General features: G+C 37.8%; 1 protein-coding gene across 3 annotated transcripts; it reads right to left on the minus strand.

The window, feature by feature from the left end:
* Positions 1 to 6,769: 6,769 nt before the first annotated feature.
* On the minus strand, positions 6,770 to 53,705 carry TMEM114 (transmembrane protein 114). 3 transcript variants are annotated; one of them, XM_016424011.2, is made up of 4 exons: positions 53,035 to 53,705; positions 52,314 to 52,394; positions 12,969 to 13,106; positions 6,770 to 7,101 (listed from the first exon to the last, which is right to left on the minus strand). In XM_016424011.2, the coding sequence occupies exons 1-4, from the start codon at positions 53,280 to 53,282 to the stop codon at positions 6,945 to 6,947; spliced, it is 624 nt and encodes a 207-aa protein (XP_016279497.1). In that variant the 5' UTR covers positions 53,283 to 53,705; the 3' UTR covers positions 6,770 to 6,944. The 3 variants fall into 3 exon arrangements, with proteins under 3 accessions (XP_016279497.1, XP_001367110.1, XP_007498742.1); XM_001367073.4 differs by having other exon boundaries at positions 53,042 to 53,700; XM_007498680.3 differs by lacking the exon at positions 12,969 to 13,106 and having other exon boundaries at positions 53,042 to 53,705.
* Between the last annotated feature and the right edge of the window lie 18,384 nt (positions 53,706 to 72,089).

A 72,089-nucleotide genomic window follows, 5' to 3' on the forward strand; every position in this document is an offset into this window, starting at 1 on the left:
TCCCCCTTTCACCTCCACCTTTTAAGTTCCCTACCTTCCTTCAAAACTCATTGTGGTACAATTTTTTTAGTTTTTTAATGAATTTGTAGTCAGAGGTCCTGGATTCAAATCCTGACTCTGCCACTCTCTACCTGTGTGGCCTTAGGCAAATCATTCAACCATATTGGAACTCAGTTCCTTCTCTGTAAAATGAAAAGATTGGACTGGACCCGATGTGCCAAAAACACAAACACAGGCCCACTTCTGTCCCCACTGTAGCATTCCTGAGTGCGATCTGAACCAGATTAAAATATAATTGGGCAATCTGCAACAAAATGCAACAAAGTACAACAACAACAACAAAACATAGATAATGTTAATATGTGATTTTCTAAGTCAATATGTGGCTTGCCAGGATTCTTAGGCAGGATATAACAGCCTTTTTCTCTATTTGCGTTTGACACCACTAAGATCTCTTCTAGTTCTAAATATATGATTCTCTGATTAAGCCCTACCCTCTTCCTGAGGCTTTTCCTCATCTCCACAGCTGCTCCTATCTTCCCATTACCCATCTTCCAAGAAAACTAACTTTGTATAGATTTTGCATTTACTTACAGGTTTATATGTTGTTTTGCATTTTTAAAGTACTTGGAATTATATATATCTGCTACCCTAACCCCCATGTACATGCCACAACCCCTTAGTCCCTTGTAAAGGACTCAAGGAAATTAACTAATAGAAAGCCTCAGTGGTCAGTAGACTTCTCCCTCATTGTCCTCTCAGTCATCCCTCCCACTCCTCCATCTCTGCTGGGATAAGCCCAAAGATTGGGATCCTATACTTTGTCTTCCAAATGGTTCACATGTCATTAAAGTCCCCAAGTGGTCCTGGGTGAGATCTGGGAGGCATAGGCTAGGGAGAACAGTAACCCCTGTTCGTATTGGCACCCCTATCCCCTATCAAGGATCAACTAAGGGGGATCTGGGGTGGGAGTCATCCCTAAAAGAAAGTCACTACTATAAAGTCATCAGAGGAGAAGGGACACTTAGGAAAATGAACGAAGGAGGGGAAAGTACACACACCCTTCCTCCCCCCCAACCCCCCCAAAAAAGCTGAAGGTTTTGGCAGGAGCTGTTTATTGGAACTTAGGACACATTCACCTGAAACTATACAGATTTAGCATTTTTAAATTTTCAAATATGTAGGATTTAATTACAACAAAAATGAGAGAGAAAGGGGTTAATTCAGCCACGTGAACAGAGCACTAGTATAAAGACCCACACCTGCCATGCTTTACCAAAGTATAAGCTCAAAAAGAGCCCGGCAGTGTGGGTCTCAGACATATTTATCTCCTAAAACTCGGTACTAAAATAAGGACATAACTTAAAAGGATGCTGGGTAAATTTAGTTCAGGTGTAGCAAATTTCTATTCGCACAAAAAATTCCCCCTATGATCCTTTGGGAGACCAGTCTCCCCAGTGGATCGTTTTAAACATAATTAACATATAAGTGTAAACTCACAGATAGAAAAAAACCTACTAAGATCAGATAGATGGTGGAAGAGATAGAACACCTTGCCTGGAGTCAGGAAGACCTAAGTTCAAAGCCAGCCTCAGACACTTATTAGCTGTATGACTCTGGGTGAATCATTTCATCTTTGCTGGCCTCAGTTTCCTCAACTAGAAAATGAGGAAAATAATTGTACCTATCTCAGAGAGTCATTGTGAGGATTAAATGAGATAATATTTGTAAGATCACTTAGCACATAGAAGGTGTTTAATAAATGTGTGTTTCCTCCTCCCTACTTAAAGCAATACATTCTTCACCCTAGAATTTAGATAGTAACTTTTAGAGACTGTGTCCTTATTCCCAAATCCATTTTCTATTTTTCTGAATAGGTCTCAATTGACTTTGGGACAAAATTGAGGGGATTTTTAGGGAGGGTAGCAAAAACAAGACAGGTCTTGCTACATTTATAACTACCTTGGATAGCTTTTCTGAAACCATCCCCTCATCCTACCCCCAGTCCTCATGGACTCTGTCAGGAAAAAAATAAAGAGAGGAAAGGGAAAAATCCCAGGGACCCACTAGAAATGAAACAAAATAAAAAGTTTTCATTGGGCAGAAAGAGATAGAAATAAGGAAACTTCACATTTTATGAGAAGTAGAAGAGGGAATAAGACACCCTAATTAAGGACTCATTCAATTATGGAGTTGGCATGAGACCTGAAAGATTCAAATGCATCCATTCCTCTGCCACTGAGATGGGCTGAAATAAATTTAGCTAATAGAAACATAGATACAGAAGGGATTTTGAAAGATCATCTGAATTTCCCATGGGGTTTACATTTTAATTTCCAAATCTGATGCCAGCTTAGCTATATGACCTGGGACAAGTCCCTTTCAACTTCTAGACCCGTTTCCCCATCTGTAAAGCGATATTGAAGGTCTTTTTCAGTCCAAAATCTTATCATTTTATGAATTTTATGAATATCTAAACCATAAGCACGAGTCAAAAATTACTCCCAGAATAAAGGATGATATCCATTTCCCATGCCACCAGGTACTACTAAAATTTCTTTTTAGTAGATTCAGGCAACTGCAGGTCAGTCCTACACAATAAGACTTCTCCAAACTGCCTGACTTAATTCGAACCTTTCAATCACCACCCCAGGGTGAGAGACGGTAAAAAAACTCAAGAAGAAGAAAATAGATTCGTTTATATGTGTGAGAGTTTAATAAATGTCAAAATGTCTGAAGCCAAGTTGGATAGAACAAGACGCTAATGAAGCCCAAGTCATAAATGCAGTCCCCATAGAGACCAACAGGCTTGGGCCAAGAAAAGCTGTTCCCTGGCTGACTACAGTACAGCAGATGGTTCCATTAGCCACAAAGAAGTCTGGGCAAGAACGAAGATGGCTCGCTGAATTATGCTACCACTTCTAGGGAAACAACTTGAATTGCATGTCCCTCCTGAAAAATGGGCCAGGTATGTCGTCTTTCTGTATCCGTAGCTCTAGGTATAAATATAGCTCTATTACCATGTAAATCAGCTTGGTATCATAAACTGTCAGAGCTGGAAGAGACTTTTTTGAAAGAAGAGGAAATTTTGGCCTCTTTTACAACTAAAAACCAAACTACCTAACAATCTTCTTTCTGGGGACTTTTGGTCCACGTAAGCTAACCTGACTGAACATGAGAAGAAAAGAACCATAAATGTATCCATCTTAATTCCTAAATGAGCTTCCTCAGACTCCGAATGACGTTATTGTGCATTAATCTAATAGCTTCTGTCTTAATTAGAGGATATGAAAATGTGTGCAGGATTACTAGTGAATCAAACTGTGCTGTTTAATGAATATATTTGAATCCGTCCAGAGTTGAATATATTGTTGTTGTTCAGTCATTTCAGTTGTGACCAACTCTTCATGACCCCATTTGGGATTTTCATGGCAAAGAGACTGGAGTGGTCTGCCATTTCCTTTTTCAACTTATTTTACAGATGGGGAAACTAAGGCCAACAGGGTTAAGTGGCTTGTCCCAGGTCACCTAGTTTGTGTCTGAGGCCAGATTTGAACTCAGGAAGGTGAATCTTCCTGACCCCAAGCTGGACATTCTATTCATTGTGCCATCCAACTGCTCCAGTGTTGGATTATCATGGCCAAAATCGATGAATACTTTCCTATTTTCCTTTATTTCCTCTGACCCAGGCATAAAGCATGGCATAAACTAATGCTTCACATTTGAATTGAAAATCATAATAGGACAGTTTTAATTCATTATGAGTTTGCTTGTTGTTCATCCAATCATAGGAGTCAAAACTAGAATGAGGTAAAAGAGACCTTCTAGGTCAGAGGATCATTAGAGTCATCAGAAGACATCTAGTCCAACCCTCTTCATTTAATAGATGAAGAAACTGAGGCTTAAAGAGGTTTAGTGCTTTGCTTAAAGTAACACAAAGAAGGGGCAGCTGGGTGGCTCAGTGGATTGAAAGTCAAGCCTAGAGATGGGAGGTTTGGGGTTCAAATCTGACTCAGACACTTCCCAACTGTGTGACCCTGGGTAAGTCACTTGACCCCCATTGCCTAGCCCTTACCACTCTTCTGCCTTAGATCCAATACACAGTATTGATTCTAAGATGGAAGATAGGGGTTTAAAAAAAAATAAAGTAACACAGAGAGTAAATAGAATAGTAAAAAATTTAAGGTAAGTCAACTAACTTCAAATCCAGTGTTTTTTCCATGATACATCAATGTCTTTCCCTTTCTAATGAGGCATTTGTTGTTATTAAGTCATTTCAGTTGTATCCAGTTCTTCATGAATCTTGAACTGTTGGACTTCATCCCCCAGAAGTCCTTCAGTATTTCCCAGAATTCCTCTCCTCCCTCCACCATGTTTGCATGGTCAAATTTGTACATAGTTCTCTGTGATTCCTCCCTCTCCTCTCTTTTTCTCATGACCCAGCTGGGTTCAGGTAGTTCTTTTACTTTCATTATTAATAAAACTTTATAAAATACTTGGTTATTGAATATTAATTTTAAACCCCACAATGAACTCACTTGGGGTTTTCTTGGCAAAGATATTGGAGTAGTTTGCCACTTACTTCTCCAGATCATTTTACAGATGAGGAAATTTGAAAGCAACAGAGTTAAGTGACTTTTCCAGGGTCACACAGCTAGAAAGTATCTGAAGTCGCATTTGAACTCTGGTATTCCTGACCTCAGGTCTGGTATTTTATCTCTTGCTCTATCTAGCTGCAATTAGGAATTTGCTAATTGTTTATCCTTGCTGTTTTACTAAGTGTTGGCTGCATGCTTGCCTTGTCAAGTGTTATACTTATTGTTCCCCCCCCCCCCCAGTTGTGAGTTTGTTGACTATTCTGCCCTGCTCTGAATTTTGGTCACCTTTTTATCCTTAGTTGAAATTAGACATAAATTTGAAGGACAATCATGAGGTGAGGCTCTTCGAAAACATAGACGTAGCAGTGCTCCTGAGGGTGAAGAAAGTGCACAAAGTTTTTGCTGTTGTCTCTGTTTTTGTTTTTAAGATGATGAACAGAAGTTTATCCCAGGCTTCTCGGGGAGCATACAAAAAAGGGGATCTGTATATCCTCTACAATTGTATTTATACAATCCTCTTCTAACATCATCAGATGTATAACTAACTTGATAATCATCCACTACTCAGGGCACCTCTGTTCTGGAAAAAGAAAAACCTGAGGCTCACATTCTAAGGCGTAAAGAAATGGACTTGAACTATAATAGGAAAGATCTAGGTTAGGTATAAGGAACTCTTCCAGGCCACAATATTTGGTTATCATACAGAGAGCTGTGATGTGCTTTCAAAGTAGGATCATATTCATCTGATAGCACTTGTGCCATCCTGTCTAGACACAGGGAATGTACTTCTGGGTTTTTATCATCTTTTCTTCCTCTTCCTCCTAAGGTCCTATGGTCGATTTTCCAGTTCCTATGAACTAGATGGGGAAAAATTATATGCAATATCTCTATTTTCATTAACTTTTGGTTTCCTTTGTAAACTTCTATATTTTTTTTATGAATTTAAAAACGTTATTCTGAGAAGAGGACCATAATCTTCACCAGTTTGCCAAAGGATTCCACCGATGCAATAAAGGGTAAGAATCCCTGTCTTTGGAGACTGAGTAAATCTGTACCAAACGGGGTTCAGGCGATGTATTTCCTGTCCCAAAGAAATAGAGCTGCCATTAGCTTCACAAAGAACTTGGTTGGCATTTCCAGCAAGGGACAAGTTTTGTCCGGAAGCCATTATCTGGAAATATGGTAAGAAGGATTTTCCGTTGAGAAAAAAAAATTGACAAAGGCATCTTAAAGAGAGGTACTCTCCATACCAGACACTGATAAAAAATGACACCCATTGGTATAACGGCTCCCAACCAGGAAGAGTGTAACTATTTCACCAGGGTGGAGGCATGTTCCTTGTGTGAAGCACAGAAACCAGAAGCACTTACTACAGTCATTAAAGCCCCTCTGAACCACAGGCATGCCTCACTTCATGCAAAATCAAAACTGTGTAAGTGGAAGGCTATTCTAAGTGTGGTAAGCAGGTTGACTACTTAAAATGCTGTAATGAACTTTTGTGCAAAGTGAAAATCCTTTTTTTTTTAAACCCTTACCTTCCATCTTGGAGTCAATACTGTGTATTGGTTCCAAGGCAGAAGAGTGGTAAGGGCTAGGCAAAGGGGGTCAAGTGACTTGCCCAACATCACACAGCTGGGAAGTGTCTGAGGCCATATTTGAACCTAGGACCTCCCGTCTCTGGACCTGACTCTCAATCCACTGAGGCACCCAGCTGCCACCTGAAAATGCTTTTGGATAAACACCCCTTAATGGATCAGGTGTCTCCAGTCTGCTCTTTGCATTTGGGAGTATTCTAAAGATGGGTCACACTGAAAAACTCAAAGCTGTGAACACAATGGGCAGGCAAGGAATTTTAAGGATTTTGTGAAACATTATAGAAAAAGACAAGAGTATCAGAATCTGATACCTGAAAGCCTTTCTTTAAAGCCCAAATCATACTGGAGTTCATCAAATTTGCTGGCTTGTACACAACACACTGCAGCTTACACAAATACACACATTTGCAGACAAATAATAGATACAATAGCAAAAATGGCACATGCCATCACCTTCAAGATGCTGAGACAGTGGACAAGGTATCATATAATTCCACTGAGGAATAGAAGGCTAGCTTTCTTGTAATCATTCCTGGCTGCTTTTTAGCAATAGGAAACAACAACACATCACATCAGTGGATTCAAAGATCAATATATATCCTTGACCTTTTTTTTTATTTTTTTAATGGAAGTGCCTCCCACCAACTCTGAATTCTCCCCAGGGCCAGGACTCTTCTATATTGCTTGGTCCTGTCTCCGTTTCAAACCAACCATCCTTGCTGCCAGGAGGAATGCTGCCCCGGTGAGGAGCTCAGAGATGAAGGAGATCCATCCAAGAGCCAAGGACCATCCAAACCTGATGTCCACCTGGTCCAGCAGGTCCTTCTCTTCCAAGAGGCAGACTGCTTCCTGGAAAGCTGCTGCTGAGTAGGCAATGTAGACACTGATCCCAGCGAGAGTCACCAAAGCTAAAGAAAAATCAAAAGGAGTTGAAAGTCAAGTCACAGAATTACAGCCTCAGAGTCGATCCAGACATGAACAGCAATCTAATATAACCTAAACACATGAAAAAGAATCCCTCCTAAAACATGCCCAGCAAATTGCCATTTAACTTTTTTTCTGAAGAGGGGAAACCAACTCCCTCCCAAGAAAATCTACTCTATTTTTAGATAAATAAACATTTCTTGATATTTATACATAATGTGCCCTTTTACAACTTTCATCCCTTGCTTCTAAGTTTACCCCCTAGGACCTAACAAAACAAGCCTAATCCTTCTTAGGAATGACAGTCTTTCAAATATTTAAAGGCAGTATCATGTCCCCATGAGTCTTCTATTCTTCAGACTATCACAGTTCTTTTATTTATTTGTTTGCTTTATTTTTTAATGAACAGAATTTATTTCCAGATATCTTAGCCCCTCTCTCCCTTCCTCACATCATGGAAGGCATCATCCAACAAACAGATATGCATAAATAGATTGTCTTTCATGTTTTCATTTTTTCAGTTCCTTCCCTGGAGGTGAACACTGAACAAGTTATTCTTCAAATATCAAATCTGTAGCTGTATATAATGTCTTGATTCTACTTGTTTCACTTTTCATTATCTCACAAAGTTCTTTCCAAGTTTTAAAATTTTTTAATCTGCTCATTGTTTCTTATAGTGCAATAATAGTATTCCATCACTATCATACACCACAGTTTGTTTAGCCATTCCCCAATTGATGGCCATTCCTTTGATTTCCAGTTCTTTGCCACCACAAAGAGAGTTGCTATAAATATTCTGGTTCTTTCCCTTTTTCCTTGATCTCCTTTGCTACATCTAAGGGTATACAGTTTTATAGCCTTCTGGGCAGAATTCCAAATTGTGCTCCAAAATAGTTGGATCAGTTCACAGTCCTGCCAACAGTAAATTACTATCCCCACTTTTCCACATCCCCTCCAACATTTGTCATTTTGCCCTTTTGTCATTTTAGCCAGTTTGATGGGTGTGAGATGATACCACAGTATTACTTTGGTTTGCATTTCCCTAATATATAGTGATTTAGAGCATTTTTCATAAGGATTTGTTTTCTTCATCAAAAAATTGTCTGTTCATATCTCTTGCTCATTTATGAATTGGGTGATGGTTCTTATTCCCATAAATTTGACAATGCTTTCTACATATTTTAGATATGAGATATCTATCTGAGAAACTATGAAAATTGTTTTCCCAATTTGGCAACATGTTTTATTTGTACAAAAATGTATTATCATGTTGTACTCTGAATTATCTATTTTACATCTCACAGTGCTCTCCATCTCGTTTACTCATAAATCCCTTTTCTGTCCATAAAGGTTCTCTGTTCTCCTAATCTGCTTATATCTTTTTTTTTCTTGATCTTAGTGAACGGTATAAGATACTGCTTTATACATAGTCTCTGCCAAACTTCTTTCCAGTTGTCCCAGCAATTTTTACCAAATAGTGATTTCTTATCCCCAATAGCCTGGATCTATACTTTTGTCAAATACAAGGTTACTATGATCATTTACTAGTGTTTGTTGTATGTCTATTCTGTTCTATCCCCAATTCTTTTAATTGTTCTTCATGTGGATGCATATTAAAAAATCTTCATTTCACTTTCTCTAGAAATATTAAGAAATAAATACTTTCTGGTTTAAAATGCCTTCTCTGCATCTGTCCCCTAAGGAAGATGGGTATGTTTAAGAACAAAAGGTTTTTCTTAAGGAAATTTATTTAAGAGTGGAAACTAAAGGTGTACCAATAAATATTTAAAAACTGACTCAGGAGGAAAAAAGTATTCATGACACTTTCAAGTTTGATCCAAATATTAATATTTTCTCTATTACTTTCTTCAATCTAGACAATCAACAAAGCAACAAATGAAGGCCCTATCTGTAGCTCTTGCTGATTTCCAAGATGTACAAGCTCACAATGAGCATTGGACAATCAGCTTTTGGGAGCCAGGATGATCCAGCTCCAGCACACTACTGATAGAAACCCAACTGAACCAAAAGCACCTCTTACCTTATTAAGTTTATTGTTTTCCCCACCTTCTGAAGAGATTGGCCTGTGAACTTACACACACACACACACACACACACACACACACACTCACACACTCACACACTCACACACACATCAAAGGATTACAATACTTCTCTTAGGACAGAGACCCTTTCAGTCCTTGAGAAGAGTGGTCAGGGATGGAATTTGGTACTTTCAGTTGAAGATTCAGTGACTATTGTTAGTGATCTGTTGTAAAATGTTAACTCAAAACTCTATTTTAAGATAGCATGGCATTTTTCTTATTCCGAATTTCTATTAATTGTCTCAAGGCAGAGACATGTTCAAGGGTTTGGGGGCAGAAGGTGTTACAGAACTTTTAGTTTGTAATTTCTCTAAGCTAGAAATACTTAGATATACAATAGAATAATGTTTAACTAAAGTTATTTCTGGAAGATTTATGCCTAAAATGAAAAATATAATTTTAATGCTTCCTTCTTTAACATTTATATGACATGGATTCACCATTTGGTTGTCTTCCCTTGGACATTCTCCAACTTATGAATGTTCTTCTCAAACTATAGTGCAGAAAACTGAATGTGATATTCCACTTATTGTCTGACTAGGGCAGAGTGTCATGAGACTATCAACTCCTTATTCCTGGAAGTTTTGTTATTTTTAATAAAGCCCAAGATAACATTAGCTTTTTTGTCAAACTCTGTCTAATACACATCCACATACCATCCTCAAAGAGACATGTGTATGTATCAAGAAAATGTAGTTAAAATCACTAATTCTACAGCTAATTTTGTTACCCCAGAAGGTTTTTGTTTGTTTTCTAGACTAATAACTATTATGCACAGTAAGAATTACAGAATCATCAGATCTAAGAGTTAGAAGGTATTTTAGCAGCTCACTCATCACACTCACACCTAATCCCTTCAGCAATGATCACAGCTTATGATTTTGTTGAGCTTTTGCTAAGAAGGGAAGGTATTCGTCTTTGGTCATTAAAATAAAAATAGATGTAACACCAGTTAGAAGGATAGGATAGGAATCAATGCTTGGACTCTGATGCTAGTGCAAAAGTACTTCTAGACAGGAGAAAGTATGCTGCAGTAGGATACACGACTTCTGAATTCTAGACCCAAGACTGTTGCCAATGGGGAGCTGGGTGACCTCAGACAAATCAGTATCACAGGTCATTACCTTCCTCCATTCTAAAACAAAGTTGGGGTGCAGTGGTAGATTTAGCTAATTATTCCTAACTGAAATTCTCTGCCTCTGGGTTTCCTTGATCCTCAGCCAAGTCTGGAGATAAATCATCTTCACCAACAATCATCTTCTCATCATGAAATTTTGTAAGCAAAACTGTCCAAACTCTACAGATTACTGCAGTTCTCTGTTGGAGTTAGTATTTTTTTAATAGGCCCTTTTCTTTAGTTTCCTAATTATATGAATAACAAAACAAAACCAGAAAATTCTTACCCTTCAGGAGGAGGTTTACTTCCTAAAGAGGAACATGTGGGAAAAGACTCTCTGGAGGAAAAAAATGTATATTGACACAGAGAATTCCAAACATCAGGGGGCAGAGAATACAGTAAATTCAGATCTCCTTGTTCTATGCAGGAACAAGTGCCCTTGGACGGCTGTGGGTTCCATACTTTCAGAAACTCCCAATTCTTTTATATGAGTTTCGTGCTTCCATCTTTTTGCTAGTTGGAGAATTCCGTCTGTCTCTGTTTCATCTGAAATTTTCCATTCATCTGTGATATTTGCCAGCACATAAAGCTTTCAGAACATAAGGCTAGCTATTCTATGAGGACTCATTACAGGTACAGCCTAATTTAGTTAAGTGATAATTAGATTAAGTCATAGAAGTCAGGTAATGTCATAGGAAAAGAACACAGTGGAGGGGGCCAGAGCTAAGAGGTGAGGATCACACAATGCAAACTAGATCTTTCAAGTAGAGGATATTGCGATAGGATATAGTTATAAGTTCTTAATAACATAAGTTGGGGGAAAGAGTGTGTGTTAAGCTTATATTTCCTCCGAAGCATTATAACTGCAATGTCCGCTTACAGAAAACAAGTAGTTGGTATATACTAGAATTCATTTATGGTGATGGAGGCCTACTGAATAGGTTCTCTTCAATCTAATTAACTGAAGAAAAAAAAGGAAAAACGTACTCAAGTACGTTACTTTTATTTTTAAAAACTTTTCTTTAGAATAACAATTTATTATTAAGAAATATATAAGAGTCTACAAAAGAAGAATTAAATAAATAAAAACCAACATGCACACAGTCTCTTTCTGTTTCTACAAAACGGTCTTTTAAGCAGCCTTGAGTTTTCTCCTAGATCTGAGGCTGAGCAATGAAGAAGAGGCATTCACAAAGAAATAATGCCTTGTCTAGCCTCATCAAATGCAATCTGGAAATGCACATACAAACGATTTACCACAAAAAAAGTAAGGAAATAGAATACATTAAAACCATATGTTCATTGGCAGGGGAATATTTATTCTCTTTTTCAATTTGAAAATCCACATTTCTAATTGTCTCTCCTTTATGAGCTCCTCAAAAATGTAACAACCTGAGTTCAAATTTGACCTCAGACACATCCTAGTTGGGTGATCCTAGGCAAGTCACCTCACCCCAACTGTCTAGCTGTAACGGCTCTTCTGTCTTGGAGTCACTACTTAGTATATGAGGGTTGGTTTTTTTTTTAAAAGGTAATAACCCCCCTTGAACCCTTCCTTTGAGATGAAGTCATCTAAGTTCCCTCAGCTCCTTCCCTCTGATTGATAATTCCTAAGAATTGACCACTGATTTACCCAGTGGACATATGAAAATTGATGTCCTGTTTAAAAAAGATTGAGTTTTGTTAACTTAAATTTTCTTCTAATTCAACAGGATTTAGAATAAGTGATTGTCACTGTTGAGTAGGTCGGGAAAGGTTCAGAAAAATGATCATCTCTCATCACCCTTCCAATGGATAGGCACAGGACTGGACCAGCCCAATGAAGGAGAATATATATTGACAAGCTACCTGGATCACACTAGGAACAGCTGGATTTCCTAAGTGCCACTCACAACGGGAAAAAGAGGACTAGGAGAATTACCATTTTCTCATTTCAAGAATAAAAGGGCTATTCATTAAACAAGCATTTATTAAACATACTATATACCAGGCACTATGGTGCAAAGCCAAAATTGGGCAACTAGGTCACTCAGTGGTTAAGGAGTCAGACCTAGAGATGAGTGGTCCTGGGTTCAAACCTGACCTCCAGACACTCCCTAGCTATGTGACCCTGGGCAAATCAATTAACCCCCAGTTGCCTAGCCCTTACCACTCTTCTGCCTTGGAACCAATGCTTAAGGGTTTTTTAAAAAGACAAAAAAATAAAATAGTCCCTTCAAGGAGCTTATATTCTCTTGGGGGGACACAATATGAACATATATAAAAATATCCCAAACACATAAATCATAACCCTAGGTTGAGAAGTTACTAGCAACTTCAGGGGAGTAGGAATTAGGAAAGCCCTAGAATAGGAGGGGGCATTAAAGCCTAGCTTTTGAAAGAAGCTAGAGAGTCGAAGAAGCAAAGGAGAAGAAGTGCATCCCATGGCATGGAGGCATAACTTCTGCAAAAGGCTATGTATGAGTATGCACTTAGTGCTCTGGCTGAGGAATCAGAACAAATAGCCTGGAAATGATCCACTTAGAAAGCCTAAAACAAATCTGAGAGCTTCTGCAGTTGGCCTCTGGCTTGTGTTTCCCCATAGTTATTTCTTACAGTTTTGAACTCCAAAAAGGGTTTAATAGAGTACCTCCAAAAAGGAAGAGCATCCCAGTCATGAGGAGGAGAAGATAGGCTCTGGCGAGGATGCTTATAAATCCCGTCATCCCTCCAAAGACCATCAGGATCAGGCTGAGCGGCAAAAGAATCACAAATGTCCCATGCATAGCTTAGGAGAGACACACAAACAAAATAAAACAGAAATGTGAATTGGGTCTGCTGAGATACTCTGATAATCAATGTCAGGTAGGACCAGGTAGCACAGTAAATAGAGCCAAGAAGACCTGAGTTTCAGGCTTACTTCAGGCACTTAACAAGCTATATGATTTGGGGCAAGTCACTTAACCTCTGTCTGCCTCAGTTGTCTTAACTATAAAATGGGAATAAGAGGATCTACTTCCATGGGTTGTTATGAGACTCAAATGAAATGATATTTGTAAAGCACTTATCGCTGGGCTTGGCGTGAAGAAAGCACTTAATAAGGGCACGTTTCCTTCTATTCACTGACTCTTGGCCACTGGAATCATATTATTAAGTTAAAACTCTGAGACCTGGAGTTGGAAAGTGACTTGCCTGATATCACATAGCAATACTAAGACTAAAATCTGAGTTAGTGTCTTTCTGCCGCTCCAGAGAGCCAGATCTAAGCCAGTCTTAAACCCCTGTTGCTCCCACAATTGTTCCCCTGTTGAGATAAAGCACATAGGTGCAGTTTCCCTTCCCCTGTCACCACCACCCCCAAGACACCAAGGGCACCCACCATACACCCCACTGCCCTTCTTTGACTTAGTCGGAAGACAGAAAGATTTCCAGGTGACCACAGTGCCAGAGGAGAGGTTGAGATTAAATAGATCAAAAATCTTTAAAGGAAACAGTGTCAAATTACACAGCACCTCTGCCCAGGGGCCAAGAAACAAAATAGCATTCATGAAAAATGGATGAATATTCACATTTCCAAATCAGAGGAGGCAAATGTTTTCCTGAGGCTCATTCAAAAGTGTTCCTTTTCTTCTTTCCATTCCTGCTGTAAGGATTACAGATTACAGAGCATCCCTTTCTTAAATTTAGTACAAATTTCCAAATATCTAGAAAACACAATGTTTACAAAATACAGACAGATACTTTTCCCCTCCATGAAAGCAAGGGAAGGAAAAGCAATCTGTTTGATTCTTTATGCTGATGATACCCCATAAAAGACAGAAAGACCCAGGGTCTCTAGGGACCAATTTAGAGAAGTCCTCACTCCAGACCTGCCTGTCCCAAATAGGACCTGACCCAAAAAGGAGTCATTAACAGCTTAATGTCAACTTGAAAGGAGTTGGCCAGTGGTATCCCAGAGATCTGTGCTGCTAATTTTGTTTTTTGCCCAACTTCCACTGAAATTGTTTGACTATGCTACCATATTCTTTCTCTGTGGTGACAGTGCAGCCTTAAATAAATGCTTCTATTTGAGCTCCTTCCCACCTTTTTAAAAAAATTAAGTTCCTGCAGTTACTATTCCTAGTGACAGGGGAAAGTACTCTGGGGAGAGAGAGGGTACTTCCTTAAAGCCTAAGAAGCAAATCACAAGGCTAGACAAAAGATGCTAGAAACCCCACCCACAACTGCTTCCTCCCTCACTAAATGCCAAGAAATTGCAAGTTGCCCCTATAGGTCACAGGGCAAATGCCCAAATGATTTCTGAATAGAAAGAACATTGGATGGGGGCCAGGAATCCAGATTCTGTTCTAGCCCTAGCTCTCTCTAGGCCAACTTCTTTGCCCTCTGGGTCTTTGTTTCCCTATCTGTAAATGGAAGGAGATGGACTAAATGATCTATTAAGGATCTTCCTTATATTTTATGATTCTATGACTTCCTATCTCACTTTCAATAAAAATATTTTTGGTAAGCAGAATGGGCTCCATTTGCTGTGATTTGAGGAAAAAAACAGCTTCCTTTACCTGCCCCCTCCTCCCCCAAAATAATAATTCTCCCTCATAGATATGCCTCTGGTTCCTAAAATGGTATCATTCTAATTTCAACCCTTTAAGTTTAGTTTAAATCTTTGGATTCATGTCATCCTTTGTGAATATCATACCCACTGGGAAAGCTGACACATCAAGTCATGTATCTCTTTTTTACTGAGAATGAGTTCATCAGATCTTCTCCACCTTAGGAAAGAGGATGAGGAATAGCTTTTGAGAGGAAGAAAGACAGAGAGAGCAAAAGGGAAGTGAGTCCGAGCCAGAACTAATGGAGCAGGAAATATATACAACCCACTATGGAGAGCAGGCTAAACAAAGAGAGACCCTTTGAAGTCGGGGAGACCAGAATTTAAAAATTCCTTAGATACTTATTACTTGTACATCTCTGAATAAGTCACATAAGGTTTCTGGACCTCAGTTTCTCCACCTGTAAAATGGGGAGGTTGGACCTTTTCCAATTCTAAATTTATGATCCTAATTGTATATTAAAGTTTAAATGAACAAGTATCAAAGACATCTTTTCAAAGAGTTGGACTCAGCCAGAGTGGTATCATGTTAACAAAATGGACAAATCAAGTTAACTCAAAAAAGCCCCTATTGTGTGCCAAGTCAAATGTTAAGTAAGATATTTAGGGAGCCTGAGAAAGTCCTGGGGCATTGAGTAGTGTAAACCTTAAAATTTCTTAGACTTATAAATGTTGGAAATTTCACCATTGGGAAATTTCATACTTGAAAAATTCCCTATTGATAGTGGGAACTCTATTGGAATGTGAATCCCATTGGCATGGGAGGTTCCTCCTCCTCCCTTCTTAAGATTACTTTAGGACAGAAACCTTTTGCTAAACAATGGAAAGGGCTTTGACCTATGCTTAAGCATAGAACAGGAATTTCTTTGAGTCATGATTGATTTTAGAATTGATACAATAGAGATACTTGGAATAACAGAACCAGGTCTTGGAAAATACAATTTCCACCCCACTCAGTCCTAACAGGATTTAGGAAGAGCTGCAGCAAAGGATCAAGATTTAATTATTTGAGAATATGACCTTCAACAGACATGTGCAAAGCCACAGACCTCTGGGCGGTCCTGGGTTAAGCTAGAGCCACCATTGGCACAGGGAAGACATGGACAGTGATTGGTAGGTGTGAGAACTGAGGGGAGGGAACTTGGATGGTTTCCTTAAAGATAGAGGGGTCTGAGGACTGAGGGGGGTTGGTGGGAGAGGTTTTGGCTCTGAGAGGTGGTGCTTTGAGAGTTGGCTCTGAAGGAAGCTGGAGGTGGAGGCCCCTGAGACTGTTTCTCCATTTTGGTCACGTGAGTAATAGGGACTGATCTCCTTTCTTTGCCTCAGCTATCTAAGGGCTTGGGCCTTTTGGCCCAGCCTAAACAGAAGGGGTATTTAAGCCCTATTCCCTTCTCTCCCCTTTCTCTCTCCCTCTCTCTATCTCTAATTCCTTTCTTCCTCCTGTTTGTAATTAAACTCCATAAAAGGTTGACTGCTGACTTGAGTTTTCATTTAGGAATTACATAGCTGAATTCCTTGACGACCTTAAATTAATATATATCAGTCTTTTAAAGTGATTTCCTTGTTACAGTAGGCTGTCACAGATGGAGGATTTATGGAAAGATATGGATAGTAATTAAACAGATGAAGTATGCAGAGATTGAGATCTGCTCTGATTGAAGAAGTACTCAGTGATCAACACACAGCCCCACCAAAATGTCTATAGGGAAAGCAGCTGGTTGGTGGCCTTTCTCCATCTAGATTTGAATGTCCTTGAAAACAGAGGCTCTCTTCTTCTTCTTTGTATTCTTCACAATTCTACTTAGCAAAACTTTTGCTGATTTGGATGGATAGATGAGTTAAAGATAGATAAAACATTTTCTTTTTTTAAGTCAGTTGGACCAAACTGAAATGGTGATATCTTGGGCATTTCCATTTTCATTAGCAAGAGCATAATCAGAATACTACTGCTTTCACCCAAATGAACTACTTCTTTCCCATTGGCTCATACTTTGTCGTTACTTTCAAACTTTGCCCAAGACATACATGTGCCTCCTTCTAGCTCTGAGTTGGGACTGAGTCATGCCACTGCCTGAGGGAAAGGAGGCATGTGTAAATTGAGGGAGGAGTGAAAGAGGTGAGAAAAGGGAAGATTTGTTTGGGACTAGGCTTCTCCCCTTAAACCTACAGAAACTGATGACCCAAAACACAAGGTGGGCTTCTTTGCTCCTGTTCTTCCTTCTGCTTCTTAAACATGGAACCCACACCTCCTGGCAGGGCTATGCCTAAAGGGGTACAGGTCTAGGGTGAATCATACTTTGCACACATATACATATGTATACGTAGACTATGCACCCATGTACACATCCATGGACATGCCTATAAATTTACAAGCATGTACATGTATGTATAAACATGTGTGGTTGTACACATGTGTACATAATTTGGGTATATGTATATGTGCCCATATATGCCCATGCATGCCTATATACACAGACATATACAGACTGAGCTCATAATTTCAAGCCCAAATGACAAATAAAAAGAGTTGGCCAGACATTTTGAGTTATGACTTACTTCAGATTACACAGTCAATATGTATCAGAGGTAGACCTTGAACCCAGGTCTTCTTGGCTTTTAATTCACTCTATCCATTACTCCAAGTTGCCTCTCTCATATATACAGATCTTTTTTATTGTCACATATTGGAATTACCTCCTGCCATCCCTATGAGACCCCTATTTTTCCTCTCTGACAATAAATGGGGCCCCAAACCATCCCTTGTTTTAGGAGCATAGTAACTAAAGGCTCTATGAAGGGAGAGAGAAGCATGCATAGCAGGTAACAAAGGCTTCATTCCACAAATGCTTTCCCCCATCTATGAGAAGGTTCTCAGTCCAGGTAAATCTGGCTGACTGCCAGGTTTCCTGTTGAAAACCTGACATAGTTATGAAATCATTAAGGAAACCAAGAAATGACTCCATTTCCATCAGTCCTGGAACCCTCTATTTGGCCCAATTATTATAAATGAGCTTTTTTATAATATTGATAAGAAAACCCATATTCCTTCAATTGGCACCATAGGAAAGAATGAATGTAGGAGATCACACTCCTATTAGTATAATAGTCCAATTCCCTCATTTTACAGAGAAAAAATGGAGAAGAATTGGGGAAGTAACTTGCCCAAAGTCATTCAGGGATTCAGTGGCAATTAATTAATTCTCTAGCTCCAGGGGACAACTAGATGGCATAGTGGATGGAGAGTCAGGCCCAGAGACAGGAGGTCCTGGGTTCAAATCTGATCTCAGACACTTCCTAGCTGTGGCCCTGGCAAGTAAGTCATTGAACCCCAATTGCCTAGCCCTTACTGTCCTTCTGCCTTAGAACCAATACGCAGTATTGATTCTAAGACAAAAGGTAAGGGTTAAAAAAAAAGATTCCCAGCTCCAAATCCAATACTTGGATATCAATTATTAAATACCTTTGATATAAAGACTTTATAATAAAGTATCCAAATTTGTTAAAATGCACAGATACATAGACCTATGAGATGAGAAATTTAGAGACCTTAAGGAAGAAAATTGTTTATTGATTATAAAAAAATACATTTTACTCAGAAGACCAAAATTCAGTCTTAAAGGCGCTCCTCAAGGAAGATTTTCCCACACATATTAAGATCTTATAAGAATTTATCACAGATGTGACTTCAAAAATAACTGCCATGATCTCTTGAATAGCAGCAACATAAAAAATAGTATAAAATGGTGGTGGAGGAGAAAGAAGCCATATGCTCACCAAAGACTCTCATCAATACCATCCTTCATAAAATCCAGCTGGGAAGGCTATTCTTTATGAATGAAGAGTCTCTATAAGTGATTCAATTTGTACCTAACAGTGTATTGATTCTATCAAATCCCAGAACTCAATAACTTCACTCAAAAGAGATCAGTTCACCTATCCTCATTGGAGAAACAATATAAAGAAATTATTGCTTGCCAGGATTATGACATGTAGTTAGATTTTTTTTTAATCAATTGAAAGAGTTCACATGGCTTGGCTAGGCAGAGCAGGCAATGAGTTAGACCCATACTTGAACAGGAAGAAGAGATCAAACTCAAATGCATTTCAGAAATTGCACTGTGATTTCAATTTCAATAATCCCATGTTTTTTGCTGCCTCAAAAGCCCCCTTTATTATACTAATATTCTCTTGATGATCCTCAATAGCTATTAATCATGGAATATTCTGTTCTGAGATAAACTGCATTTGAAAATTGCATCTAACTCAAACTTGAATACAATAATACTGCAACATATTTACAATGATGATTTGCAGGCATGTGTCATGAAATATATCAGCCAGGATGTATGTTATTGGAAAAGAAGGTAGGCTAGTCATTTTTCCAGCAAGGACTAACAGAGGGATAGACTGAACATACACAAATATACTAAAAGAACTAGAGGAAGTACTACGGTGTTTTGGGAAGATGCTCAACTGAAAGAGACAGACAAGTATTATACAGATTGAGAAGATGTGAAAGGACTATAATCTGTATCAGTAGAGGCAAGACCCACACCAATGAGATCACAGACTTACTGATGTTTATGGACTTGAAATTGCAACACATTCATCTTCATTGCCATCAGCTACAGCATTCTCCAGGACTGTAGATGACCAGACACTGTGTCCTGGGAGAATAATTCACCTAGTTTTAGAACTCCTAAGCAAGGGCCTAGCTCACACATTCCATAATATATAGCTAGACCCAGAGTACCAAGACCATGGTTCCCATGACAGTTTATCTTTAATCCTGGCTATCTTTCTGCCATCTGCACTGATTGCTTCATGTGTCCCATCCTGTCCCATATACTACCTATTATTCTTGGGACTGTAATTAAGTTAGTACTAACATTACTTCTGAAAAGGATATGTCAGATAATTCTCCTATGGCTCAATTTACCATTCTGCCATTTTCCAAATCAAAACACCTTTTCCTAGACACCAGTCCTCTATATATTTCTTCTTCTCCATCAGATTATAAATTCCTTGAGGACAGAGATTGTTTTACTTTTGCATTTTAACCCTGGTGCTTTCTTAGTACAAAGTTAGGACTTAATAGATACTTTTCTTTGATTTAATTAGTTTAATTGACCATTTAGATGTAGTATATTTCCTGTGTTTTCAAATCTCTCCTTCCAAATTTCAGGAAACCAAACTTCAAAGGTGGCTTTTGCATGTTCTGAAATGTAAATACTAGCCCTGGAGACCAACAATTAAATGTTTGGGGGGGAAAGCCACAAATTACCCTGGGATAGAGAGATTGACAAAAGGAACTCTAGATGATTTCTAGACAGACAATTCATCTGGGACCATAATGACTGGCATTAGCCAAATTTTTGTGTTATACAAAAACTCGTATATGATATGAAAAAAGAAACCGAACTAGAAACCCCTTTCTCAGTATTGTTAGAAAGAAGGGCAGCTGGGTAGCCCAGTGGATTGACTACCAGGCCTAGAGACAGGTCCTAGGTTCAAATCTGGCCTCCAACACTTCCCAGCTGTGTGACCCTGGTGTGGGTTATTTAATACAAATAATAAAATATTAATATTACACTGGGCAAGTCACTTAACTCCCATTGCCAAGAGAGAGAGAGAGAGAGAGACAGAGAGACAGAGAGACAGAGAGACAGAGAGACAGAGAGACAGAGAGACAGAGAGACAGACAGAGACAGAGAGAGACAGAGACAGAGACAGAGAGACAGAGACAGAGACAGAGACAGAGACAGAGAGAGAGAATGTAAAATAGGTTAGTGATATGATTTCAAAACTAATTGCAAAAAAAAAAAAAAACAAGAATATGAACTAGATTTGGGGACAAGGAACAGTGCCATACATCTGTGTATTCAACTCTGATAACCATATATGTATGTATGAAAACAAACAAGGTTGTATGGTGACTATCACCTCCAAGGAAATATGGCCAAAAATATTATAATAATAGACAATAGAGTGAAATAATTAGCTCATTTTGTTTCTGTTTTCTCTGCTAACAAAAATCATCTTTGGAAAAGAAAGAACAGAATAAAAGTAGCCAATAGGGAGATGAAAAGTGAGGAGATGCCAGGTACCACCTTGCCATTCTTGATGAGCTCAGGTCACCAAACCCAAACAAACTTGATACTGACACTGGCAGGACTGATCATTATGATTGCTAATCCCTGTCAATGATACTTGAGAGATCATAGAGAACAATGAGATATATGTTTGAAGAATGGAAAATGTTCTAATTTTTTAAAAGAAAGGATAGGGTTCTATGAATTATAGTGCAGGGAACTTGACTTTAATTCCAGAAGAATTCTAGAACATTCACTTAAAGGGGTAATCTAAAACCATTTAGAAAAACCAATTGGTGATTATAAAGAGTCATTTTAGGGACAACTGAAAAGTAATCCCATGGAAGTTAGGTTTAAATCAATATCTTCTATTATATGCCAAAGCAAACTCTAAATGTATGCATGGCCTAAATAGAAAAGGTCATTTGGGGTGGGGGGGTTGCATGGATTTTTTTAAAAGATATTAGAATTAAGTACTTAGCACAACCATGATGAAAGACCTATTCATTTGAACAAAGGATAGAGATGGTGGTGATAGAAGAGAAAATGGCCAATTTGGATTACATAAAATTGAAAAACTTTTAAATGAACAAAACTTCTCCTCCTCAAATCAGAAAAGAAGCAGTAATTGGGTAAAATAGCTCTAACAAAAGCCTAATATCAGTCAATCAACAAGCATTTATTAGGCACTTTCTAAGTGCCAGACACTGTGTTATGTTAGAAGTACAAAGACAAAAATGGAACAGCCCTTGCCATCAAAAACTTACATTGAAAGGGAGAGACAGCTTGGACATAAACAAAATATGTATAAATGAACAAATGAAGACAAGATAGTTGGGGGAAAGAGAGTGCTAACTGGGGTATGAAGATGAAAGACCAGGACAGGTTTCAAGTGGAAAAAAGTGCTTGAACTGATTTTTTGTGGGAAATATGAGCTTTCAGAAGTGAATGTAAGAAGAAAAAATATTTCAGACATGGGAGAAAAAAGTAAAAAACTCATAGACACAGGAGTTTGGTATGTGAGGAACTGAAAAGAGGTTAGTATAGGTAGATGGAAGGCAGTAATGTATAAAAAGAGTGGAAAGACAGGAAGGGGTCACGTTGCTTTAAGTGTCAAACTAAGTAGTTTCTATTTTATTCCTATATGAAATTACAAAGAGTGAAATGAGAACCAAAAGAACAAAAATATACAGCAAAAGAAATATTGTTTGAAAATAGAAATAAGACATAAATTATATATACATATATATACACACACATACATATTTCTTCTTGTCAAATAATGCCTTCTCTAATGGGGAAAGGGTTGGGATTTTAAGGTGACAAATAATTTTTCTTAAAAAGATTAATAGAGAGTCACTAGTTTATTGGGTAGCTGATGGAGAACTAACATGTTCAGATGTTTACTTTAAAAAATCACAGTAGTAAATGTGTAGAGGATGGATGGATTGGAATAAATCTGAGGCAAAGAAAGATTTGATTCAGGGAGATCAAAGTAAAAGTTCTTATAGTAGTCCAGAAGAGAGGTAATGAGGGCCTAAATTATATAGAAGTAGATGCAAGAGTGGAGTGGAGTGAAGGGGACATAAGAGAAAAGCTGTGGGTATAGAAACAACATTTGGCAAAAGACTGGATATGTGAGTTTAGTGAGAATATTTTGGGTAGTTCTATAGCAAGAGATGGGAAAAAATTATAAAGGCTGATAAGATATGGAAAAATTATAATCTATATCAGTAAAGGGTATGCCTCTACCAAGGAGATCAGAGACTCATTGAAGTATATTGGCCTTGTAGTTTCAACAAATTCTTCTAAATTGCCATCCATCTTTCCACTATAATCCCTGGACGAATAGACTTCCAGACATCAAGGATTTAATCCAATTAACTTTCAAACTCCCATCCTAGGACCTAACTATACAGATTTGTGGATGAATGTATGAATGAGTAAAAAAAAAAAGGGATTAAGCATATATTATGTGCCCAAAACTGTGCTAAGTATTGGGGATGGAAACAGAATAAGCTAGTCTGTCCTTGCTCTCAAGGAATTCACCTTCTAATGGTTCTCACTTTAATTGTTCAGACTTCTAATGTATATGAACTCATTCTAAAAATCATTCTCATTCTTGGCCTTTGAACTGCCCTTCTCATTTTTCAAAAATCTTCTCACAAATATTCTCACTTTAAATTCATACGGTCCTAATGAGATATAGGACAAGATCATTTGAAAGATAGGGAAACTATGGCATTAAGTGGCTCACACAGTTAAGGGTAGAGCTGGGAATGTAAGTGCAATTTGAGAGGTACTATGATCTAGTGGAAGGACCTTGTATTTGGAAGCATAATATTATAGATTTAAAACTAGAAGATATCTTCTAGATCACAAAGTTCAACATCTTCATTTTTATAGATAAGGAAACTGAGACCATACAAGATAAATGAATTGCCAAGAGTCACACAGGAAGTAAATGTCTGAAGCAGTTTTCTTAACTCCAAATCCAAGACACCAATGCAAATCCAAGTTCTATTCCTTATTAGCAATGTGACTTGAGCTGGGACTTTGGAGATCATATTTCAAACTCTTATCTTATAAATGAGCCCTAAAGGTTATATGACATTATAGAAAATGACGCAATTTGTAGTAGTAAGTCCAAGACTGGAATCTAGGTCTACTCCATCTTGGCCCCTTCCTCACTTTGACAAACCTTATTTTTCCAACCATTCTTCATAGGATTAGCAAGGTCATTAGCAGGATCTGGAGTGATAAGAACAACACTTATAGGTTAGCTTTGATGTGAAAGAGATTTTGAGAAAGATGTGAAGATAAAAACCCTCAGTGTGGGCATCCAGGGGGAAAGAAAAGGGTGCTGAAAAAAATATCAACATCAAGAAGTGAAGCAAGAAAAAGGAAAAGGAAATATTCATACAAAATTATTTATAGCACTTCTTTTTGTAGTAGCAAAGAATTAGAAATTGGGGGGATATCCATCAATTGGGGAATGGCTGAATAAATTATGGAATATGGTTGTAATGGAATGCTATTGTGCTATAAGAAATTAGAAGGAGGATTATTTCAGAGAAACCTGGAAGACTTACATGAACTGATACAAAGTGAAGTGAGTAGAACCAGAAGAACATTGTACATGCTAACAACAATATCGTGTGAAGAAAAAGTATAACTGACCTAAATATTCTCAGCAATATAGTGATCCAAGACAATCTCAAAGACTCATGATGAAAAATGCCATCTGCATCCAGAGAAAGAACCGATGGAGTGTGAATGCAGAACAAAAAATATAATATTTAACTTTCTTCCCTTTTTTGTGTTAGAGATCTCTTCTTCAAAAAGACTAATATGGAAAAAATGTTTTACATGATTGCACATGTAAAATCTATATCAAATTGTTTAGTGTCTCAGGAAAGGGGGGTATATGGGAGGGAGAGAATTTGGAATTCAACATTTTTTTAATGAATGTTAATTTTTTTTTCATTTTTATTTAGACTATTTTTCCATGGATTCATGATTCATGATTCCACCACACAAACACACTTTCTCCTCCCCCCTCCCAAAGCCTGCCAGCAGTTCTACTGGGTTATACAAGTATCATTATTCAAAACCTATTTCCATGCTAAAATGAATGTTAAAATTTGTTTTTACATGTAAGTGGGGAAAATTAAAATATTATTTTGAAAAAGAAGGAAAGTGAAGGAGAGTGATGTCATAGGTGGAGATCTAGCCTCAAGACCAGGATGAGCTGGATTCAAGTCTATGACAAATGTCAGCTCTGTGAACCTGAGCAAGGCCCTGAACTGTCCCTTGTACCAGGCAACTCTCTAAAACTAAAAGTTGCTAAGCAGGAACATATCTAGTTGGCAAAAAGTTTTCTTACCAGGAAACTTCTTACAATGATTGAGTCACATTTCCGGATTCAAAGTAAAGAAAATAGAAGGCAACTAAAGGATTCCCAAAAATAAATTCAGAAATTCTACTCTGTTCTCATTTTAAAGGAGGTGTGATATAATGGAAAATCCAAGAGTTGGAAGTAGAAAGATTTATAATTGAACCAAATCTCTAGCTTACTAGTTCTGTGACCTTTTACAAATCACTTCTGAACTTCCATTCCCTCATCTGTAATATGGCTATGATAATTCTGACCTGCCTCCCTCAGTAGATGTGAAGAATACAAATTGCAAAACCTCAAGTATTATTGTTTCCCCTCTCTTCTCTTTTTGACTCAATTTTTCCTTTTTTTTTTCTTTTTTTTCTTCCTTCCCTTCCTTTCTTGACTTGGAATCAGAAACCTGGATCTGAGCCCCAGCATCATTATTGTTGAACATCTGACTCTAACAGAGTTAACATCTCTGGGCCTCAGTTTCCTCAACTATAAAATGGGGAAAATAAAAATTTCACTTCCAACCCCACAGGTTTTGCAAGGGTACCATTTTGTGAATTGTAAAGTTCTGTATCAATTCCTTCCTTCCCTTTCTTCTTTTCTTTTTGAAGCCAGATTAAATGCCAGGAAAGGTCTGCGCAATTAGAGAAACAGATTGTGCTGTATTCAAAGGCATTTACCCATAAAAGTGATTTAGTTGCAGTAATAAGCAACTAAGAATCCTATTAATGCTAATGAAGTCCTCTTCCTCCCAGAGCCTTATAAGAAAGTTTATTCTTCTGGAACTGGGGGGAGGGGTGGATGGGAGGTATAAGCCAGTGTTTGGTAAGTGGCAGTGCCACATGCCACAATAATTGAAAGTCGCTATTGCCATCTTTCACAGTCTCTGGGGGCACCTGATGCTTGATTTGGCTGTTGCTACCCTCTGTGCCAAGCACTTAATGTGAGAAGGGCTTTTGCATTCAGACTTTCTAAACAGAACCCCCTCTTCCTGCCAAGGAGATATTATCCTTAGTTTTAACGATCAGCAATGAGCATTAAGCAGAGAAAAAAAGAGTTTAGAGGAGAGCAAAGCTCTATGGTGTAATAATTGGAGTCCAAGGTCAGCAGCCTGAAAAGAGAAAATTTGCCTGGCATCCTGGTGCCGCATATCTGTTTCTTCCAAACTTATGCAGTGCTTCTGGAGAATTTTCAGAAAGAACCAAAGTTCTTGCCTCTGTGTACTTTCTTGTAAATGACTTGTCGATTTTTTTCAGGAGACAATTAAATCCCTTCTTAGATATTTTAATTTCATAAGACATGTCTTTTTTTGTCTTTTTTTTCCCCAGAAAATGGCATCCCTCTATCTCCCCCATTTTCAGAGGTGGGGAACTATAGATATTGCAGTCACTATCAGAAACAATTGGTGAGTTAATTTGTTTCCACTTGCTGCTCCTTGAACCAGGCATACCATCTCCTACCACCTACATCTTAGGAAAACCGATTTCCCAGCCAGAAATATACTCTCTGTCTTCACCTCCATCTCTTAGAATCCCTGTCTTTCTTCACAGTTCTGTTCCTGTGCCACCTCCTAGAGGAAGCTTTTCTGATCCCCACCCCTTGGTTTTTTTCCCCTTTCACTCCCCTCTGGCCAGTTTAGAATGTTCTCTCCCTCCTCAAATTCTCGGGTATATATTTGTCTTTTTACAGATCTCTCTCCAGAAGAATAGAAAGTCTTTGGAACTTAAGTTCTTTGTTTTGTCTTTGTTCCCCTAGCTCCTACACAGTGCCTCTGGAGAAGTAAGCACTTAATAAATGCTGATTGAATTGGACTACAGCTGAAATTGTCCATGTCTTCCCCATTCAAATATGAGATCCTTGAGAATAAGAACTGTCTTGCTTTTCTATTTTCATCTGCAGGCTTAGCACAGTGTTTTGTACATAGTAAATACTTAATAAACATTTTTTCCCATTCATTCATTTATTGGATTTGATTAGGCAAATCAAATGAGAAAATGTATGCCATTATGCCTTATACTCAGCATATTAAACTAGCCTCCTGGAATCATCATCTAGTTTATATTGTGTTTATCTCTGTCTCTCTCCAGGTGTTTTCTTCCAGAAGAAAAGAAGTGAAGGCAGCTAGGTAGCACAGTAGATGGAACTCCAGGCCTGGAGACAGGAGGTCCTGAGTTCAAATGTGACCTCAGACACTTAACTATATGACCTTGGGCAAGTCACTTAAATCAATTGCCTGGCCTTTACTGTTTTTCTGCCTTGGATCCATTACTTAGTATCAATTCTAAGACAGAAGGTAAATGTTTAAAAAAAGAAAAGAAGTGAATAGATAGTAATCAAATTTCTTCATATTTGGAGGAAGGAACTCTGCGTACTCTGTGTATAGATTATATTGCCCCTACTAGACTATAAGTTCTTTAAGAAGAATGATGGTATTTTATTAATCTTCCTTAATCTTCCTATCTCCTCCAGCAAATACACACAAAGTACATGTACTACATGATTAATAAATGTCTACTGACAAGTATCTGAGAGAATACAGAAAAACAGGCACATTGATGCATCATTGGTAGACTTGTGAATGGGTACAATTCTGAAAAGCACTTTGGAATTATACACAAAATGTTACTAAACATCACATGCCATTTGGTCTAGTTATAGCATTCACTGCTAGGCTTAAAAGGATCAAAGAAAAGGGGAAATGTTGCCAAAATATCCTTAGCAACTTCTTTTGTGGCATGGAAAGAAAAGAAAAGAAAAGAAGAGAAAAGAAAAGAAAAGAAAAGAAAAGAAAAGAAAAGAAAAGAAAAGAAAAGAAAAGAAAAGAAGAGAAGAGAAAAGAAAAGAAAAGAAAAGAAAAGAAAAGAAAAGAAAAGAAAAGAAAAGAAAAGAAAAGAAAAGAAAAGAAAAGAAAAGAAGAGAAAAGAAAAGAAAAGAAAAGAAAAGAAAAGAAACTGAGATTAAAGGGATGCCTCCATCAGTTGAGGAATGACTGAACATCATGTTATATAAATGTGATAGAGACTATTGTACTATAAGAAGTGAAAAAATAAATGATTCCAAGTGTCAGAGTAACACTTGTATGAACTGATATAGATTGAAGTGAACAGAACTGGAAGAATGATTTCTATTATTATACCAATATTATAAAAATGAACAATTTTGCAGAGTAATGAACTGATGAAGAATGGAATGAGCAGAACCAAGAAAACAATTTATACAATAACACCTCTTTGAAGACAAATCTCTTTGAAAGCTGGTAAGAAGTAAGATCAATGTAATTACCATCATGATGTCAGAGGATTGGTGATGAAACATGCATATCCACATCCTGACAGGGAGGTAACAAATTAAGGATGTAGAATGAATCGTATATATTTTTGTATACAACCAATGCAGGAATTTGCCTTGCTTGACTATACATAATTGTCACAAGGAATTTGTTTTTTATTCTTTCATTTTTCAATAGGGTAAGGAGGAAAAGAAAACAGATTTCTATGAATTTTTTTAATAGAGAGGATGGGGATGGTGCTGCCAATGTGGAATATTGCGTGTACTTCCAGATGAAATCACTATAATTGTTAGTTTTGCTTAAATTTTTTACTGATATGAGCGATCTAATAGAGTAGGGGTAATTATTAATGTAATGTAAAATCAAAACATCACTAAAACTTTTAGAAAATAAACCAATGAATGTCATTATTATTCACCTTTTGTTTTGAAGAGGACTAGCACCTCCACTCTAAGGGCTTTCTGAGTCCTTTTCAGAGCTATTCATCTATATTTTGTGTCCATCTTTCACCCATCACTCACCTGTGTAATGACTGAAATTCTTAAGAGGTAGTATTTTCTAAATTTAAAGTTCATTTATTTTTTAAGTTATTAATTAACCTCTCAAGGAAATCTAAATTAGTTAGTTGACTCTGTCTACAATTGAAATGGATGCAAAAAAGCATAAGCAGAGCCAAAAAGGCCAAACTTCTCTCTCACAGGCCAAGATATACCTCTCATGGAGTCACCTCTCAACCCCTCCCTTCAACATCCCAAGAGGAAGTGGACTTAGAGACCCAATACCTGCCTTTGTTGCTTCATCACAGAGGACATCAACACACCCTTTCCTTCTCAGGAAGGGGGCATCACCATATTTTCCAACTTGAAGGTTAGAGCTTGCTGGCTTCATTTAATCTTTCCAGTGGGCCAAGTGACTGCCTAGCCTAGTCCTTTTATCCTTAACAAAGGTTTTAACAAAAAGGAGATCCCAATCCAGTTTCATAGCCTGGTGGAGAAGCTGTATCCATCTCAAAGTTGGGGGTGGGGTAGCAAAGGGGGTTGTATAATTGAAAATCTGTTACCCAAAAAAAAGAACTACATTTCCCAGGAGCCCACTGACTTCCTGTCGTTATGTACTCATAGACAGAGGATATTAGGCAGTGACATGGAGGGTCCCAGCTCTCTTTTCTTCCTGTTCTCAGGAATAGTGGTGGTTTGCACAGGGTTTTGAACAGGCTAATTAGCTATGGGCATGTGTTTTTTTTTTCTTTTGTTACCTTTTAATTCCTTTACTTCTAATGATAATTAATAAATCTCTTAAAATATAATATTTTACTTTTTAGATTTAATTTTAATTTTTACAGGGAAAATTACTTGATAATAATATCACATAATTCAATATTAATTTTCTATACTTGTGAATGCCATTGTAGAAAATAACATCTACCAAACCATCTATTTTAGTGGATTTGACAATGAAACTAATAATACCTATATAACCTAGGTAATCTCTGTTCCACAGCTAGCCCACTCTCATTTCCCTCATATGTTTTAGAACTGAAAAGGACCTTAGAGCTCTCCTAGTTCAAAACTTTTCTTTAGAGTTAAAAAAAAAAAAAAGAGGCCAAAATAAGTTCAGTAACTTGTCCAGAGCTGCACAGGAAAAATAAGGGGCAAAGTCAGGATGCAAACCCAGTCTTCTGAATCCAGATCCCATGTTTGTTGAACAAAAATATGCTACTCAATTGCCCCATGAGATAAGTAGGGAATATGTTATCCTCATTTTGCTGAAAAAGAAACTGAAGCACAGGGAAGGGGAAGAAGTGAAATTATTTGTATAAGCCCCCATAGCTAGTTAACAGCAGACTACAGAGTTATTGGAACTTAGGTAGTTTTTGCTTTAAGTTGCTACCAAAATATTGATGCTAACACTTGAGAATCTTATGATATTCATCTGTTGGAGAATCAGTGAATTATAACTTATCTGTTCTGCAGAGTTCCTCTTTCCAAACCTTAAAAAACTAGAAAGACACTTGCATTTAAACTGATTTCCAGAGTTATCTAAATATTTTCAAATCGACTAAAGAAATCTTGAGGCAATCCTAAGAAAAATGAAAACATATTAATTTTCACTTGTATAAAATGATAAGAGTTTGATTTGATGATCCCTAAGATCCATCCCTTCAAGCCCTACATCCTCTGATCCTTTTGTCAGGCAGTATTCATAGTCTGAACTTTGATGGTGGTAGAAATTACATAATCAGAAATGTGAGGATACTGTTGGGGAAGAAGCTAAAAGTATTGGTTTTCTTTATTGTATCTCTCCTTTGATCTCATCACATTCTACTTCATATTATACTTACTTATATGTCTTATCCCTATCTTGACTGCTCCTCGATAAAATATAATCTCCTTAAAGGCATTTTAATCTTTACATCCTCAGTGCTAGAGCACAGTGACTTATACAAAGAAAGGACATAATAAGTGCTGGAATGAAAAAAACACAAAATCCATTAAAATGGTGGGTTGTGACAATTGCTATACATTTGAATAGTTTTCAAAACACTTTTACATCCATAAGTTCAAATAATTCTCATAATAGTCCATGAGAGAGGAGAGGGAAGGATTATTTCCCTCATTTTAACAATAAGGAAAAAGGATATTTCAAAACAACATGGCATCAGGGTATTTTGGATGTATGACTTTTAACAAGAGGAATGCTAGATATGAAGTCACTTGAAATTTGTTCCAATATTCCAAGACTATCAACTTTTTTGTTGAACATTTAAAGCCTTCTTTCAGTATATGGCCTCAGTGGAGTCCACCACTGTCCAGGTTCAACATCTCTTAACTGGGAATAATAATAGTACCTTCCCTACTTATCTGAATGGAATCCTAAGAAGATCAAATGATGCTGCTGAGAAAACTGTTAAGTATTCCACCAATGAAAGGGATGATATCAGTGTAGATACCTTCTAAATTGACAACTCAGGAGGCATATCAGAAGATGCAAACTCCTTTTTTCAAATTTCTAGGAGGAATTTGGGTCCTTGAAAAGTCTAAGCTTTAGGAATGTCCTTTAAGGAATTAACTAAAAGAATTGCCTCAGAGAGTCTGCTTCTTTAGGGAGGTTGATAAGAGGACTCTGTAGTTCTCCAAAGTCTTAGGGATTCCAAAAGCTTTTTTCAGGTAGAGGAGATAATTGTCACTTCTCTGAGGTCTTGAAATCAATGAAGAGATGGGGAATTGAAGAAAGGGAAGTAGATGATTTGTTGAAAAGTGAGAAAAGGAGGAGACAAGTATGGATTGCATTTGATTCCCCGCTGTGAAGCCCAAAAAACCAGGGAAGGCAGGCTTATACAGAGAATAGCATGTGGATAGTATTCAAATAATCTGGGGATCTGTAAGGTATGGCTTTAAAATCACAAAGTCAGAGCCAGGTATAGTGATATATAGCTGATATCCCTGCTACTGAGAAAGGTCTCTCTAGTCCAAGGAATCAACCAGGAAGTCAATAAACATTTATTAAGGACCTTCAATGTCCCAGGCACTTAGGTCAACATTAGAGATACAAAAAGAGGCAAATGGCAGTCCTTGTTCTCAAGAAACTGACAGTCTAAATGGTGAAATAACAAGCAAATAAATATATCCAAACAAGCTATATATAGGATAAATAGGAAATTCTCCAAGGAGAAAAGGGGGTGTCAGTGTGGAATCTAGAAACCCCCAAACTTGAGGTCTTCACCCTCAAGTTAACTAAGCTAGGGGGTCATCATATCTCATGAGGCTACAAGTTTGGGGGTTTCTGATCAATGCCAGCCTGCCCCTGACCAATATACTCCACTGCCTCCTGGTAAAATAAATTAAGGGACTTGCTTAGAATCACATAGCTAATAATTTGAACTCGGGCTTTCATGACTCCATGTTTGGCATTTTATACACACTGCCATGAAGAACAAACTAAACCCCTCTTCCATACTACAATCCTTCAAAAGAGAGATGTAATCATCCTCCTTTCACACTCCTTTTAAGATTATTCAGGACCTTTCCCCATCCTGCTGGCCTTCCCCTTGGGGCATTCTCCAGTTTGTCAATACCATTCTTAAGCCATGGTCCCCAGAATTGAACACAATACTCCAAATTGGTCAATTCCTAAAAAAGACAGTGAGGTACAGTGGAAAGACAGTATGATGTAGGGAACAAGCCTTGAATTAGAATTAGAATAAATGGGTTATAGCACAGTCTCTGTCAGTCACTTAGCTGCGTGAATTTGGACAAGTCACTTCTATTCTCTGGGTTTTGGTTCCCTTATCTGCAAGAACAAAAGAAAACTGAACAAAATTACTTCTATGATTCTTTCTAGTTCTAAAATTCTATCAGGTCAGCAAGGTGGTCCAGTGGATTGAGAGCCAGGCCAAGAAAACAGGAGGTCCTGGATTCAAATTTGACCTCAGATATTGTGAATCTTAAAATTTCTCAGACTCTACCTTGGAACATTATCTTAAGGTTATGGTGAAGGTTATTCCCCATTTAAACAATGGAGGTACTTGATCAGGAATGTAGTGGGAACTTTAAAATTACTCCACCCATACTTGGGCATACTTTAGGGGAAGATAAAGTTGTGAAACTCCTTACTGAACAATGAAAAAGTACTTAACTCATACTTATAGTGAGGCAAAAGCCCTTAAGCTAGGTCTATTTTTGGATCTAATACAAAAGGGTGCTAAGTACCTATGAAGGTCAAATTAATCACTAAAAGGTCAGGCAATTCGCAAGGGGCAAGATTAGCAAAAAGGTGTGAAGTTCTCAGAAGATATAATCTACCCAGAGAAGGTGAGAACTGAAAACTAAGAATGGGCTGTCCTAGGAAAAGCGTCTACTGTGATTGGTAGACATGAAAATTTAGGGGAGGTGACACAAGAGCAATTTCTCTTTAAAAGGAGCTGTCTGAACCAGTTCAAGGGAGTTTCTATTTAATTCAGCTTTGGAAGCTGAATTGGAGGTCAGGAGTCAGAGGAGGCTGCTGGGTCTCTGAACACTAGAGTTCTGCTTGGAAAGATCTTGTAGTGAATGATTAAAGACTGACTTAGTTTTTCTCTTAAAGAGAAAGGCCTAGGCCATTAGCCTAGGCCCTAGCCTTTTCCTACTATTTCCTCTTACTCTGTCTTTTTCTCTTCCCTTAATTCCTTCATTTGTATTAATTAAAATCTCCATAAACCCCAGCTGACTTGAGTATTTCATATTTGAGAATTTTTCCCATGGCGACCACTTATTGTTGATATAAAATCAAGACGCTAAAAATTATCTTTATGCTTTTGGCAATTCAAAGTCTTGAACCCATATTTTCGCGGTCACAGTTTATGGCAACCATTCTTTTAATTTTAACAATATCTCCTAGCTATGTGACTCTGGGCAAGCCACTTAACTCCCTTGTCTATCTCTTACCATTCTTCTGTATTGGAACCAATACATAGTAATGATTCTAAGATGGAATGTAAGGGGGCTAAACAAATAAAAAAAATAAAATTCAATCAGCTTCAGTTTCCTCTTCTGTAAAATGGAAATAAAAGTATTTGCACGAAATACCTCACAGGCTCCTTTTGAAGAAAACATTTAAAAAATCTCAAAGTGCCCTCTAAATGTGAGGGGTTGTTTTTATGATCCTAATCTATTGCTTTGGAACACCTGCCATAAAGGGCAGAGACCATTCTTGGGGATTATAACCCCTATGGCTTCTGTCAGGAAGAGACTGAAGAAAACTTTTGTGAAGCAAAGAACATTATGGCAGGTGGCGCAGAGAAACTCTGGCTACCTAGATTTGTAAGCTACGTGCCCTTCAACTCCAAATTACAAGCTGAGAAAATAAAATCATTTCTCATTTAGAAATTAATTAGGTTTCCTGGTGTCAGCTAAGCACTGGTTGACTTTGTGTATTTTTTTCCAGACACATTGCAAGTTGACTGACTGTGCATGTTCAATTAAATGTCTGGGTAAGAGCAGGCTCCCTGTGGAATAGTTGTAAAAGCTCCAGTTGGGGGGGGGGGAGTTGTTTTTTTCTTTATTCTCAGAATTTCAGCATCAGACTTCTGGAACATGAATATTGATTCTTAATTCTGCTCCCTTTTGAAATTAATGCATCCTTTACAAGGCCACAGAATGTGCTTGCATTTCAGACAAGCCTTATGCTTTGGAACTCCTGAGATTGGTAAAGTACTTAATATTTCGAGGAAAGATCCTGATCCCACTGCACAGAATGGCTAACCATCCTCTCTTGTAAGTCAGATATAGAAAATGGACCGCCTGGTAAGGATAATCATCCCTTGCAATTATATGGTGCTTCAGAAATCTCAAAACCTTTTTACATGCATGATCTCAACCAGCACAGAGTTTTCAAGTATAATTTTGTTAGGGTTATGCTAGTGAGCCTGAATGAATGCTTTTAACTCCCTAGAAAATTAGCAGTAGGGTCACTCGCTCTTGAAAAGAGAGTATCAGCACAATGTAGTCAAAAGAAGATGGACCTTGAGATTTGACTTCTGATTCCAAGTCTTTTCCTAACTAGCCTAGCATGCTGCTTTGCACACAGTAGGTGTCTGGTAAATTTATTTTTCTGAATGTTTCCCAAAATTTTAGCATCGTGGATTTTGAGCAAGGAACAGTAGCACTCTTCTAGTCCAACTGACTTCTTTGCACAGATGATGAATTTGGGGTAGGTAAGTAGTGGCATAGTGGATAGAGCACGTGACTTGGAATCAGGGTGCCTCATTTTCCCAAGTTCAAATGTGGCCTCAGACACTTACTAGCTGTAACCCTGAACAAGTCACTCAACCGTTTTTGCTTCCGTTTCTCATCTGTAAAATGAGCTGGAAAAGGAAATGCCAAACCACTCCAGTATCTTTGCCAAGAAAACCCCAAATGAGATCACAAAGAGTTGGACATGACTAAAAAAATGACTGAACAACAAAAGGTAGTACAATAAATAGAGTGTTAGACTTGGAGTCAGGAAGTCCTGAGATCAAATCCTGCTTCATTCTTTAATAGATTTGTGGCCCAGACAAGTCATTTAACCTCTATGATCATCTCAGTTTCTTTGTGGGTAAAATATATATATAAATAATATATGTAATATATAATAAATATATAAAATATATATGTACATATATTTTATATATTTATTATATAAAATATAATAATAGCACCTACCTCCTGGGACTATTGTGAGGATTAAATGAGATACTAAGTACTTTGTAAGTGTTACAGTTCTATAGAAATGCTAGCTATTGTTATTATTATTGAGGGCAAGAGAAGGAAAATGACTACCCAAGTTCATAAAAATAATGACAGAGCCTGGATTAGAATGCAAGTCCTTTGGCTTTAAATCTAGTGATTCATCTTTCCACAGTGCCACACAGTCTTGGACAAGGAAAAGCATAGAAAGCAGAAATTGTATCCCATGAAGAATGCCTGAGAGTTGGTGAAAGGCACGCGGTCCCTGAAATTGCTCATGTGTCATACTGACACTCACACACACAAGATTGTGACCACCACTATACATAAATCATGAAACACTTTTTAGTTTTCTCATTGAAAAACTCAAGTTCATGTGTATCCTTTAAAAGAAAACAAATCTCCAGTCTTGGAACTTCATCCATGTATTATCTACCAAAAATGTTTATTGAAAGAAAGAGGTAAATAAAGGGAAAAAATCCAGAAAGATATAACAGCCCTCTGCTGAGAGAAAATGTGTTTGTGTGCCTATCCCATTATCAACTATGTTCAAAGATCCTCCTCATTTTTGAATTCCTAGAACTTAGGCATCCTTATGCCAATCACTGCAGTTCTCTTAGTGACTTTTTTTAAAATAAATTTTTATTTGATCATTTCCAAGCATTATTCATTAGAGATAAAGATCATTTTCTTTTCCTCCCCCACCCCCCATAGCCGACACGTGATTCCACTGGTGATTCAAATGTGTTCTTGATTCAAACCCATTTCCATGTTGTTGGTATTTGCACTAGGGTGTTCATTTAGAGTCTCTCCTCAGTCATATCCCTTCAACCCCTGTAGTCAAGCAGTTGCTTTTCATCGGTGTTTTTACTCCCACAGTTTATCCTCTGCTTGTGGATAGTGTTTTTTAGATCCCTGCAGATTGTTCAGGGACATTGCATTGCCACTAATGGAGAAGTCCATTACATTTGATTGTACCACAGTGTATCAGTCTCTGTGTATAATGTTTTCCTGGTTCTGCTCCTTTCGCTCTGCATCACTTCCTGGAGGTTTATTTAGTGACTTTTGTAGGATGTTGGGGAGAAAAATCAGGGAACTTAATCATTGTCTTAGTTTATACTCCCATCCCTAGTAGATCTCTACCATGGCATCCTCACTAAGGAAAAGCTTCTATAAATATTTGTGTACATTTAGATTCTTTTCCTCCTTTTTTGATCTCCTTCAGGGCTATTAGACTAGAAGGGATATTTCTGGGTCAAAGGGTTTAGTAAAATTTTTAGCTATTATTTTGGAGCCACGGTTCCAAATAGCTTTCCAGAATGACTATTACCAGTTCTTTCAATGTAAAAGCATGTCTTCCATAACAATCTCTGTAAGGTCACTGAGACCTAAGATTATTAGAGGAGAAATGCTGATGTTTGTACAGTGAGCTCTAAGATATGCATATTAAGACTGAGTCAAGAAAAGGAGTATCCAAAATCTATTAAGGATGAAAAATGTCACTCTCACACAATAAAATTCTTTCTTCTGACTGGAATTTCTTGAGAAAGCTCGCTGTTCCTCATATTAAGTATAAGAAGTAGATTTTAAATATTCTGTTCCAGATGTAAGAGCTAGAAGATCATTGAGTCCAATCTTCTCCCTTTACAGAAGAAAAACTAAGGTCCAGAGAGGGTGATATAGTTGAGGTACCTGGGTCGAATAGTGGATGGAGCACTAAGCTTGGAGTCAGGAAGACCTGATTCTTACTAGCTATAGGATCTTCGACAATAATTTAACTCCTCTCACCCTCGGTTTCCTCATCTGTAAAAATAGCAATAATAATAAGACCTCCCTCCTATAAGGATTAAATTAAATATTTTTAAAGCTTTATCAATGCTAGGTGTTATTGTCATTAATCATTATTATTGAGGGAAAGAAAGGAAAAATTGACTCGAACTCATATAGACAAAGCTGGGGGTTGAACTTGGGTACTCTGATTCCTCCTTCAGGCACACACTAGCTATATGAGCCTTATGCAAATCATTTATTTTCTCTTACGTTCAGTTTCCTCATCTTCGAAATGAATTGAATAGTCCATGCCTCAAATTGCGAGAAGATAAAGTGTTTTGCAAATCTTCAATTGCTAAATAAATGCTATCTAGCTGTGTGTTTCCTTGCATCTCTGAGATTCTATGATTTCATTTCCCTTGACACCCTTTTTCCTAAATTTTACCCAGAAAAAACAGATGGCCATAAGAGAAAAGAAATGGAGGCCCAAAGAGATATGGTTTGCCTCCTGCATACCGGGTTCTACTCCCAGTCCCAGAATGGCCCAAGGGGAACAGCCTTCTATTTCTCTGGCCTCCAACACGGACGTTCCCCTGATGGTACAGAATGTCGTTCACCCCGTGAGGCAACCCTAGCCTGGTAGACTTGACTTCTACAGGGTATAGCCCATCTCCAGATGTTAGGACTCATGGTCCACCCGAATTTCCTTCGGTTTTGTTCGGGGGCAATAATTTCAACAAGCACACTTCAGCTGGGGCCTATAATACCATCTGTTTCAGTTATGCCTCCTGCAATGTTCAGAATTAAATTGTGCCCCCGAGTGGCCTGCTGGAGTTAATATGCCTCCCGAAATGCCTCACTGACTCCTATAAAGTAGCTTGCAGCTCTCACATTAGAAATATTGACGTTGTGTTTTTTACTTTTGGTCCTCACAAGAATCATCTAAGAAAATCATCATAAATATTTCTGTCTGATTAATATGGAAAAATGTTTTTTCATGATTGCACATGTAAAATCTATATCAGATTGCTTGCTATCTCAGGGAGAGGGGAGGGATGGGGAGGAAGGAAGGTAGGAAAAAGGGAGAGAATTTAGAAATCAAATTTTTAATGAATGTTAAATAATTATTTTTACATGTAAATGGGGAAAAATATTATCTTAAAAAAAAAGAAATAATTGGGAGAAAATACTATCCACTCAGGAAACTGAATCTACCATAAGGTTAAGTGATTTGTCCAAGGCCACATGCAAATCTGGCCTCAGACACGTGTTACCTTTGTGACCCTGAACAAGTCACCTAATCTTGTTTGCCTCAGTTTCTTCATCCTGTTTGCCTCAGTTTCCTCACAACACAAAGTGGGTCCTATTATTATCCTCATTTTGCAGATGAGGAAACCAAATGTCATAGAGGTTAAGTGATTTGTTTATGGTCCTATAACTAATGAGTACCTGCAGTAGGAGAGAGAATACCTAATGGGCTGGAGGGAGCAACAAAGTGGCTTGATAGATTGAGAGCCAGGCCTAGAAGTGGAAATTCCAATTCTTGGGTTCAAATCTGGCCTCAGACACTTCCTAGTTATACAACACTGGGCAATTCACTTTACCCAGCCCTTTACACTCTTCTGCCTTGGAACCAATACACAGTACTGATTGTAAGATGGAAGGTAAAGATTTTTTTTTTAATGAGTTGGAGAAGGAAATGGCAAAACACTCCAGTAATCTCTTCCAAGAAAACTCCAAATGGGGTCATGAAGAGTCAGATATGACTGAAATGACTGGACAATACCACTACCACCACCCACAAATAAGTCAAAAATTTGAGATTTCCTGAGTATGTTGAATTCCCTGTGTAGGAAAATCTCTCAACTGCTCAATGACTTAATGGATAAGTCTTAGGGAATTAGTTACTTAAGGAATAAAAGCTAAATGACTTACCGAGATCACAAAGCTAATAAGTGTCAAAGGTGGGATGTGAACGTAGACTTTCTGGGCTCCCAAACCAGAACTCTATCACCTACATCCAGGCCCCCTCTATACCCAAGATAAACTAGATAAACTATACCAAGATAAACTGGAACCCAAGTTTCTAACTCCAAGACTATTGATCTTTTCATTATACCACAAAAGTATTTGAATGATGGAAGACAGAAAGAAAATATGTATTATGAACCCATTTTCACAGAAAAAAAAAAACTGTGAACACCCTTTTATTTCAACTAGGTTAATCTCCATGTTCCTAGAAAACACCATCTATTCTTCAAAGCCCAATTTATCCTGTCTTCTCCACAAGGCTTTGCCTCACTACTCCAGACCACACAGATCTCTCCATTCTCTGCTCTCATTACAATATCCATTTTTGGTCCCTGATCATATGCTAAGACAAAAATTCATCTGTTTTTTTTTAACTTTACCATATGTCTTAGAATCAGTTCTAAGACAGAAGAGAGGCAAAGGTGAGAGTCGAGGTTAAGTGATTTGTTCAGTGTCAGACAGGTAAGAAGAGTCTGAAGTCATATTTGAATCCAGGTTCTCCCAAATCCAGGTGTGGTACTCAATCCACTGTGCCATCCAGCTGACCCAAAGGTCTATCTTTTAATATTAATATTCACTCTGTGATCCTACATGGTTTCACATCAATCTCTGAAGAGTTAAAGCTGAGTGTATACAGGGAATGGAAAGATAAATGGTGGAACTGTGTAGGTTCTGATGTATCACACCAAAGAAAAAATTCATAGAAAAGTCAGTATAAAAGACGTCATGAGAGAGCTGTATGATCAACCCATAGGAAGTAAGCCAGTCATTTAGTGAAAACAAAAAAATAAATAATCATATAATGTCAAAAGATCTAGCAAAAGGCCTCCAATACAATGAGTAGACCCCTGTGGTGAATTTTTGGAAGGATATGGACAAACCACATATAAAATGAAAATTCAAGGATGGGTTTGAATCTGCACCATTGGAAGGTACACCAGAAATATGCTGGTAAATATTTAACAACCAATTCTTCAGGGGAAAAAAAGATGTACAAACACTTTTAGGTTTAGTCTACATCATTAACATTCTCTCTATCACTTTCTTAAATCCAGACAAGCAAGAAAACAATAAATCAGACACTGGTTTGCAGTATTTGTAGATTTCCAAGGCATAAATATTTAACTATTTAGCAATAGGTTCTTAAAAAACAAATTAGCTCCTGCACACTCTTGGGGAGTACCTGATATAATGAGGTCAAAGATTCACTAAAGTATCAAAATATAATTAACATATTACTTTGATCAGCTAATTATTTTATCTATGTATGGCATAGGTCCCCAAAAAGAGAGCAGTTTTCTAGAAGGCACAGATCAGTTCTTATAAAGGCATACCCTAATGTCTCACCTAATGTTATTTTACAATAAATTTATTAATCTATTATAGGAAGACCAGTGATTTTGTTGCTGGCCAGAATGTAAAACAAAGGAACTTACAGTAGAGGTCACCAGCCCTGATGGTTCCAACTGGCCCTTTTTGGTTTGCCCCAGTTAAATTTATATGACAATCAGGGGCAAAAGGGGAGGAAGTAAGGGAAATAAAAGGCCCCTTGTTATCTGAGCTCAACACATCTCTTTTGCAGTTTAACTAATATGGAATCTCTGGGATATTTTGAAGATTAAGATCTAACAATAAAGAGTATGACAAGAATTGAAAGAAATTTTCTTAGATTGTGTCATGTAGAGAATTTAAGCATGTAATCTAATTCCAAAAAGAAGAAAACTACTTTAAAAAACAAATTTTCAAATGCCTAAAAGATCTTCTAACTAAATTTGTGTAGCTGGTTGGGGTATGTATCACAAAAGAGCTAAAGTTAACCCTTAGATTTATAAAGCTAAGGAGGTAGCAGGCTCTTCCTTCCATGGAAAAGCAAAAAATCTTCAGCTGTTAGGAAAAAGATACTCCCAAATACAGCAACAGAGAAGTAAACATCAATAGTCCACTAGCACTAACATTACCACAGTTTCAAAGAGAACAATGGACCTGAGGATCTTCTCAGCAGAAAAAAAAAAGGCTTACTGATGGCATCACCAAAGAACACTGATGACTTTGCAGAATAAGACAAATTGTCCTGGGCATGCCTTTTCTATACATGTGCCTTATACATGCATATATGCATATATATGCAAATACATACATATATGCATATATATATATAGCCCCTTCCCCACAGGTAGCATGATAACCTTTAGGAAAGTATATTCCTAGGTATATAAGGAAACTCTTTCTTCTCACTTTCCTTGCTAAGCTATTTAAATTAATTTTGCTTTGAACCTATGTGTCCTCCAATTTGGTTAGTAAAAGAAATACATCGATGGACACTCATGCTCTATGGTTTTGAGTTGTGGCTGACGGATCCATATCCATAATATACCCCAAGACTAGGGCAGTATTCAGGGAGTCTATGTGTGAGGAGGACCACAAATGCTAAATCATTATAATTAAATCCTCCCAAAACTGTCCTATATTAATTTTATAACCTCATTGATAATAATAATTTTTCTCAGCAAAGCTTTAATTTATTGTACTCCTATGAAACTAACTGCCACCCATATTATCATTTAACTTATTAGAGCATTTTCACAGAACCAATGATATCATAAAGTACATTAAATTACACATTTTTCCACTAAAACAGACACACACTCAAATAAAGAATTGAATGAATTGCCAAAGATGAATCTTTAAGTGCACTGATTAGTTCATCTCCCAATATTCCCCATGAGGAGACACAGCCTAAACAATCTGAGAAAACATGGAGTTATAGCTCTACTCATTAAGCATACAGAGACAACATGGGATACTGGCAAAAGTTTTGGTTTCAGCATCAGGAGACTTGGGTGCTGGTCCTTACTAGCCACAATGAGCATTAGCAAGTCATTCAGTGATTATGAATCTCAGTTTCCTGAGAAAGACATAGGAAATTTGAGAACTAGACCTAACTCTGCCACAAACTTAAAGATTCATTTTAGGCAAATCATTCATTCATAATCTACAAAATGTTGATAATAACAAATGCCTCTAAAATGATCAAAGGGGTATAATGGATAGAGTGTTGGTTTGGTGTCAAAGAGACTTGAGTTCACAAATGAGATAGAGTATTATAGGATATAAAATTGATTATTTTTATTATATTAAATTAAATAGGGATTGTCCAAAAATCAATGCAACCAAGATTAGAAGGAAAACAGAAAGCTAGGAGGAACGTTTTATAAAAAATATCTCTGATAAAGACCTTGTTTCTCAATTATATAGCAAGCTGAGTCAAATTATAAAAATATAAGTCATTCTCCAGTCGATAAATGGTCAAAGGATATGAACAGGCAGTTTTCAGATTAAGAAATCTATATATTGTGAAATCTATATCTATATCATATGTTCTAAATCACTCTTGATTAGAGGAATGCAAATACAAACAACCCTGGGGTAACTCTTCATAGCTATCAGATTGGTGTATATGGCAAAAAAGGAAAATGATAAATGTTGGAGGGGAGATGGGAAAATTGGAGACACTAACACATTGTTGGTGGAGTTGTAATTGAATCCAACTTTTCTGAAGAGCAATTTGGAACTAGACCCAAGGGTTTTAAAACAGTATTCTTTGATCCAGCAATACACTACTAGGTCTGTATCCCAAAGAAGTCTTTTAAAAGGGCAAACCCTATCTGCACAAAAATAGTTATTGTAGTTCTTTTTTGTGGTAGCAAAGAATTAGAAATTGAGAGGATATCCATCAATTGGGGAATGGCTGAACAAGTTGTGGTATATGATTGTGATGGAATACTATTGTGCTATAAGAAATGATGAGCAGAATGATTAAAAAAAAAACCTGGAAAGACTCACATGAATTGATACAAAGGGAAGTGAGCAGAACTATGAGAATATTATACCCAAGAATAGCAATACTGTATGATGAATAACTGTGAATAAGCTAGCTTTCTCAGCAATACTCATGATGAAGAGTACCATCCATCTCCAGAGAAATAATTGATGGAATATGAATGCAGACCAAAACATATAATTTCTTTTTTCTTTATTATTTATTGTTTAATATTTTTTCCACAAAGTGACTAATATGAGAAAATGTTTTAGATGATCACACATGTGAAATCTATAACAGATTGCTTACCATCTCAGGAAAGAGGAAAGGAAGGAGGCAAAAAGGGGAAAAAGAAAATTTGGAACTCAATTTAAAAAAAATTTTTTTTTAACATTTACCTTCCACCTTATATATTGATTCTAAGGCAGAATGGTAAGAGCTAGGCAATAAATAGGACCTCCCATCTCTAGGCCTGGCCAGCTGCCCCCTCAAATATTATTAAAGGTTAAAAATTGTTTTTACATGTAATTGAGGGGAATTATTTTTGTCTTCAGTTCAAATCCAGTCTCAAATAGCTTTGTGACTCTAGGCAAGTTATTTTAATCTCTCTCACTCTCAGTTTTCCAGGCTGTAAAATAAGGATAATAACAGCACCTACCTCCCAGAGTTGTTGTTAGGATAAGATGTTATTTTAAGTACTTTTCACATCTTAAAGCAATATATAAATATTAGCTAATATTATGAGAATAAAAATGAAATCATTTCTCTCAAAGCATTTTTGCAACTGTAAAGCACTTTGCAGATGTGAGGCTATCCTAGTTGTCTACCTACAATACTACTACAGCTGTAGAGAGCCTCACTAGATAGAGGAAAGCTGCTTCCAAACAAAAGTTACTTGGCACCTTCGGGATTAGTTCTATTGTCTCTAGCAGCAAATGAGTGTCCAATGGCCAAGTTCAGGCTTCTCTCAGAATTGAGAGGCTACTCGTATAGTCCTCCCAAATCCATGGAGCATGGTCCTGTCAGACCCAGAACAACAACTCAATTTCTTTTTAAATGTCTCCAATCATCACTTGAACAGAGGCAAAGAAAATGATACCTCAAACCCATAAGAGGTAAAGTCCCCCCAAAGCCACCCCTACCCCTGCCTGACGTCACCGAAACACCCCAAGCATCATTTGTCAGGGGCTCTACTTTGCACTGTTCCCAGAAAAAAATGACTAGAGAAAGGACAGATTCCCTCTCCACTGGGGAGCCTACTTGTTATGCATATGTTGTATGGAGAATCCCTCCTGAGCTCTGAGAGCCTGGAAATGCAATTACTTATCCAAATCCCATTTTCATTCACGGCAACTACCCCTCTACCATTGAAGATTCCATTCGGAGGCCATTTGGTAGATACATATTTTTTATTTTCTGATTCAAAGCAAACTACATAATCAGAATCTCTGTTATTGCAGGACAGTGAACGGTGGAACTATAAGGCAATGAGAATTTTTCTTGAGCTATACACGAAGTCAGACTTATCTCTTGCCACTGAACCTCTTCTGTCTACGTTGAGCTCAAGAGATGAATTCCAGCCCTGTCACCTCTGCTGCTAACTTACTGTGAGAGCTTGGACCAGTGTCAGAGCTGAAAAGAACCTTAGAGTCCTAACTGTTCCTTTCTCCACGATATTAGGCAAGTCACCTCGCTTTTCTAAGCCTGCGTTTTGTTTTTTGTTTCTTTCATATCTAAAACATTGTTTTTTCGGGAGTTTCAGTCTGGTCTGAGTCTTTCTGGGCTCATTTGGGGTGTTTTTTTAAACCCTCACACTTTGTCTTAGAATTAATACTGTGTATTGGTTCCAAGGAAGATCAATAAAGGCTAGGCCATAGAGGTTAAGTGACTTGCCCAGGGTCACACGGTTAGGAAGTATCTGAGGCCAGATTTAAACCCAGGACCTCCCATCTCTAGGCCTGACTCACCACTGAGTTCACTGAGCCATCTAGCTACTTTCTTAGACTACAGTGTTTGCCATTTCCTTCTCCAGCTCATTTTACAAATGAAGAAACTGAGGCAACCAGGTAAAGTGATTTGAATTGAGAAAAATGAGTCTCCCTGACTCCAGGCCCAGCACTTTATCTATTGTGCCATCTAGCTGACCTAGCTCTAAAATGAAAGGCTGGGATTACATGATCTCTAAGATTCTTTTCAACTCTAAAGTTTAGGATCTCATAATTCTTTTAAATTATCTAGTTGAGGGGGGCAGCTGGGTAGTTCAGTGGATTGAGAGCCAGGCCTAGAGAGACAGGAGGTCCTAGGTTCAAATCTGGCCTCAGACACTTCCCAACTGTGTGACCCTGGGCAAGTCACTTGACCCCCTTTGCCTAGCCCTTACCACTCTTCTGCCTTGGAGCCAATACACAGTATTGACTCTAAGACAGAAGGTAAGAGTTAAAAAAATAAAAATAAAATAAATTATCTAGTTGAAGTCATTCATTTTGCAGGTGAGGAAACTGAGGCATAGAGTGACTTGCTGAATGTCACACAGCTAGTTCATGGCAGAATTATGTCTAGGACCTGTTTCTCTTCGTTTCTAGTAGAGTGGTTTTTCAGTTCCATCACACTACCTCCCCTCAGGGTAAAATCTATTGCCTTTCAGTAAAATCTATTGCTATTACAAATAGCCCAAATAAACAAATCTGATCCTCTCTTGTCCTTCCCCATCTTCAAAGGAAAAGATTGTAAGTTTTTCTAGAGAAAATTTATTAAATATCTATTTGTAAATTGACAGCTCCTCATCAATGAACTGTAATGCAGAGAACAAATTATTTCATTCCCTCAATGCCACCTTTCTCCAGAGCCAGAACAAAACTGAAGTATGGTCTCCATTTGATTTGGCTTCCTTTTCCTTTCCTCAATAAAACAGGAATAGAAAGGCCAGCCCTCCCTACCTCACAGGGTTGTTGAGAGGATCAATTATGAAAACAAATGTTAAAAGTATTAAATGTAAAGCATTATCTTTTCAGGACTAGAAATTCCTCTGTTGTAGAGAGGGCTCCTTTATAAGGAAACTGCCTCTACCAATGCTGATTTGCAACTGGTCTGCAATTTATAGTCTTAAAGTGTTACTTAGAGATTAAGTGATTGGCTTGGGGTAAGTCAAAGTCAGAATCTGAACCCAGGTCTTCCTGTAAACTACACACATTTTTTTCTTGCCTAGAAAGAAATCCATACCATTATGATTTTGTTGTTGTTCAGTCGTTTCAGTCACATCTGACTCTTCATGACCCCATGTGGTGTTTTCCTGGCAGAGATAGTGGAGTGATTTACCATTCTTTCCCCAGCTCCTTTTACAAACGAGGAAACTGAAGTAATCAGGGTTAAGTGACTTACCCAAGGTCCCATGACTAGCAAGTTTCTGAGCCCAGATTTGAACTTGGAAAAATGAGTTTTCCTGACTCCAGGCCTGCTCTCTATCCACTGAGTCACCTAGTTGCCCATATCACTATGATCATCATCTAAAATTCAAAGCTTCTTAATTTAAGGGCTTAGGAACTTTATTTTTTTAGTATATTTATAACTATTTCAATAAAATTGGTTACTTTTATAATATGTCTTACTTTAAACATTTTAAAATATCACTTTATGAAGAAGTTCATAGGCTTTGGCACAGCATTAAAAAAAAACAGATTGAAGACCCCTACACTAGATAGAAATATAATTAAGGTGAAGACTACAAGGAGGTGTTGTTTCATAACGTTCATAACAATGAGAGCCCACTACTTAAAAGCAAATGGAGTCACCAAATCATTAGTAATTTGGGGATATAAAAAAGAAGAGTCACAACATCATAAGTTTGAGGCTAGAAAGGACCCTAAAAGAGATCACTTTAAATAATCCATTTACATTTTTAATTTAAATAATTTAATTTAAATTTAAATAATTTAAATAATCCATTTTACAAGTGAAGAAATGAGAGCCCAGAGAAGTCGTCACCTCCCAAAAGTCCCCTAGATGGCAAGAAGCTAAGTTGGGATGTGAGCCAGTTCCTCCAAGACCAACATGCTTTTGTAGGCTCTCAAGTTTTCTCTACCTCCCCCATGATGCTGCTATGAATGCATATAGTAGATAATCAATCAAGGGAGCCTAAAACACTGAGTAGGTTCTGCATGTCTGGGAGTATATACATATTCACAGGGACACAGATCCCCTCTCAAATGTTTCCCTCTTTGGAACTAAGATTTCACTCAAGTCCACATGTCTTATATCTGCTTTGAGGGTATTTTGTATATGTTTAGCACCTTAAAGTTTGCAAAGCACTTACCTCATTTGATCATCACAACAACCCAAAGAGGTAAGTATTATTATTACTACCCCTATTTTTCATAGGAGGAAGCTGAAGCCAAGAGGTTAAGTGACTTGCCCAGGGTCACACAGCTAGTAAGTATCTGAAATAGGATTCAAATTCTGGTCTCCCTGACTCCAAACCCAGCACCCTGTACACTGAGTTACCTAGCAATATCTCTATTTATTTATGCATATCCTTATATGTGTGTTATTTCCCCCCATAAAATATAAACTTCTTGAGGGCCTAGAATATTTCATTTTTGCCTTTGCATCACCATGTGGAACCAAGTAGATGCTTAATCAATGTTTGTCAATTGCCTATTTCCTTTATTGTCTATTGACTCCATCCTACAGAGAGAGACTAAAATTTCTCTTTGTAACAAAAATTGGCATTTGTACAGGATGTCCCCAAAGTCTTCATGCTATTTTGAGTTGAAAAGCTTTGGGACACCCAACATAGATAGTGGTGAAAAGTTTACCAAGCATTTCACACTTTATGAAATGTTATTACATTTGATCTAAGATTCTAACTCTCAGCAGAGCACCCTTAAGTTTAGAGCCCTAAACTTTCAGAGAGCTCTTCCTTCCCAGTCAGCAGTAATTCCATCTTTACTCCAGCTACCACACGTGCTCAGGCGTAATTTGAAAGATGATCAAAAAGACAAATGCTAAATCAGGATAACCATTTGCCAGCATAGAGGCTGCTTCTTAAAACTAGACAAAACCCTTCACATCTCCCTTCAACTCTAATTGAATAAAGGTGGTACACTTAATTCCCTCCCCATTCATCAAACCAGTCTTCCTATTGAGGACCGTTTACTGGGCTGTTTTAATAAAATTAGGGTATTAAGATAGAAGACGGGGTGTAATAAGGCATAATGGCACTCGCTATTTGCCATTTCATCTCAGTGGATTGCTTGTCACATGTATTTTCTGAAGTGAAGAGAGATTGTTCATAGAGCTTCACTCTCCCCAGATGATTTCAGAAGGCTGAGAAACAACAGCAACTTCTGGTGATGCCTGTTCCTCTCCTTTCTGACTTTTTGGGTTTCCTAGAGAAGGTCAGAGCCTGAAAATATGCCCAGTAAAGCTCTAAAACCATGAAGGAGTTTGTCAAATTTTATAACTTTTCTTTTAGAAAATGAGATTTGATAGACTCTTTCTCTGAGATAACTAAGGAGAAAGGATCTGAAGAGACAATTTTTGTTCCTACCCTGAAGTAGGTTTTGAATTTTCAGCTGATCTTAAAGCAACCTCTTTAACTCACCTCATTATTTTTTCAAAAGCTCAGAACAGTGAGTGAAATTTCAATTTAATATCCCTTCTCTAGAAAAGTTGACCTTCCACCCTGACTGTGGTTTTTGAACCAAGAAATCAAGAGAGGAAGAGCGAGCTGACAAGCCTGTACGGACAAGGTCAAAGCCTGAGAAGTGTCCTGAATTTCATTTAGGACACAGATGTTTCCTTCCACCACCCTGTAACAATGCAAAAGCAACGATAACCCTCCCTATGCCAGATCTCGCCGACTACAGAGGACATCCTCTACCGATCAATCAACAAGCATGTACTCTGTGCCAGTCACCTCATCCTGCCTAAGGATGCTAAGAGAACACTTCTTTTGCTTTAATTGGTTCAACAAGCATTTATTGTGCCTACTATGAACAAGGCAGAGACAGCATGGCGTATAGGAGAAAAAGCTGGCCTCAAGAGACAGTGAGATAGCACAGTGGATAGAGTGCCAGGCCTGGAGTCGGAAAGAGCTGAGTTTGAATTTGACCTGGGCAAGTCACTTAACTCCAATTGCCTAATTCTTACCACTCTTAGAAGACTGAGAATGGACACTTGGTATCTAAGACAGAAGGTAAGAGTTTAGAAGGGGGGAAAAGTTGGCCTTAGAATCAGGAAAATAAGGGCAAGTCCTGTCTTTGTCATCTTGCCTGTGTGACCCTGGACAAGTAAAATAATCTCTCACTGCCCCAAGAAAAATGTTGATTTGCATTGGTAGAAAATTCCTCATTAGGAGTTTCTTATGCCAAATAAAATAGCAGCACGAGTCTCATCTCATTTGAATGGAAGTTTCCTGTGAGTAGAAACTGTTTCATTCATTGTCTTTCTATCTCCAGTGCCTGCTTAAGAGCAAGTGTTTAAATTCTAGGTTGGTAGAAAGATGAAGCTAATATTAGAGCCTACAGTTCAGTAGATAGCATAGAGCTTGAATAGAAAATAATGTTGCTTTTCGAACTAAACTGTAAATTTTTTGAAGGTAACAATTAGGTCTTATCATCCAAAGTACCTAGCGTAATGCCAGAAATAATGTTGGTTCTCAACAATTACAAATGTCTCTAGATGGACTTCTAGCAAAGACTCACTAAAAAAAAAAATTATAAAAATCTAGACACTGTATTTCAAGAAATCATTAAAGAAAATAGCGGAAATAGAAAGAATCTAATGATCACTTCCTGCTACTACTAAAGTAAATGTCATAGCCAAAATACAGAGTTCCCACATCAAAGGGGAAAAAAATCAAGCATCCAGGAATAAGTAGTTTAAATTTCAAAGTAGTAGTCAGGATCACATAAGAGCTGGAAGCGTCTATTAAAAGGTAAGAGGAGATCTTGGAATGCAGTGTTACCAAAGATAAACCGTATAGACTTGCAACCAATAATAATATCCTATAAAGCTGATTATAATGGCTGGAACTGGGTGGAGGGAGGAGGGAAGAGAAGACACCAAAAATGAACCTTTAATGCAATATAGAACTTGAAAGAGAAACTTTCTGGTCTATATGAAGACAAGAGCTGAGTATGAATTTTAAAATGCAAATACCAGAGCCCAAATAAATGTAAAAATGATAAATTTATTTGACCAATTAGAAGGACCTAGATGATAACATTCTAATAATTACTTTCTGAAAAGAAAAAAGTATCACTTCAGAATTTTAATTTTTTCAAAGGCTTTTGATGTCAATAAGAAAAACAGAGGGCTTATAGGGTAGGAGGAAGAGACAATAAGTTTTGTCAGTCACATCTGACTCTTGATGACCCCATTTGTGTTTTCTTGCCTGAGATACTAAAGGGGTTTGCCGTTTCCTTCTCCAAAAGGAAAACAGGATTAAGTGACTTTCTCAGGGTAACAGAGCTAGTAAGTGTCTGAGGCCAGATTTGAACTCGGGAAGATGAATCTTCCTAACTTCAAGACTAACACTCTATTTACTGCCACCTATCTGCCCTCAGGGGGAAAAAGTGAAATGAGCAAAAGGAAGAGAACAATTTAAATATGGGCAAACATTAAATAAAGAAGGGAAAACTCTGAAACTCAAAAACACTTATCAGTACAATGACCAACCATGTTTCCAGAAGACTAATGATGAAACATTTCACCCCCTCCTGACAGAGATGATGAGCCCTAGGTGTGAGACATATTTTTTTAACATGACCACTATGTGTGTTTGTTTTGCTTAACATTGATTTTTTTTATCATGAGTTTTTGTGTGTGTGTGTGTGTGTGTTTGTTTCTCTCAGTTTTAAAAGGGGAAAGGTAGGTTTAGCAAGATATGCAAAAAATAGGGGGGACCACTGAGACATTTTTTAATGCACAAAAGGAAACAGAAGCATAGATAAGGAAGACAGCTTTGAAAGTAATGTGGAAAATTCTAATATAATTTTTTAAAGCAGTATGAAATGGAGATTTGTGGTATCATGTACAATCCTCAATGTTCTGCTGTATATATAGAAATGTTCCTTGGGTAAGGAAAGGTCAAAATAAAAATTTTTAAATGTCCCTAGCTTCCTGGCCTGAATCCATTATTCTGATGAAAGTGAATAATCTCCTTTCTGTTGTATAGAATCATTTCTTCTCCATTCTACCCCCAAGCAGAAGAGTGTCTCTTCTAATCTTAAAGAATACCACACCTGTTCTATGTCTGACAATTCTCTCATGTATGACAGCCCTCAATATTAGTTATTCTGTGACTAAAAACCTGCAGTGGGCTGAGTGGCACAAATCACCTTAGTGTCCCAGTTTCTCCTTTTGTAAAATAATATATCCTTAATCACAGAATCACGTAATGGATGATTCTTCACAGCCTTACATTGTGAACACTGAATCAATACAAATTGAAGAAAAGCAGCATGGTAGCAGTATGCAGGGCAAGTCCAGGACAGCTAAATGACCTGAAGTCAGGAAGACCTGAGTTCAAATCCAGCCTCAGACACTTACTGTGTGACCCTGGGCAAATCACTTAACCTCTGTTTCCTCATCTGTAAAATAAAATAGCATCTATTTTCCAGGATTGTTTGATCATCACAACGAGTTAACAATTGTAAAGTACCTAGCACACAGTAAGCATTAAATAAATATGAGCTATTATTATTAATTACTAGTGAACAGAGTCGGGTTCTATCATTGCTCTCTGACTGGAGCTAGTTGTGTATTTCCTCATGAAGGGTTTACCCTAAGATTTCTCTCTAAAGTCCTTTTCATCTCTAAAGGGCTGCGAATTTCTAGTTGGGTCCCCACAGCACTTGTAGTAAATTATTTTTCTTTGAAGGTACAAACTTCTTTCTCCAGGGCTGGCAGACAAATCAGAGCTTGGGGATTACGTCATCTCCTCTAGCATGTAGTCCCCCAACCACCCCCAATATTTCATCTCCATTTCAGCTAGAAGGCAGAAAAAGGTAGGGGGGTGAGGGGGCTACACGGGTATTAGAAGACTTTCAATGGAGCAAAGACATGATTTGTGCAAACCCTTACTGGTATTTTAAAGCCTCCTCCCCCAGGTTAGGAAGCATCCCCCACAACATGCACAAACCTACTTGCTTCTCTCAAGAGCCAGCAGGGTAAGTTAGAGAGAGCTGGAGAAGGCCCCAAGGTCCTTGAAAATGCTCCCCCACCCCCCCACCGCCAAGACACCTGTAGAATTTCCCCTCCCACTGCAGTCCCTAGAGTTCCATACTCACTGAGTAGCTGTCTGTCTGAGTCGGAGACTGTCACATTCTCCTGCCAGAAGGGGTTCATCAGGGGTGTACACTTGCTTTGAACTATTGATGGAGCGAAGGTAGAAAGAATGTAAGCAATAGGAGAGGTTCAGCCGTTCAGTAGTAAATGTATGTGCAAAATGGGAGTTTCAGGCCACAAATTCAGCGGGGAGGGTGGGGGAAAGGGGGGAGGTCTCCAAATTGCACCCATCTCCCCATTTACACCTGGGCACACACAATCCTCGTGCTCTTCAGCAGGAAGGTCTTTAAAATCAGAAGATGGTAAGTCTATAAGTTCGTGGCTAGAACCTCTTCCCTAAAAACAACCCCCAGTGTTTTCCATTGCTTATTCTACCCCATCTGTCAACTCCGCTCCGGAGTTCCAAGTTTGATTCTTTGCTACGAGATCTCTGAGCTAACCGCTCTAGGACTTGTTAACCCCCAAATTAGAGCAAAACTTCAGTGTCTGGCTGCAGTGCTGAGCAAGGAGAGACAGGAAGATGGAGGTAGACCCCTGGTGGGGGAGAAATGAGGAGGGTATTGGAGATGACAGGATACTTCTGGGATAGGGCCCAGTTGTGCCAGATGGGAGAGGTGGAGAGGGAGGGGGATACCAGGGTCCTGCAGGAGAGATGGGGAGGTTTGGAAAGGTGTCTCAGATGGAAGAGGAAAGTGGGCGCGAAGCGCACGCGCACACACGCACCCCTTACCCCGGCAGGTCCTCCAGAGCCCAGAATGTGAGCTGAGCGGCTCCGGCTGGCTATGATTGAGGCTGTCCGTGCTGCTACCACCGGGATCTCGGGCCCCGCTCGCCCCCGGGCGGCGCTGCTCCAACCGGGCAGTGTCGATGATGTACCAAAAGTCTGTGCCGATGGCAGCCGCCAGGAGTACAAAGCTGAGTGCTCCCGTCAGCGCCGCAGCCCCGGCTAGGGCACCTAGGCGCACTCGCATCCCTCACGGTACCCCAGGCCACCTTTTAACTCTCGGGCTAGACACACCGCTGGAGAGGTATCAGTGAGAACCGGAGCGCGAGCAGGGGCAGTGCTCAAACCGCGGAAAGCTCTGCACCGAGCGAGCTAACCCCTGCACTCCTCCAGGTGGCTTCACTCCCACCCTCTCACTCCAGCCTCTTCTCTCCAGCTTCTTACTCTTAGCTCCACCCCACCCTCCACACCCGATTCCCGCCCCTTCTCCTCCAGCACTCTCCCGCTTTCCCTACGTCTCTCCTTGGTCCTCTATAAAGCTCCCACCGGCTCGCTGTCATACACCCTCTCTCCAGGTCCTTTCTCCAGGCCGCCTGCCTCCTCCTTGATTTTCTTTGCTTCAGCCTTGGGCCAATTTGAGCTAGGTAGGAACAGGTGCTGAGAGTGTGGGAGCGTCCCTCAGCCTGGAGCGAGCCTAGGAAAGCTTGGAGAAGGGCTAAAAGTACTAGCAAATACAAAAACGCAGGCAGTAAATAGGAAAGATGGAAGGAAGGGAGGGAGGAAGGGAGGAAGGGAGGAAGGGAGGAAGGGAGGAAGGGAAGGAGGGAGGAAGGAAGGAAGGAAGGAAGGAAGGAAGGAAGGAAGGAAGGAAGGAAGGAAGGAAGGAAGGAAGGAAGGAAGGAAGATCCCTTGTTTCCACAAGTAAAAACAGCTAGCTCTATGACTGTACAGACAAAAAGTGATGAAAGGGACCTCAGAGGTCATCTGAGAATCCCAGGATAATTCCCTCTACAAACTTGAATCTCCCTTCTTGAAAAAAGGAGAACCTTCAAATGTGACACTCATCAGAAGACTAAAATGCCCCAAAGCTAGGAATTCAATCAGTATTATAGCAAACAAAAGGTTCCCCCTTCATCCCCATTTCCCCCAACTTCTGAAAATCCTAATAGGTTTTGTGTCTAAAATAACATAAAGTTCAGAGTTGGGAAGATTTCCCTCTCTTGCTTTAGAATAATAGAGTTTCAAAACAAAAAGAGACTTATGATTCATCTAATTCAACTTGCCTCCTACTGACAATGAAACTAAAGGGAAATAGGGTGTCTTGGACAAAGTCACAGTTAGTGACAATCTTAAACAGAACTCAGAGGCAACAAGCCATTGGGAATACAGAGGTAACCTTTGGCATCAAAAGATTTGGGTTCAGGTTCTGCCTCTGGAATAATATAACATACATTTGAGATTTGGTGAAACAAATCTCTAAGAGCCCTGTCCTGCAACTTGCTAAGACTAAGGTTTAGGACAAGTGTCAATGGGTATTAATAGAGGGAATTTCCTCATCTAGAATTACCACCTCCATTATACATTTACATAGCAGAGATTCCTCCCCAAATATAAATTGGACTAGATGACCACCTAGGTCATAAGTGGAATGAGATAGCCAGCTAGGTCCCTTTCAAGTGAAATTAGGTGATCCTGATTCAAGTCAGGGCTCTAGTCTTGTGATCTATCAGTAAGTCACTCATCCTCTCTAAACTGTAGATTCCTCATGTTAAGAAAAACGGATTATAATACTTTCTCATACCACATAGAGATGTGATGAACAATATTTCAATACTCTAAAAGTTCTATGGCATAGGTGAAGGTATTCCCTCCCCAGCTGTAGATTGCCACCCCTCTGTGTTTTGGTAGCTGGTTTCATTAGTTACTGTGGTCAAAAAGATATCTCATGATAGCTGGCCTTCTGGTGATGAGCTTCTCAGAATTTTGCTAATTTAAGCTAAGACACAGTTCATTATTCATTAATTCATTATTCATATAAATCACCCAGATTTCCAGTGAGGCAGGACCTGGCAAGCATATGATCCACTGGTATATACCCTTCAAGTGTCATTCTCCATATGTAGTATACTCAATTCTTATGATCCCATCCTTCTTCCTTACCTCCCAAACCTTAACTGGACACAAGGCTTCTCACCAGGGTATCTTCACACTTCCCAACTCAAGAACAACTTCTCAGTGTTCTCCTCCTCTCCTATATTTCCTCCCATCAAAATTCAGAATCCTCAGCTGATGGGTATCCTCATGGTGTCTGTCCAACCCCATAGCTCAGGCTGATGGGTCTCATTCTTCTTATCATTCTCCTTCAATTTGCTCCCTGTTCTCTCCTCTCCATTCTCAAAGTTATTCAAGATGATGATGGCTATGGGAGAAGCATAAGTTCTGTGATTCTGTGCTATGTTCATTACCCCTGGCCAGAAGTTTGAAATGAAGATGATGGAGGTAACTGCTAAAAAGATGAAGGAGAAAAAGGAACCAACTAACAGAATGTGACCCTTATCTTATGCCAGGGAAATATTCTTCCCTATCTTGGTAAGGCATTTCTTTGATGAAAAGAAAGGGGGGAAAATAAATGCTTACTATGTGCCAAGCACTGGAGATACAAATTGAAAATCAAAGCAGTTCCTACTCTCAAAGAGCTACTCTCAAATTCAGTGAGATAATATACATGAGACAATACATACAACAGGGTAGATAGAAAGGCCTAATGATACTGAGGGTTCAGTGGCAAGGAAGATGGTATGGCCTGATGGTCTTCTATCTTAATAGATGGACTGTATTTAGTAACTCACTACTCATCCAAATGTGATGTGACCAGTCATGGACGGGCTCCCTGAATGAGCCCAACCCACCACCATTGGGAAGAAGGAAGTGGGTCTGAGAAGAAAGATATAAGTATGGGTTGCCAGGATAAGGAAGAGGAGAAAGGTCTCTCAACACCTCCTCCACTGGCACCTGTTCCCATTAGCCCAGGCCCACCTATTGCCTGGCCACTCCCAAGTAGGTTCACCCTTCCATCCCTGCATTATTTCTCCTTTCTTTAGGTTCATCCCATTCTTCTATTTGTTCTATCAAAGTTTTGGTCCCTATCCACTCTTATCTCCTTTGATTTTCCTTTAATAAGCACCCTCTCCTCCTTACAGTAAAAAGTACACTTTTTTTAACGTGTCCCCTTGATCAACACTGCTACTTCCAAATCATTCCCCAGTCAACATTCCTCAACAACTTTTTCTTTTCAAAAGACCTCCAAATCCTAGATATTGTCACTTACAAATCCTGGTCACTCCCCCAATTTTCCCAATCTCATTAATACTTCACTCATGATTTTCTCTCCACTCCATTTCCTGCAAACATCTACAGTAATTTTGATATTTATGTTGACACGCCCTCTAAAAGTCTGTCCTTTCAATTACTAAACCTCCTTCAGCCCCATTTCAATCACACTTATTAGACCTCAGTAGAAAATGACATGATATATAGTTTGTCAACCATTGTATAAAGGTAAGTTATATATGAACTTTAAAAGGTCATTAAATTTGGCAATTAAGAGATCATTTGTTGGTCTTTAGAATAGTAGATTCTGGAGAGCAGTAGTAGCAGAAGGGGCTAAGGAGAGAGTGATGAAGAGATGAAGGTATTGGGAATAGAAAACTTTTCAAAAAATTGGACAGTGAAGGAAAATAAAAAGATGGGGTTAACTAAATAAATTTGAAGAGAAGAAAGGTATTTTTAGGATTAGGGAGAACTGAGCATTGCAGAGGCAAAGAAGGATCCGTTCTTTAAACATGAGAGAATGAAGATGTACTCAATAACTAAAGAAAAGTCCTGGAAAGGGTGGGAATGAATGAAATCAAGGACACAGTCAGAAATATTAGCCTTTGTGAGTTTTTCTATGACCACTAGTGAAGGGAGAAAGAGTGGGTCAAGATGCTAAGAAATGTTGAGGAAAGGTGAAGGCATTCACATCAGATAATCTGTACTTTCTATATGAAATAGAAAGTGAAGCCACCTTTATGTATATATAAGCTAGGGATACAGTTGGTGAAAAAGAGAAAAGAAAAAGAAAAAGTTGAGTCATTGAGATGAAATAGGGGAGTGATAAAGAGAAGGATTTTCAATCAGTGCAATCAATGCAAGGGGCCAGCTGAAGTAATTTAACATCAACCTGTTGTGAGTGAACACCACAGAAACAGGAGTTATATGAGTAATGTGCTTGTATAAATATTCATTGGTATTATCATTATTAGCACTTCTGGACAAGTTAGTAATAATTTCAAATATATTCCTCAAGGAACATCCATGGTTGAGATGATAAGTGAACATGAAAAAGACCTATTCCATTCTCATTTATATTTGAGACAGCCATTTCTCTATGATTTGAAGGATAGTGGGATCCTCTAAATCCTGTCCCCAATTTCTATCAATGGATTTATAATCCTTTTACTGTAGGTACTCGCTCCAAAGAAGCAAATTACAACATGTCCTCTCCACATTCTGTATAACTTGTTTTGATATCTTCTCACAAATCCTCCATAAGGGAACAACCCATTTGTATTGGTGGGTTTCCTCCAAAGCTTTTAACATTACATAGTTAACAATGAAGTACAAAAGCTGTGCATTTCTTGCTCTTGATATATGATTAGTCCACCACTGTTGTGGCAATAGTTCTTCCTTGGAATGACATTACCGATTACTTACACCCACCATGCAACTTTTTATTGCTTTTTTTAATGATCATCATTTTGAATTATTTGGAGAGTGTGGTATTCTTTCACTTGTAGGTATATTATATGACCTGAACAATATTATTATTTAAAAAAAAAAAAGATGGGCCTCCAGGGCAGCTAGGTGGTTCACTGGTTAGGTCTAGAGGCACGAGGTCCTGGCTTCAAATCTGGTCTCTGATACTTCCTAGCTAAGTGACCCTGGGCAAGTCACCTAATCCCAATTACCTAGCCCTTACCACTCTTCTGCCTTGGAACCAATACTTAATAGAGATTTCAAAACAGAAGGTAAGGGCTAAAAAAAAGATGGGCCTTTGTTTTAGGAAGAATAACAGATTCACTACAGGTGCTGAATACTTCAGCAAAGGCAATAGAGCATCTCTCAATTCTCAGGCTATTTCATCATCTAACTGCAGTGTGTGTCCAAGATATAGATACTGATAGACCAGATATATGAGCTCTCCACCCAACTATGCTTCATATCTTCTTCATTCACTTGGTTTCTTCTGTGATGAAAAGGTCAAATTCTTTTGAGCGATTATAGATCTCACTTAAGAAGCTCCTGCTATATTCTAGGATTAAATGCAAATCAAACCATGTCTCCCTCAAACAATATCATATGGAGGATTTCATCATCAATAGGGAATCTCTCTTCCATGTAGATTCTTTTCTTTTCACCCTTGACAATGGTGAATAACTTTGGTGAGTGAACATCCTTACCCACATTTTGTACCTCAATGATAGTTAATAATCAGAGATCAAAAAACAAGGCATTTCTACTGTGATATATTTTAGGAAACCTTATGTGGCAGAGAGCTTGTTGGTATGGTGATATTTTGTCCTTTGATATTTTTTAATAATTGGCAAACAATAAAAATGATGGGATACTCTCTGTATGTTTCACTCTGTTGTGGGATGATAAAAATATGGTCTGCTATATAATACTGTCTGTGAAAGCTTGCCTGTTCCCTTTTCATCTATCAATAATACTCTCAAAACAGGTATAGATTATTCTCATAAACAATTTGGAGAGTTAGGAAAGTCTAATTGGTCAATAGTTTTTAATCTTTTTCTTTTCTTTTCTTTCTTTTTTTTTTTACTAACACTCTTACCTGCCATATTAGAATTGATACTAGGTACTAGTGCCAAGACAGAAGAGCAGTAAAGGCTAGGCAATTGGAGTTAGGTGATTTGCTCAGGGTCATGCACCTAAGAAATGTATGAGGCCAGATTTCAACCCAAGACCTCCTATATCCAGGTCTGGCTCTCTATCCACTGAGCCACCAAGCTGTCCCACTTTTGATCTTTTCTTTGTTGCCTTTTTTCAATAATAATGAGTTTTAATTCCCACCCCCAACTCTTTGCTGTTCTCCTTTCATGTGTCTTGAGAATTGATCCCTAAATGTCCTCTCCTCTGTGATACTTGACCTTGACCAGCTGATATTCTTGTCTTTTTTTGTCTTTAGTACCATATCTGTTTCTTCTATTTTCCACATGTTAGATATCCACGTGTGTGATGTTAAAGTCCAAATATGGTCATTGATGAAGAGTCGTTCAGTCAATAAGTAGTGTTAAAATAAAGAGATGAAGGCAAACTTGCAAAAGACTTTGGGGGAAAAGCATGCAATAGCCTTGTGGAAGAGACTGTTTTCAAAGGCAGTTGACCCCACCCTGGAACCATTTGGGGTCACATCCCGGAATGAGAGGGAAGGATAAGTGAGAGGACAGGAGAGTCCCAGGGGGTCCTTTTGTCTTGGAATGCTCTGAGTGGGAAAGGAGAACTTCCTGTGGCCATTCTGATCAGTTACAGGGGGTTTGGCTGAGCTTTGGACCTACCTGAGGAAAGCCAGTAATCCAGAGACTCTATACCTGATTCCGACCCTCACCCTGATCTCCTCTTAGTGCTGAGTCCCTTTCCCTGGAGATGTCATCTTGAAAGTCCTAACTAACCTAATAGTCAGAAAGAAAGAGAGAGAGAGAGAAGGAAGGAAGGAAGGAAGGAAGGAAGGAAGGAAGGAAGGAAGGAAGGAAGGAAGGAAGGAAGGAAGGAAGGAAGGAAGGAAGGAAGGAAGGAAGGAAGGAAGGAAGGAAGGAAGGAAGGAAAGAGAAGGAAAGAGAGAAGAAAGAAAGAAAGAAAGAAAGAAAGAAAGAAAGAAAGAAAGAAAGAAAGAAAGAAAGAAAGAAAGAAAGAAAGAAAGAAAGAAAGAAAGAAAGAAAGAAAGAAAGAAAGAAAGAAAGAAAGAAAGAAAGAAAGAAAGAAAGAAAGAAAGAAAGGAAGAAAGGAAGGAAGGAAAACAAAGTTGGCCTCTTACCAAACATTCTATACACTTGTTTATTTGGTATTTTTCCTCTGATGCTTCTTGCAGATTTATGAGGGAATACTTCTTACAATTTTCCATCAGCCTTCTCTAGTGCCAGTTTCTAACATAAGGCAGTGTTGCCCTTGGCTGCCATATCTCTCTGTTTGATAAGTTGATTGAGTTTTCTGCCTCAGGTAGTTCTGAGGTTCTTTTGGTCTCCTCATTGAGTAATGATTGATTTCAACCATTTAAATTTTAAGATATGGCAATAGTCTGTTTCACAGTTCCTTTTTTTAGGAACTTAACATTTTTTGACACTAATAGCTTATTCAAATAGGTCTATAGATAGAAAACCAGGCCTAGAAACAAAAGGTCCTTAGTTCAAATCTGGCCTCAGACATGTCCTAAACATTGACACTTGGAAAGTGACTTAATCCCAAATACCTAACCCTATAGAAGGTAAAAATTTAAAAATAAATAAATAGGTCTGAATAGAGTTGTTTCAATTGTACATCATCATATATTATTTTTATTCTTCTTGTTTGATGCTGATTTTGATTTTATTCTAATAAATCAAAAATCTGACTAGATACAGACAACTGATTTGAAAAACCAGAAACCAGTCATTTATTATGATATAATTAGTTTCATTTTCTGTAATGTTATTTGGTTCCTGTCATATCGAGTGCCTTGTAGAAAATATTCATCAAATATCCTTCCTCTCAACAGAGAGAAGGGAAATTAATAGAGCAGAAAGATATATACATTTTCAGGCAAGGTCACTTTGCAAGTGTTTTACTTAATTCTTTCTCTTTCTGATAAGGGAGTATTCAGTGATGGTATTTGGGAGGAGAGGACATTTATTGAGAAATGATTGATTATTTTATTAATAAAATTTATTTTCAAGAGATAGGAAATAAACAGGAGAGAAGAGAGAAAATTGACAGTCTATGTATGTTCATACCTTTTAACCCAGAGTTTTCACTGCTAAATATACATTCTAAGAAAATGACTAATGAAAAAAAAGACTTAAAATTTCACAGAAGAAAAAAATCCAATAAAGGTGTGAATAATAAAATCCACGGTCTCCCATGTCTAGACACAAATGCAAAATGACTCATGATAAGCAAGATAAACTTTAAAAATCTAATGCAAGGAGGAAAAGTTTACCTTAGACAACATCACTAAAAATTAATGGAATAAGAATCATAGTTGGAATATGGCTCTAGAAATATATAGCTTAGTAAAACTGGAATAAGATAAAATAATGGGGAGGAACAATAGTATTGAATATCAAGACTCAGATAAGAAAATCCAAAAACCATGACTGGGAAGACAAGCAGCATGATGGTTTTCCTTAGGTGATCAGTATTAGAGACATGCCTTTGCAAAGTGCTATAGACCTCATGGACAGAAAGAAGCAGATGGGGATTCAGAAATTCATCAGAAGCCTAGTGTAGATAATATAGTATTGATGGGAGACTCTAATTAGCAAAAACAGAATAGCTAAAAATTTCTTTATTTGCCTAAAAGAGGATTTCTCTCTTCAAAAGATAGAGGAATCAAAGAGGGGAATGTCTAGTCTGGATCTAATCAAAAATATTAGGTTGACTTTACATGTAAATGTTGGGAAGTTGGGGATTGGTTTCTGCTAAAATCAGAATAAACAATAAAAAAATTTAAAGGAGGAACTGGATATTGGATTTTAAATGATAGAATTTTAAGAAGAAAGTCACCACCTTATAATGTGTGATAGAAAAGAGGAGAGCAGGGTGTAAGAGCTAAGTTCAAACACGGGAATAGTCTAATGTCTCCTCCAAATTTGAGGAGACAGCATTTGAAAAGACTCAGGGAAAGAATATGTTGAATTCCATGAACTAAAAGTCTACATGAGGCAGGCAGGTTAAGTCATATGGGAAGCTCTGAAGAATGAATTTTGAGGGACAACTTGGTAACACACTGAATAGAGTACTAGGCCTGAGTTCAAATATGACCTCAGCTACTTCCTAGGTGTGTAAGCAAGTTGCTTAACCCCAATTGCCTCATCCTTGCAGTTCTTCAGCCTTAGAACAGATACCAATTCTAAGACAGAAGGTATAGGTGAAGAAGAAGAAGAAGAAGAAGAAGAAGAAGAAGAAGAAGAAGAAGAAGAAGAAGAAGAAGAAGAAGAAGAAGAAGAAGAAGAAGAAGAAGAAGAAGAAGAAGAAGAAGAAGAAGAAGAAGAAGAAGAAGAAGAAGAAGAAGAAGAAGAAGAAGAAGAAGAAGAAGAAGAGGAGGAGGAATGAATGAACTTTGAATGCACAAAGAGAAACAATTCCAACAAGAGGACTTGTCAAAAAAAACTGATATGGAAACACAGGGGACAGTCAGAGAGAGAGAGAAAGAGAGAGGGGGGAGGGAGAGAGAGGGAGGGAGGGAGGGGGGAGGGAGAAAGAGAGAGAGAGAGAGAGAGAGAGAGAGAGAGAGAGAGAGAGAGAGAGAGAGAGAGAGAGAGAGAGAGAGAGAATGAGAATAAGAGAATCAAAGAAAAATGGAAGCATAGATAGGCAATGTAGATAGTGTGAATGCAGAAACATACATAATCCCCCCAAAAAACAGTATAAAGGAATGATGTCAATCTAAAATATTGGGGCAGCTAGGTGACTCTATGGATGAGAGAGCCAAGCCTGGAGAAATAAGGTCCTGGATTCAAATTTGACCTCTGACATCCTAACTGTATGATCCTAGACAAGACACTTAACCCCAATTGCCTAGCCCTTGCTGTTCTTCTGCCTTGGAATCAATACTTGGTGTAAGATGGAAGGTGTGGGTTTTTTATCACAAATCTAAACAGTGCCACTAGTCCTGATATTAGCATCTCTACAAGCTTCTTATTAACTTAGAAATTCACATATCAATATTATCTACATTCTTTTATATTTTTATTTATTCTGTTGGAAGGAACTGGATGCGGTTGGCTTGAAGAGAAAGACTCAGGGAAATGATAGTTGTGCACAAATATTTAAAGTGTTGACAAGTAGGAGAGGGAATTAGACTTTTCTCCTTGTCTCTGGAGGGTATAACAAAAAGCAGTGATAATAGCATGAGATGTCTCTTTGAAGAGTCAAATTTAGTTTTGATGTCAGTCAATTCAAGCTATCCAAAGGTGAACTGAATTACCTCAAAAGGTGATAGGTTCACTCTTCTATTCAAGTTTCAAACTGGATGACATTTGTATTGATTTTGTGAAGATCGTTTGGTATATGAGTGAGGTACCTCACAGCTTTCATATTCTGTGGTTGACCTCCTCGGGATATATGTTCATTAAAGAGATTTCTAGGTTAAATGGTATAAAAAATTTAAGCCAGTTTTTTTCTGTACAACTCCATATTCTTTTCCAAAGTAATTGGATCAATCCATAGAACTCTACTTTACAGTTCTAAAACGATAATGTTAATGTTGTATGGCCTGTGTTTTGAAGACAAATAACAAGACTGGATGAATATTGATGCTAATAAGATGTGTTGTTGTTTAAGGAAGAAGCTTGAAGTCATTAAAACACTATACATTTTGCCAAATGCCATCCAGATTGTTTTCCTCTTCATCTTCAGTTCTGAGTCCCATTTAATGTCTGTTCTCTATGTCTTTATAAGATACATGTACTGGCAAACCACCTCTAGAGATTGTTCATCCAATAACCTATCAGTCTATTCCAAGGACATTCAATATCTACTTATTTTTCTTGTGTGGAGAGTTAGTCTACACTCTGGGTAATTATGGATTTCATTTAGGAGGCTCTCCTACAATCTGGGACTTCGTAAAATCAGCACTTTAGCATCAATGGAGCATCTGGAAGATCTCCCTATAATAAAAAGGAATCTCTTTTGTTTGGACCTTGTACTTCTCTTGAGTGTCAAACTTCTTTATGGCAAGAGCAGCTATTAGTTTCCTTTGCCCTTTTCATTGTGATGATTAATTTATATAATTTTAGCTTTTTAAAGAAGTTTGTTGTTACCTGTTCTTCTGTGTCTTTTTATATTTCAGCATCTTCAATAGCTATTTTAAATTGGTCAGGTCAGAGTCTCCTCAATAAGACATTGTAACTTCTCATACTTATCATTTCTTCTCATTTGGTATTTTTTTATCTGTTCTCAATCAAATGGATTGTTTGACTGTAAACATACAGCTGATTCAGAAATGACTTTCACATTTGTAACCAGTCATTTCCTGTCTGTTTTAATTTAATCATTTTTATGTTATTTGGTACTACCATATTTAGTGACTCTGAATTCTCTTCTCAAAGAAAGTATTCATAAAATTTAGCCTGAGGCTTCCATAAAAACACTAGGCCTTTTGCCAGTTGAAATATTTTTAATCAACATCTCCTATGCTATCATTTGCACTGAATTCAAAAAAGTATTGAAGTATATGGATCTTATAAAATTTTTCATAAAATTTATCTATCTTTACCATATAGTGCTATAGAAATTGCCTTATAGTCTTTTTTTACAACTGTTTCTCATTAGTATTACCATAGGAGGTGACCAAGTTTACCATAAAATTGTATTTGCTTTTGCTTTGGGGAAACCAATGAAAAATTTTCACCAAAAAAAGAAAATTAGAAAGGAAACAGTTAACTGAGAGAAGATAGGGAACCTTTACAAGAATTCTCTCTGATAAAAGTCTGGAATTTTCTGTTTCTGTCTCTGTTTCTGTCTGTCTCTCTCCTTCCCCCCAAATATATATGGAACTGATCCAAATCTATAAGAATCATCAAAGGATTTAAACAAGCATTTGCAAAAGGAGAAATCCAAGTTTATCAACAGTCACATAAAAAAATGTTCCAAATCATTAATAATTAGAAAAATACCCTGAAAAACACCAATCAGATTGGCAAAAATAATTTTTAAAAAAGATAAATGGAAAATATTGATGGGGTAGCAGGATAAGAGGAATATTAAAGCAATTTTGTTGGAGCTTCTAATTGGTACACATTCTGGAAAGCAATATGAGATTATGCCCAAAAAGTCACTAATTGTACATACCCAGTAATAACATTGCTAGATCTATACCCCAAAGAAATAAAAGAAACGTACTTGCATATACAGAATATTTGTACCAGCTCTTTTTGTAGTGGCAAACAACAAGAAACTAAAGGAGTGCCTATCAATTGGTGAATGACTGAGCAAATTATGTATATAAAAATTATGGAATATTATTCTGCTAATAGAAATGATGAAAGGGGTGGCTTCAGTAAAACATGAGATATATTTTGAACTAATACAACCTAGAAAACAATTTATATAATAACACATTGTAGACACAAACAACTTTGTAGCACTTAAGAAGTCTGATCAATGCCCAACCATGATTCTAGAGAACAAATGATGAACCATGTTCCCCACCTCCTGATAGAGAAGTGGTGAATTCAATATACAGAATGAACACATTTTTGGACACTGCCAATATTGCAATTTGTTTTTCTCCACTCCACTATTTGTTTGGAACAAATGCAAAGTAGGACTTTCTGGTATCCAACTTCTCCAAGAAACCACTTGCTCCAGAAAACTAGGTGTTCCAAGGAACCACATGTCCCATGACTGTATTTTCTCCAGAAAACCATGTACTCGGGGACAGCTGGATGGCTCAGTGAATGGAGAGCCAGGACTAGGGATAGGAGGTCCTGGGTTCAAATCTGACCTCATATACTTCCTAGCTGTGTGACCCTGGGCAAGTCACTTGACCCCCATTGCCTAGCCCTTACCACTCTTCTGCCTTAGAACCAATACCCAGTATTGATTCTAAGATAGAAGGTAAGGGTTTAAAAAAAAGAAAAGAAAAAAGAAAACCATGTACTCTAGAGAAGTTCACAATAAATAACAGAGCCATGATGTCACTGAATAAATCTAGACTTTGCCCTTCATTAGTACTCTGAGTTATATTTACTATATGGTTTGATGAAGGGGCTTGACTCTTGACTCTAGCTTGCCTATTTTCCATTTGCAGAAGGAATCTCAACATTAGGTTAATATTATAAGTTTGGAACAGTTTATAGTTTTCTGGAGAGAGGTGAGATTTACCTGAAAGTGTCATGACTCTTTATGGGCTCAAATGTAAATCCTTTCCATTTTCTTTCTGGTTAAATAAAGAAGATCCTATATCAATAGTTTATGAGGCTGAGTGCTTTCATGGGAGCTAAGGAGCACTTTCCTTTCTTTTTTTATTTTATAAGTATATGTATACATATAAATGTATGCAGAAGGTAGCATATTTCATTATCTGTTTTCTGGAAATATTACTGGCTTTTCAAATGCTTGGTTTGACTTCATTCCTGATTTTTTTTCCATTGTGTATATTCTTATGGTTCTGCTTATTTTGCTCTGCAAATATTCTGAATTCCTCATATCTATCACTTATTACTAAACAATAACATTTATTACATTTGTATTGGGTAAGGCATGTGAGTTATTTTCCAAATGATGACCATGTACTGTATTTCTTTGCTACTCACAAACAGAGCTTCTATAAATATGTTGTTACACATTAGACCTTTGCTTCAATCTTTGATTTCCTTGACATATAATTCCTAACCATATTTTCATACTCAAACACTTGACCAAAAGATCTAAAGGATAAAAGATACCATTGTATTTATTGTTTGTGTACTACTAAAAAGGTTTTTAATGTCTCCTAAAGACTGTCTTCTAACAAAATGTCTCAGAGTTCATTCAAATGGTTGATAGTGAGGTCCTACAAATGTTCCTCTTTACAAATGACATCGTGTTAATTTAACAAAGCCCCAGGATATTTCAGAATCTCCAAAACTAGATCCATAATAAGTCAAAGGGATTCAGCTTTGTTATCCCCACAGAATAAACCAAGTGGATGAAGAATGCCTAGTGCACAGACTGAAATGCAATTGGACAGAATGGACAATTAATTTGATACAGGAGTGAATAGGAGGAAGAGAGCACTTGGAATTGCCTTTGGGAAAATGTGGGTTGCTTTTAGTGAATTAATTTCTCCATTAAACATTGCCTGATCTTTTAAATAATATTCTTTTGGTGAGGTTATCAAGCTATTAGTCATAGAATAGTTTCTAAAGGATTAAAGTTGAAGATTACTCAAAAGGCAATAAAAATATCCATGGTGGCCAAGAGTAGGGTGCAATGCATTGCTAATAAAGAATGACTCAAAAGAAATTAAAAGAAATCTTCAGAAAAATATATGACAAGAAAAGATGATGGGCCATTCATATAGTAAGAGAGAGGAATAGCAAATGAGTAACCCAAGTGTTCAATCGATTATTTCACAATGTCAAGTTAATTAAAAGAATGCCTCAAGCATGGTGAGTGGACCCCCTGAGATTTATGGAGTGATATAGATGAACCACACAAGGTGAAAGGACATGAATAAGATGGGTTTCAATCTGTCATTAGATGGAATACATAGATGAGATCATATATTTATCAAAGTAAAAAATTAAAAGAATAACTTTTCATTGCCAAACCACAATAAGAAAAGAAAACTTACAGAAAAAAAATGCATGAAGCAGGAGAAATTAAACTCATGATAAATGAGGAGATGGCAAGAGAAAAGATATTCTCTGAGTAGCCTTCAATGAGTTCATTTCACCAAAGACCTGAATTCAGAATTCCTAGGATATTGAAAAAACTGACAGAAATGATTTCTGGGTAGCTATCAGTGATCTTTAAATAATACTAAAGATGCATGGATGTCCTAATCTTTGCTCATACCCACCAAAAAAGGAAGTGGGAAATTTTTTTATAAGATGGTGAACTTGACTTGATTCCCCACATGTTGGTGAACCTATAGCATGCATGCCGGAAAGTGCCAGAGATGGCTGTTCTCTTCCCTCTCTCCACGTGCACCTGAGGACATTTCTCACATGACCCACCTCTTTGCCAAGTAGTCCAATGGGAGCACTTCCTCCCTCCCCTTTCTGGGGTAAAGTGGGGGACTCACATGCTGTGTGAGCATTGCAGTTTGGGCACTTGGTCTCTAAGGTCTCTAAAAGGTTTGCCACCACTTTTCTATACCTATTCATTAAAGGGGTGGCTTGTGACTCCCTTAGAAAGGAAAGCAGTGGTCATTAAGAGCTTATCAAGTTCATAAACTTATCAAGAATAGGATATTGCAGATTAAACTAAAATTTTTCTATTCACTAAATTAATAGATCAGGAGAATAATATAGAAATCATTTTTGGTTTTTAACAATACATTTGATGAAGTCTCTTATTAAATCTTTTTTCAAGATTGTGAGGCTAGATGACAATTATTATTTAGTCTCAGACCAAGTTGAATAACTATGAATAAGGAAGAGTAAATAATGAATCATTGTCATTCTGTATGAAGGTTAGAGGAGTGTCCCAGGAGTGATTTCTTAGCCTTATTCTATCCAATATAAAACACAAATTTCATCTCGTCCTATCCCTTTATTGTGTAGCACCCTCTCTGAGGTTTCTTCCCTAACTCCCACTTACTATGGAGGGCTCTGACCCCAGAGGGTAGCTGAACGCTTCTCCCCTCAGGATTTTAAAGGTAACCTTGGGAGATTAAGGTTTCTTATATAATTGTTGGTAAGGTCCCATCTAGTCCTCCAAATTAATTAACCAATTACTATCAGTTAACTTCTACAAAGGAATATTTACGGAGAGAGAGTATAAGAAGAATGATTGGTACAAATGTTGTCCTCTAGTCAAAGATGGGGGTGGGGCTCAATATTCCCACCCTCTTTTTTGATGCCCTTTGGTCCCTGGTACCAGGGTCTGCCTCCTCAAAGTGCTTCTGAAAGTTGACTCTCTCCTAGCTCAAACCCTTTTTCTGATATACATAAGTCAAGAGTTTTATTTAATTCTTCAACCCAACAAACTTCCTATATAGCAATATCTGGTTTCATCCACTGACTCAAAAGTACTTCACTCCTTCTAATTTTATTAAGGATTTATTTGAACTTAGTGTATGTCTTTTGTCTATTTAGATCTACATATAACAGCAATATAATAGTAATTAGCATATATGTACATATATGTATAGTACTTTGAGATTTACAAAAGACTTACAAATAGGGTCTTATTTCATCCTCACAACAATCCTGAGAAGTCAGGACTATTAATATACCATTTTACAGATGAGGAAACTAAAGTAGGCAGAGGTTCCGTGACTTGCCCTTGTTCATACAGCTAGTGATTGTGGTCTGATTCAAACTCAGGTCTTCCTAGCTCCAAATCCAGTGTTCTATCTATTGTACCACCTATACCTGTGTGAAGTGAGGTTAATTTATTTGAGTTTGATGAATTGAACTTATTGAAAGAGGCTAAATGGGGGACAGCTGGATGGCTCAGTGGATTGAGAGCCAGGCCTAGAGACGGGAGGTCCTAGGTTCAAATCCGGCCTCAGCCACTTCCCAGCTGTGTGACCCTGGGCAAGTCACTTTACCCCCATTGCCTAGCCCTTACCATTCTTCTGCCTTGGAGCCAATACACAGTATTGACTCCAAGATGGAAGGTAAGGGTTAAAAAAAAAAAAGAAAGAAAGAAGCTAAATGTTCTCTTGCCATCAAATAGATGAGGTGAAATTGTTATAAATGTCCATGAGCTTCAGACTTTGCCTTAGTTGTTGTATTAAAGTCTATGCCACACTTTCACCAGGAGAAAAACTTATGCACATGCATACTAAGGATCATGACCATGTTAGAGAGATAATAGATTTAACTTTTAAGTAATCAATCCGTATTTTTATGCAAATGTTTAACTATTACATTGTTTCATGGGGTTTGATATGATCTTTTTTCTTTTTTTCTTTTTCTTTCTCACTTAAGTATTTTTATTCAGTTTATGGAATTGCAAATAATATTTGGGATTGAAGAATTAGTTTACAATGTCTAATAGCCCCGACAGCATTGCATACTCCAAAGCTTAGATTATTGAAACCTGCCATTGGCTATTAAATCTAATGGGACTAAGAACCATGTCTGAATTTGACTCTAGGAAAACTACAAAAGGACTGCTAACAAGCCACTGATCAGTGTTGATGAGCAGATGATCACGAATGTCAATAATCCCTGTGGTGATGGTGAATGTCAATGCCAAAATCAGGGAAGACTCAGGGAAGAGACTGTTCAACAAGTTCTGAGGCTGGCCTTCTCTGTTTCAGTCTATAAATCATGAGATTGAAAGATAGCCCTATTTGCCTCTGGCTTGCTCTATAATGGAACAGAAATCAAACTAAGGGGGCCACATTCCCCTTTTTGTCAGACTTTTGTCCTCTTTTTTTTTTCTTTGACATAGCAACTTTCTTTAGTCATGGCAGATGGTAAGCAACTGCAATATTGTTACACCTGACCTACATGCTTGTAGGATATAAATTACCTCCACTAGAGCTTGAATATTTATCAGGGACTTATGATTTTAATTTGTTTATAATTTTTTCTCTCAAAAGGAGAGGTGATTCAGTTATAATTTAATGCATTCTTTAATCAGTGACCTTCTAGCTTAGCCATACATCCTTTTACCAAATCTATGGTTATTGTATATGAATATTCCTTATTTTGTGCTACCATCCGGCTATGTTAGGATTAGATCCTAGGCAGGGTCTTATCCTCCTAAGGAGGGATCGCAAAGTTGTCTTAAAAGTAAGTAGACTAAGGTCTTTTAAGAACAATTTTAGGGAAAGATATCACCAATAACATGGATCAGGAAAGTAAATCTCCTAGAGAGGATGCTGAATGGACCATCAGGATGACAGATAGACTAAAAAGATGAAAGTAATAGAGGATGTCCCCAAAAAACAAACACTATATCGAATAAGACTCTGAATGAACCTTTGGATATAATGAACTGAACTTTGGGGAGTTGAGCTCTCCATCCATTTTTGTTCTTTACATGCCATTATTTTATCCTGACTGTATGCCCCCTAATGGGTCCTTGTCAATGTGCCTATCAATCACTTTTTAATATTTTAAGAAACACTTAAAATATAGTGAGACTCTCCATGAAATGTTTAATATCTTTGTGCCCTTATGCACCTTGGTGAGACAATCCTAAAATGTTAAATATTATATATGTGATGATTCACTGGGGAGAGTAGCATGTTAATCTCCCAAAGAATCAGAGGGGGTATTATGTAAATTTAATATATATTGTATCCCTTTTTTCCAATTGAAAACCCATTTCGGTCAGTATCAGCCTCACCCTTTGATTGGGCACCTTATGGCTCCCTGGATGCTCGTAAGGGACTGGCTTTAGTCCCAGGTGATTCATGGCATCTGGAAGATGAGGCTTAGACCCTGACTATTTGTCCAACCAGAGAATCCCAGAAAGAGTAGCCAAAAGGGCTTTATAAGAAATGGGAGAGAAGAAGCACAGTTTCTTTTACAGTGTTTGGCTTTTGCTGTGCATGTTTATCAAATTTACATGTGACATGAAACTAGAAGGAATGGCTAAAACATCATATAGCTGAATCAGAATCTAGCAGTATCTAGGTAGAGTTGGGGGCCCTTATGGGAATGCAGATTGCCCAGTGGCATAGAAGGCTGGCCTTGAAGTCAGGAAGAATTAAGTTCAAATCCTGCATCAGACACTTACTAGCTATGTGACTTGGTTAAGTCACAATGTCTCTGAGCCTCACTTTCTTTATCAATATAGTAGATGTCATAATAGCCCCTGACTCCGTGTTTTTATGATTAACAAGTTAGGTAATATGCATAAAGCAACTTTCAAAACTTAAAGAACTATATAAATAATAGCTATTATTAACAATAATAGCAAAAATATCTTAATGGCCGCAACAAAGGGCTAAATGGAATTAATGAAATTCAATAGGAATAAAAGTCAAGTCCCATCATTGAGTTAAAAAAAATTAACATTATAAGTACAAGATGGTGAAAGCCCAGCTAGAAAATTGTCTGTTGAAAAAGATTTGAGAGTTTGAGTGTACTATAAGCTCACTACTTTTAATTGTGCTTAGCAACCA

The sequence above is a fragment of the Monodelphis domestica genome, chromosome 7 (genome assembly GCF_027887165.1).
Source record: "Monodelphis domestica isolate mMonDom1 chromosome 7, mMonDom1.pri, whole genome shotgun sequence".
NCBI classification, from domain to species: Eukaryota; Metazoa; Chordata; class Mammalia; order Didelphimorphia; family Didelphidae; genus Monodelphis; species Monodelphis domestica.

Coding starts and splice junctions, on each gene's coding strand:
- TMEM114 (XM_001367073.4), bottom strand. CDS start 53,282: ATGCGAGTGCGCCTAGGTGCCCTAGCCGGGGCTGCGGCGCTGACGGGA. Junction 52,395..53,041: donor GCTCTGGAGGACCTGCCGGG/GTAAGGGGTGCG, acceptor CTCCATCAATAG/TTCAAAGCAAGTGTACACCC. Junction 13,107..52,313: donor CTCAGACAGACAGCTACTCA/GTGAGTATGGAA, acceptor GTCTCTCCTAAG/CTATGCATGGGACATTTGTG.